We start from the raw sequence: 72,089 nt of genomic DNA on the forward strand, positions 1-72,089 counted from the left end.
CAAGTATTTTTACTCAAAATAGAACTCAAATAGTACATAATTCAGGCTTGACTTGATGCGATAACAACCTTACTTTTGTGGAATTTTAGCCATGGGGCCTGTACTACTTGAATGGACAACAGGAGGAGGAAAGTTCACGGGCGAAATAGGCCAAGTAAAGACGAAAGCATTCTACAAATCAAAAGCCAACAAATCAAACCCTCTCCATATTCAATGACTATGACAAGAAACACAAAAAGAAATGAGTAGATCACTTTGTTTATGGCTGTGGTTAAATCCTTACAAAACAAGCCAGAACAAGAAGATCTGCTCTTTAATTCTGATCCACAAATTAGATTCATCTCTTCAAGTCGTCATCATCTTTATCCAACAAATTAGCAGACATGGTCTTTGAAATTTTGAGGGCTATTACCTACTTTATTTGTTTTTGTAAACCTATTATCTACTCATGGTGCTAGAATTTTCATTTTGTTTAATCGTTTGTCAATATCAATATTATCAGTGTCTTAGTCTAAGTACACTTACAATATCAAATACAATGTCAAGTTCTTCTTTCAAAATGGCCTATAATATTAACTCTATATGTTTCATATTAACCACTTTTTCCCGTTATACAATATATATATATATATATATATATATATATATATTGTCAAAATTTTCCGTTAGAACATCTTATAATTCTTTTTTTTGACGAAATATTAGCTTAATATATCTTAAATTTTCTATGATAACCTCATTTGACCAATGTAAAATCTATCTTATTCTACCAACCAAGGGCATGTGTGCAACATTTTACCCTGCACAAGGTTTCTAAATGATGGTGCCTTGTCAAAGGGTGTCAAAATAATGAGACCAAAGGCTTTTAAAGTCCATTAAATCCAATTTTAGAATATCTTCTGTTTTTTCCCAATTGTTTTATTATGATTCACACTTAGGATTCAATAATGTAACTTAATAGTTTATGTTTTGATACGAAAAATTGTCTTGCAAAATCTACATGATAATTAGCTAACCTTTGTGTAGGTGGTATCTGATACGTTGCTTGAGCTCACTCCATGTTCTTAACCAAATAGGTAAATATATGAAAAACATAGAACTCATTCCGGTAATGAAAGTTCCCATTGCAAATTATTGTTTCTAACTTTATTGTAACTTTTGATTTTCTTATTTTGCACTTCTAGTTCTCAGCCACAAGATATTATTGTATTTGTATCTAGGTGGACCACTAGGACATAACTATATTTGTCTAGTTCTTCATAGTCCAAATCTGGCTATATAGTATGTAGTCATCTCGTCTCACCAGATAAAGAAAAAAGGTTAAAGAAAAATATCAATTAACAAAGAGATAAAACTGATTTTTTTGATAGCTTTTGTTGTTCCATTTTTTTTTCCAAGCCATTTTTCCTCAAAAATTTTTACGTTTTGTGTAAATACATTTTTTAATCACATTTTTATCTTACATATATCAAATCGATATAATACATTTTAATAAAAAAATTTCAGAAAATAGCAATTCAAACTCGTAGCAATATGTACAAGAGATGGTCCAGTTTCTTCCAATGTTTTTGGCATTAGATTTTTTAGGTCACAAAGCTACAAATCTCATAGAGCTATCATATCATATATGAATGAAGGGTATTTGTCATTGGTGATATATTTTCAGCGGTGATGTCTGTCGCCATTCAACATCCTCAATGTGTGTGCAAAGTATATCACACTTCCCCATTTTTGAGACAACATTGGAACATTTCAGAGAACAAACATCAATGCATAGTATTAACTTTTTGATGTGATACATACATGGTCCCTTTGAAATGAAAATCATTTGGGAAAGTTTTTTATGTTATTTAGTAGGAATAATTCCAGAAACCTCCCCTGAGATTTTTAATAATTTTACGTGGCTCCTTTAAGATTTCAAAAATTATACCTACCTTCCTTGCCCATTTAAAATGACAATACTAACATTAATATTTTAATAAAACTCCCTTGTTGCTACATATATACAAAGGATGGATTTTATAATTTTTCCCTTTTTCCTTCTTATTCATTTCTCTTGTATTTCATTAGAAGTATAGAAAAACTATCAATGTTGTCCATAATATCTATCGAGATCAAATGTTAAACTAGTTAATTTTTTTTAATAACTTTTAATATCATCCAATTTTTTTGTAGATCTTTTTTTTTTCTGTATCAAAATCAAGAATAAATCAACAATAATTAAAAAGTAGATGGCCCAAAATGACTACCAAACTATGGTACTTCCATCACTAAACTAGTCCATAAACTTTTATTAAAAAAAATATTCCATAAACTTTAAAAAAATAAGATAACACTTTCTTCTCTATTTTTAAAAAAAATTATATCCCCAGTAAAGCACTATAAAAAATAACTTATTATAGCCAAAGATTTATTGTTATAATTGATTATCAAATAACAAATATTGGCATGAAATACTTGAGACTCTTTTTTTTTTATATAATTGTGCCAAATTACTTTACAATTGTTAAGAAGAACAAATTAAACTTGATAAGATAAGGACATTTTAGGATATTCATTAAAACTTTGACCCTATTTTAAGGTTTGGTTACCAGAGTGTCAAATCAAGGGAAGTAGGTGTAATTTTTGAAACCTCAATAGAACCAAATGAAATTATCAGAAACCTTAGGGTAGGCTTCTGAAATTATCCCTATTTAGTATAACAATTCTTGAATGTGATTATATCGAAATAAAAATGTGATAAAAAAAGTGTTTAAAAAAGATTAAAAAAATAATTTTATAAACAATGATATTTGAACAGTGATGTGTGCTGCTGTATAAGGGTGGGAAGTAGAATAAATTTTAATAATAAATTCCATTAGTTTGATGGAAGAGCCGATTCTCCAATAATTACTTTTAGAATTACATGTAAATATGCCATTATAACCTTGGAATTTATATGAATATATGCTGGAAAATGATAACTAAAGATGCCTAAATATTCTTTCCTTGGTAAATTTTTTTTCTTTCTGAAATATAATTCAATTGTTCAAGCGGTTTCAAGTTACACTGATTACTTGAGAACAAATGCAGTGTAGCTTATTCCAGATGTTTAGCCGGTACTAGAATGGTAACACGTGAACTATGCTATTTTCCATGACACAAGAATACATGCAAGAAGATGTGCACGTGAACTACCAAACAAAATCAAGCCTGGAAACGAATTTATAGATGAAAAATTAAGGAAATTCTTTTGGTAAATGAAGTATCACACAAGAACTCAAGATATTCCCCCAAGATTTTTTTTTTTTTTGCAGTCAGTATGAGAACTTCATTAGTTTTTACTCAAAATTGAAGCAATGTATTGAGTTAACTTTCTTTAAACAAGAGAAATCTAGTTGGATACAAGAGATATCAGTACATTGGACAACTGAATAAGGAGGTTATCTAATATTAAAAAGCCAGTAATATTAACAAAAATTTGTCTTTTAATTCTTCGTACCAGTGATAAGAGATTATTACTCTTTCATACACTGTCAGTATAAAAATATATAGAATATGAAGATACTAATAGCCGTGAGATTTGAACGTAACACCTTGTGATAATAGAATGAGTTGAGCATATAGTAACTTGGACCAATCTTTGCTCTCAACTCAAAACTATAAATTGGTAAAAAGATATCAAGAGGTAAATAAACTCTTGACCCCTTAATAATCATGTCAATGTATTATCAATTCTGAAAATCTAATTAGTATTGATTCTCCAAGTAAAACAAACAATGTAGGAAGTAATCAACCCAAGAAAACCACCTGCCAACCAGAGAGTGCATATGATCACTTCTTAGCAAGTCACAAGTGTGTCTTGTATATATTAAATTGTAACCAAAACTGTAACCATGGAAATACTAATGACCAAAAATGAGCTAGCACAGAGAACAGAAGCGGCCAAAGAGTGATAAAAGGAGCTCACCAACTTGTTCTTTAATTTGGTTAAAAAACAAAGAGGGCAGAAAAACTGAAAGCAAGGGGGAGATGATGTCTTCAGTGAAGAAACAAGGTTGTGAGATTCAAGCACTAGGTATCAACTACACAATCACCAAGCCTAAAGTAGAGAACCCTTTTAAAATCTTCAGCAGAGAGGCAAAGCAGAGGCATCAAACTGCTGCTGAAGAGTTAGATGAGCTGCCAAAGGTCGGAAATCCCCCTGAAGTTCGCCATGTTTTGAAGGACATAAATTGTGAAGCAAAACCATGGGAAATTCTAGCCATTGTTGGTCCTAGTGGTGCTGGAAAATCCTCACTGTTGGAGATTCTTGCAGGGAAACTTACACCACAAGATGCATCCATTTTTGTGAACCAAAAGCCATTTGATAAGTCCAGGTTCAAGAAAATCTCTGGCTATGTGACACAGAAGGATACATTGTTCCCTCTCCTCACTGTCCAAGAAACGTTGATGTTCACCGCAAAACTTCGGTTAAGGCTTCCTGAAGCAGAGCTGAAATCCAGGGTGAAGTCACTGATGGAAGAGTTGGGGTTAAGTCATGTTGCTGATGCTCGAGTTGGAGATGATAGAGATAGAGGGATATCTGGAGGAGAAAAGCGGAGAGTTTCAATTGGAGTTGAAGTTATTCATGACCCTAGTGTTTTACTTCTTGATGAACCAACTTCAGGGCTTGATAGCACTTCAGCTCTGCAGATCATTGATATGCTTAAGAAAATGGCAGAAACTCGAGGAAGAACCATAATTCTTAGTATTCATCAGCCAGGTTTTAGAATTGTGAAGTCGTTCAATTCCATTCTTCTTTTGGCAAATGGCACGGTCCTGCACCATGGCACCGTTGATAAGCTGTCTCTGCGTCTGAGGGTAATGGGACTAGAGCTTCCTCTTCATGTTAACGTTGTCGAATTTGCCATTGACTCCATTGAAGTTATTCAGGAGCATCAGGCATTGCAGCAAGAAATGCTGTCTCGTCAAATTTCTCAGAAAAAGAAAGGAGGAGATGAAGGGCAGAGTAGAAGTGGTAAGTTCACCTTACAACAATTATTTCAACAGTCAAAGGTGATTGATGGGGAAAATTTGGATTCTGGGATGGATTTTGCTAATCATTTTGCAAATTCTAGATTGAAGGAGACCCTAATTCTTAGCCACAGATTTTGGAAAAACATTTGTAGGACTAAGGAGCTTTTCACTTGTCGTAGCCTACAGATGTTGATCTCTGGCCTAATATTAGGCTCAATCTTTTATGATCTCAAGTACAATTTAATTGGTGCTGAGGAAAGAGTTGGTCTCTTTGCATTCGTCTTAACATTTCTCCTGTCAAGCACAACGGAAGCTCTGCCTATATTCTTGCAAGAAAGGGAGATTCTGATGAAGGAAACCTCTTGTGGAAGCTACAGAGTTTCTTCATATGCTATAGCAAATGCTCTAGTTTACTTGCCATTTTTGCTGATTTTAGCACTGCTTTTCAGCATTCCTCTATATTGGCTGGTCGGATTACATCGGAGTTTCCTGGCTTTCATGCAATTTTTACTGTTGATTTTGCTGATTCTGTATACAGCAAATTCAGTGGTGGTTTGTTTCAGTGCCTTGGTGCCAAATTTCATTGTGGGAAATTCAGTGATTTCTGGGGTGATGGGATCATTTTTCCTTTTCTCAGGATACTTCATATCCAAGCATGAGATACCAAATTATTGGATTTTCATGCATTATATATCCTTGTTTAAGTATCCATTTGAAGGGTTCTTGATCAATGAGTTCTCTGGCTCTGGATGCTTGGATGTCATGTTTGGAGCTTGTGTAGTGAGTGGTGATGATGTGCTCAAGGAAGTAGGTTATGGTGAGGAAAGCAGGTGGAGGAATATTACCATAATGATCTGCTTTATCATAATTTACAGGTTCATTTCCTATGTCATTCTTAGGTGCAGATGCTCCCAGAGAGGACTCAAAGGGATTCTCATTTGAAGAGAATTCAGGTTTTCCCTCATTCTCTCTTTAACTACACTCTCTGTGTGTTTGTGTTTACTTTTTGAGGACTTAGGACCTCGTATGGCTAGTATATTTATTGATCAAAATTTGACCAATCATGCACATAGTTTGAATAGTTTTACATTGGCTATTTTATTTCTTGAAGGTGCAGAAGTTCTATATGTGGTTGATGTCTTTGATGCATAATTTTATATGCATGGCCAAATCTTGAACCACCAACCCACAGATATAAGAATTCCACTGCCTTATCATTGTTTATCGTCCTCTGGTTTTGTTGTTTTCTGGATTTAATTTTGTCACAGTTATTACAAATTTGTTCAAATTCTTTGATTAGGTTAAAGAACACTTTTTGGCCAATTGAAAAGATATTTTCACATGCTAGAAGTTTCCTTGTGCATGAGATGCAGCAGTACTTGATCATGTTTTATATTCAAGCATCCCATGTGAAGATCACAGGAACTCATGACAGAGAAATGGTTGTACACATTATTTGGCTGGCATGGACTGATATCATTTAGTGAAATTGATCTCCCAAGGCTCATATAATTAGCTTGTAACTTGCAAGATGTAGAACAATGACTAATTGGCTTTTGAAGATGGAATGATTTTGGTTCTCATTCTACCAAAATGTTAGAATATGCTCTGGTGCTTCCAAATTCCAACACCATTTCTACTTCATTTGTTGCTCATACATGAATATGCATGTTAGACTTGTTTTAAATCTACAAATTTTGATTTTTAATTTTATTTCTCATCTATTTTTCCTTGAGAAACACAATTCAGATTAACAGACTATCTGACTTAAAATGTGTACAAAACAACTACCTGTACATGCATGTGACTGTTTGCTTGATACTGTCAAAAATTGCAGATAATTAGAGTTGCAGCAGTCACTATAACAAAATTCTGGATTGGACAAGGCCAAGCAACTACTTTGGTAACATTTTACTATGTTCCTCTGCTAAAGGTGGCCTTAACCCTTATCTTGCTTTCCCAAGATTCCCACTCGTGACAGCAGCAAATATCATACAAACATCAGAAGCTCAGCCACAAATGGGTGACTTGGGGGGTGAATACTGCCTGCTGCAAGGATGCCAGATGGACCAAATCATCTGCAATAAACAGTTTGATATATTTTGTAAATGAAATGCAAAAGCTGCATGGCTCTCATCAATCACAATGCAGGATCAAGAAAAGAGAATCATGGGCATTATTGTAATTGAAAGCTTGTTACATTAATTTGTTTTTATCTATTGTAGTATTCTGGATTTCATGAAGATATTTTATATATATTGTTACTGCTTTATAATTCAAAAAAAAAAAAAGAGCTTGATGTGATAAGAACTTGCATCTCTTTTTCTTTTTTTTTTCAACAATCAAAAGTACTAGAAGTCACACAACAAAGTTAGATTAACACCCAGAGGTAATCGAAATCCTGGTGCAAAACACAATCTAAGGTGGAGCTCACAAACCAACACCATCCAGCCAATTGGTAACACCATCCATCCTGGTGCATCTCTTTTTCTTTCTTGTTAATTTTTGTGCTGTTAAAGACCTGTGGTGTAGTGGTCTCAAATTTAAGAGCGCATAAATTATTCAATTTTTGAGTGCTGACAAACTTCCATCACGGACTCTTGGTACAGGCATGTCACCATTTGTTTGTCATCTTCTGCATTCCGTACAAATTATTTGTACAATATCTTATACCTTATACAAATGAGAATTAACTTAATAAGCCGTTATTTCATAGTATTTTGTTGTAGTAGGGATTTTTTTTTTTTTTTTTTTTTTTCACTCAGCAAATGCCTAAAGAAAGCATGATGAAAAATGGAGCATTACAGTGTAACTGATCACTATTCCTTGCTCAGCATTGCTTATGCCACCAAATGGACAATTAACGGAAATAAGCTACGGGCGATTGTGTAGTGTGGTGTTCTATTTTTACATTATTTGCCGTATACTTATATTTTATTATTTTAAAGAGTAAAGCTTATATACACTTGCAGTGTATACAATATCGCGGTTAGATGCACCTACACATATGCAAAGTTTAGAGTATGTGTTATTTATCCAATGATGAAAGTGTATACAAATATACATCAAATTTTGTAAGAAATACAACGAGACAATTGTTTTTTTTTTTTTTTTGTGTAAGTAGAATAACTCAAATTCAGAACCTCTCACGTACACTCCGAACAATAAGAAGGCACAATTGTATCAAAACACAACCATATCTGTCCCAAGTTGACAACTGACCGTCTCATCTTTAGTGCAACCAGAAAACGACACATGCATGGCTTCACATTTTAAATACAGAAGAGGGAGCTCAGATCATGTACATAGAGTCAAATATACATGGCCAAACATGCAGATTATTACCAATATGAATACTAACTAATACATATTTTAGCAATTCATCAAGTAAGAATATGACAGGTATTGAATTACGAGCTCAATACTTTTGTCAACCAGATGGGACTGAAGCAAAGGTGAGCCACAAGATGGTCAAACAAAAAAGAAGAAGAAAACAATAATGTGGTAGGGGGCCTACGTGAAGAAATATGAAGCTCGAGTTGAATTGGAAGTATAAGAGTCTAAGGGACAGGTGGTTTGGTACAAGAAAACATTGAGAATGGATAATAATAGAGGTGATTTACTAGATTAAATATGTGGTGGGAAATAATCCATAAAGATTTACACTTTACTCTCTTAAATAGCAAGGATTGACTTTCATGGTCTCATCAGCTAGTTTATGTTTAAGATGGTGAAAGTTTGTTCATACTTTATTTGGATGCAATGATATGCAGATCTGAAAGTTATAAATTTGAAAAAGTTACATGTTATTATGCACAATTTACCACCTTCATTGCCTTTTACCTTGAAATTTGACATAATATAAATATATCTATAAGAACTTGTTTTTGGTTCCATAAAAAAGGAACTGAGATATGAAATTCCCTCAGGTAATATATGGTTCTCTATGATTATTGAAATGAGTTAGAATAAAAATCGATATTCTGCATAGCTTGATCCTAAAATTTGTAAATTCTATCAAAGTATTGTATTTCCTTCTGGTTCCAATTCCACTATAAAGCCAAACATAGCAATTTAGCCTCCATCCTTTAAGACATTTGGGGTTGATAACCCCTATGGACCTAGGTTTTCCAAATATTGAGATAATATTTCCGGGTTTAGGATCGAATCATAATTGCCATTATCTAAGAAATCTCCGCAGGCAAGCCTTGACACAATCAAGTATCCTAGGAGGGCTTGACACATTGTTAGGCTTGCTGTAACAGGAAAGATCAAGTTCATTGAGGCTCCACTTGTTCTGGAGGAAGGTTAGTGGTGATTCTGCAGTCATATCTCCCATTGTAAGAAGCCAAAATTCCAACTCCTTCCTCCCTCCCAAACCCAAACCCCCCCCCCCCCCCCAACCCAAAAAAAAAAAAAAAAATTGGGTATCAGATTCAGCGGCATTAACTAGTTTACTTTATCTTGTGCATGTAGAAGACTTTCTGGATGTGTAGCTACACCTATACAATAATACAAAATTATTGGCTTGGACTATTAGGCCTCAATCTTATAAAGTTCTGGGATTGTGGATGACATTGGACTTTTTGCAGCAGAAATTGCTTGAAAGAGGAGCTAAGCATATGGGAGAGCTAGCTCTACACATTAACAAATGGTGGCTGGCAAGGGGAAGAACGATTCTCACAAAAACGAATAACCATAATAAGACTTCTACTGTTGCAATGAAAAGAATGTAGGTTGAACAACCAAAATGCATCATATCTGAGGAATATGATTTCAATTCTGTCTACTCGCTGTGTTTAAAATTCAAATAGATATATGTTACCACTCTGGAAATCTCACAAGTATATGTACCTTAGCAGAATTAGCACATCAACCAGATGAAATAACCAAGAAGAGGCACCAGTTGTCAATATGTGTCTGTTTCTCCATTCAATCAAATCCACATTAGAAGAATGATGCTGATGTCTACAGCACCAAAAATCTGATTGTGCATCCCCACCTAAGATTCAAAGAAACTATAAATGTGTATAAGAACGCTTAAAGCATATGTAAGAAACAAAACTGAGTTCTGGTCATGCAGAGAAGGTAAATAACTAAAACAGTGGATATATTGTGAATATGCATCCAATTGAAACACTAAGCTCTCCCTTCCGACTTAGGTATCAGACTATTAATTCTAATCCTTTGGAACGATGATATTATCCAACAAAAGAGAATCCAGACCTCTACTATCCAGAAGCATAAATTGGGTAAACTGTTTATTGCCCATTTTGTTGACATGTCATGCTAAAGTTAATGTCTGTGCTAAAAACATGCTTATATGTCAAAAAGATGCCAGGTAAAAATAGAAACTGATGCAGCAAGTGAAAAACCTAATGCTGCAGAGCACAGTGTTTACAGCAACACTCCTTTGGTGTCCTCTAACCATCCATGTAAGTGCTTATGCTTAGGTGACTACATGCAGTAAATGTGGTACCTAAACTACTTCTAGAAGCAATACAACCATGGGCCTTCATCTACTTCCACATATGTTATGAGCATGGCACGGGAAAGCTACATATGCATGGCAAAAAGCATGAAGTTGTACCACAACAAAGGTAAATTACATTCTAGATGGGTACTGTGATTCACCAGCAACTTGAACAGGAAAGCATCTCACTAAGTGATTTGCTACTTGTTGAAGATATGTAATCTGATATTATGGAAAGATTTGATATTGTAAATATTATGAAAGATTAGATTTGATTGATTATAGTATCATATGATTATAGTATCATGTGATTATAGTATCATATATTAATTAGGTAATAGTATGATTATAGTATCATATGATTATAGTATCCACTTGTGTATATATATTTGTATATTGTGTAGTCCAAGAATGAGATGAAGAAGAGTTTTTTTCTCTCCTTTTTTTCTTAGTTTACATGGTGTCAGAGCTTCAGGCTCTGTTATTAGTATGTCTTTTGAGTGACCCTATTGAGTCACTTTTAGGTCGTGACCCTATTGAGTCACTTTTGGATTTTTCTTGTGTCAATCTCTGTTATCAGTTTGTCTTTTGACGTGACCCTATTGAGTCACTTTTAGGTCGTGACCCTATTGAGTCACTTTTGAGAAGAAGGTGGGACAAGATTACCATGTTCGTAATTTTTAACCCGTTGGGATCTGTTGAACCTTTTGTGGGATTTGACCCGTTGGGACCTGTTGAGCCTTTGCATCTTGGTTCGTTGGTGGCTCGTTGTGGTTCGTTGGGACTTTTGTGGTTCGTTGAGATCCGTTGGGACTTTTACGGAGAAGGTGGAGCTTGTTTGATATTTGTCTACTATTTACCGATGTTGGATACACGCCAAGGTGGAGATTTGTTGAGTATGTCATTGTATCCCACATCAAAACTTTTATAAAGAAATATCTCATTTTGGTGGTTATAAATATAGTGGAGTTAAGTGAGTTTAATTGTGCTAAGGGCACCACCCCAAGTGCCATGTGCACCAGTCCAAGAGAGTTTTGAGGAGCCCACGCCCCAATCTGAAAGGAGTTTTGGTTTGGCATTAAACCTCATGGGCCTTTGGGCCATTAAGCATCTAGTGCTATACCCACCCGTTGATGGGGAAGAGAAGACGGTTTGGCTAAGGGAAGATACAAAATTATTTTTGCACCAGTCATGTGAGAACTGGAGAACAGTTAGTTGATATCTTCACTAAGCCTCTAAATGGTCCGAGAATTTATTACATTTGTGGCAAGATGGGCATGATTAATATCTATGCTCCATCTTGAGGGGGAGTGTTGAAGATATGTAATCTGATATTATGGAAAGATTTGATATTGTAAATATTAGGAAAGATTAGATTTGATTGATTATAGTATCATATGATTATAGTATCATGTGATTATAGTATCATATATTAATTAGGTAATAGTATGATTATAGTATCATATGATTATAGTATCCACTTGTGTATATATATTTGTATATTGTGTAGTCCAAGAATGAGATGAAGAAGAGTATTTTTCTCTCCCTTTTTTTTTAGTTTACACTACTTAACAAGAAATATTTTAAAGGTGCCACAGAATTTTAATATCAGAACCAACTTGTGTATTTTTAGACATACTTTGGCTTAAAGATAACTGTAGAGACATGGCTGGAACTATAACTCCACGTAAAATTAATGCCTGATTGAACACATTAAATATTCTGACATCAATGACCTAAATGAGGAAGCTGGCCTGTGGAAGTGAAAATGAAGTGATACATAACAACAAAGATACACACATATAGAGGTTAAGTAGCCATCCTTAAGAGCTGAAAAAGTGAAGAATTGCTTACTATTTAATCAGCATAGTAACCAAAATAATAAATAATACCTGAGCAAGCAAGAATTTGAGGAGATCGAAAAAACAATGTCATGAAGGCCAGTCTTCCAGGATATTTCTCATCATATAAAGCTTGAATATTCATCTCAATGATAAGAAAACATATTGTCAATATCCCAACTGGATGTAAAAGCTTTCTCTGCTAACTCCTACTGAATACAAGGTCTTATTCTAGGTGAGCATACTACATGCAAATTTCACATAACTTCTCAACCATCAGGCCCTTGAGGAAGTCAATTGTGCATCTTGATCAAAGAGTAGAAATCAAGGTAATATTCAGAATAAGAGCTTTTTCAGGCCTCCTAACAAGTTTTATCATATTCTTTCTTGATAATCGGTCTTCAAGGCAAAGAGTTAAAATTCATAGAAAGGGACCTGGGCTTCCAATACTTAATCAACAAGCAAAAAAAATGAATGATTTGAATGTGAAATTCCAAAAACATTAAGAACTTGCAATTTGTTTCCTGAATATTAAACAAAGCATATTATACTCCACCGTCAAATTTTACGGGATCTTTCTACAACTGAGTTGTACCAAGTAACGAGCAAAAAAAAAAATTTTTTTGGTGGTTCATGCATAATCAAAACCTAATATATTGAATTCATAAGAAGACAAGATGCAGTATTTCCAAAAGAACAAGACCGAAAGTACAATTTCTTTTTGAAGTCAAACTTTAGCTTTAAAAGTACAGAACAATCTTTCTAGAGAGTGAGAAAGTACACGATGGGGAAGCAAATAAGAGCATAGAAGCTAAATAATAAGAGATTAGCTGGTAAATGCTGTGAAGCACTGAGTCTTTTAGTTACCTATCAAAGGTTTCATGGAATTGTCTTGAAGTTAGAGAACCAAATCCTCCAACATCAAAGAGTATCTTGCAGTACAATCTGTCTGAAATGAGTGAGGAAACAGCATGTCACTCTACAGCTCGTCTTGTTGCAAAAACGAAGTTGTGGAAGCAGCTGGTTCGCTTGCTTACTGGACAAGAATAATACTCCTAATTCTTTAGATGTGTAAAGGACCATGACAACCTGAATTCTAATTATGTCCTAGATATTCTTAGCAGCAACTGTAACAGATGACCTTTACACACTGTTATTATTGATAAAGCCAAAGAAGAGTGGGTGAAGGGCAGATGACACCAATCATATTCTTGGTTTAAACACTTGCTCATACAATCTCACTGTAGTCATTCTGGTATAAGGTCTCGTTTGCCTGCTGGTTCTCCTCTCCCCTCCCCCAACCTCCCCCCTTCCCCAATCCCAAGGCAATAACTGCTTGTGGATTAACCAAAGAATAGTATGAAATCTCGTATCACCAGAAAATTCACTAAGAAGAATTTATATGCAAAGTGGAAAAACTAGTAGGTCACATATATGTCTCCTAACAGTGATAGCAGGTATATTTAAACGATAAACCATTAAAAGAATGCACTAACTGTAGGTATATTGTATATTTTTCATCAAGAGGAAGGCTGCTTGGAACACTTTATGTCCTTATTATATTTGTTTGATCATGAATAAGAAGAAGGAAGCTGGCTGCTTGCAACACCTTCTGCCCTCATATATTTGTTGCATCATCTCATCTGAAAAAGGAAGTCATAAGGGGCAATACCCAAGATTAGGGCACAAGTAATAGCTTCTTCATAGTGCAGCCGAAGCAAGCAAAGGGGAGCTCAATTCATCTACGGAGGTGTACTCTGGTCTGTACTCCTCATCAGCATAAAAAGCACCTACATCAGGTACATATCCAGCTAGCCTCATCAATTTAGTTAGTGTCTTCAGTAGCAAATATATTTCCCTCTTCTGAGGATGCCTCTTATCTTTTACCAAAAATACATGCATATTGCTCTCTATCTCAATCCAGCTACAACCAGGCTGCTTAACAACACCTTGCTGTCTCATAAGTTTTCGGATTCTTTTAACATCTGTCCACAGCCCAAGTTGAGCATACATGTTTGAAAGAAGAACATAGGGGCCAGAATTATTAGGATCAAGCTCAAGAAGCTTCTCAGCAACAAACCTACCTAAATCAATGTCTCCATGAACTTTACAAGCAGCAAGCAAAGAACCCCATACCACAACATCAGGAGGCATAGGCATTGACTCAATCAAACTTTTTGCTTCATTAAGAAGTCCAGCTCGACCAAGTAAATCAACCATACAAGTATAGTGGTCCTTCAAGGGATCTATACCATACTCCTCCATAGAATAAAAATATAGGCGCCCCTCTTCAATCAGTCCTGCATGGCTACAAGCACAAAGGACTCCAATCATCGTTACATGATCTGGCTTCTCTCCAGCTCTCAACATTTGCCTGAAAAAATCAAGGGCTTCAATTCCATGCCCATTTTGAGCATACCCTACTATGGTGGCATTCCATGAAACATAATCTCTCTCAACCATACTTCGGAAAACTGAACTACCATCTAAAACTGACCCACATTTCATATACATATCAATGAGAGAATTCCCAACAAAAACATCAGGTTCGGGGCCATACTGAAACCGAAATCCATGCTTAAGAACATGGGCATGAGCTTGCTTCCCCAGCTTTAAATCAGCTAGGTTTGCACAAGCATTTAGAAGATTCCCAAAGGTGTAATGTGTCGGCCAAACAGATTCCCGTTTTAATTGAAGAAAGAGTCCTAATGCCTCTTCATTCTCCCCATTTTGTGTATAGCCTGCAATAAGTGCGTTCCAAGATACTACATTCCTTTCAGTCATTCTACTAAAAAGTGCTCTTGCAGACTTAACACTTGCTACCCTAGCATATCCAGTAACCATAGAAGTCTCTGACACCACAGTTCTCATTTGCAGGCTATCAAATATACACCTTGCCGCAGAAATTCTGCCACATTTTGCATACATATCAACCAACGCATTGCATATAACAATATCATTTCTAAATCCATCAAACTTCATAATTTGTGCGTGAATTTCTTTACCTTCTTTAATTGCATTTGAACTTGCACAAGCACTCACCACACTAGCCAAACTCATCTCATCTGGTTTAATCCCACAGTTCATCATCTTCACAAAGACCCTTAGCGCTTCAATTGCAGGCCCATTTTGTTCATAACAAGTAATCAGACTGTTCCAAGATACCACATTTCGTTCTCCCATTCCATCAAATACCTTCTGAGCACAACCCACCCTCCCACACTTGGAGTACATATCAACAAGCGCAGACCCAATATAAACATCAGCTGAGTGCAAAGACTTAGCCACTGAAGCATGGATTTGAGTACCCATTTTCAAGTTCCTCAACCCTGCACAAGCGCTAAGCACACTACCATAAGAATAATCATTCACCACAAAATCCTCCCTATGCATTTTCACGAAATACTCAATCGAATCAATAAAAAACTCATGACGTGCAAACCCAGATACCATCAGGTTCCACGAGCACTGATCTGGCTCAGGCATTAGAGAGAAATATTTCTCAGCCTCGCAAACAAATCCAGACACCGTCAATGCACTTATCATTGAATTCCAAGTGAAGGTATTCCTGCGAGGCATTCCATCAAACATCTTCCGGGCATTGTCCAGAGAACCACACTTCCCATAAGCATCAATGAGCCTGTTGTTAATGAAAACTTCATGGCTGAACTGGGATTTGTGGATACGGGCATGTACACGGACCACATCACGAGCTGACTTTGATTTGATGCAGGAGTCCAAGAGTTTAGCAAACGGCGATGAGTTGGGCAGAGAGAGGTCTGCAATGACTTGTTTGAAGAATACATTTCTTGCCATTCCATTATCTTTGAAGCAGAGAATTGGATGGGCACATTTTTAAGATTATTTTGGCTTATTTAGATCATTGGATTTAAAGTTGGAGGATGTGCACTGAAGAAGTAGAAGGTCCTGATGCATTTGTAAAGCCGTTGGTGCTCTGTTTCTGAACGGCTTCCCGCCAGCTTAGTGTCCAACAAGATAAATCTTAAATAGTTGTAAATCGTTACATGGACTTCATTACCACCGGTGTTTTCAAATTCGGATCAGATAATAACTCCGCCAAGATTAAGGGTCAGGTTTACAAGTCATCAGTATTTTCAAAATCGGACTGAATAGTGACTCAATCAAGATTATGATTCGGGTCAATAGATTTGATTGGTGCTAGAGAACCGAACCATATGAATAGAGAATCGAACCACGTAGCATAATATTATAAATATATTAGTTAAAATTTTATAATTTTATATGCAATAATACACATAAATATATTGTTAACCTGAATAAAAATGTAAATCTTTATCTCTCAAACTTTGTTCCAAAACATTCTATAATTCAATACCCTTTAAACTTAACTCAAATTTAATGTTTAGAAGCTGTAAATACAAATTGATAAGCTTAGAACTAAATTTGTAACACCTATTTGAAGAAGTAAAGAAATTACAGCTACAATTGAAAATCTAGAAAAGCTTATAGGACCAATTATAGTTATTTAAAATATTGGGTTAAATGCAGAAAACCTCCATGAACTTTCATAACTGCTGCACAATACACTCCGAAATATGTTTTATAGGCACTTTGCACCTAAATTCCATTGAAAAGTAACGGATCTTTAGACACCGTTTACTTTATCAGTGAAATGACAATTTTATCCTCAGATAATAACTGAATAGACTAAAGCACCCTTCGTCCTAGTTTGCCATTATATCGCGTGGACAGCTGTTCAAGGCAAAAGAAAAGTCTGAACTTCTTTTCACTGTCAAAATTCTTGAGTTTGCCAAAATTTTTTGCTTTTTTCTTATAATCGAGGAAGAAGCAAAGAGGAATCACTGCAGAGGGTGACTAGAAGTGGGAAAATAACGGCTTGAAGAATCTAAAACAAGGTGGAATCTTTATAGAAACTCGGCAAATCAGGTAATAGGCAAAAGCCCTACTTTTTTCTTTCTTTAATAGACCTTTTAGCCTTTTGTGTGAATTTGGATGTCCGAACTTGTAATTTGGGTTTTTAAATGTATATTTCTATAGTTGTGATGGAATATATTGCATGTGGTCCTTATGTTGGTTTACTGTCGGGCTGATTGCAACCAAATTTTGTTATTTGTCCTTTTCATGCTATAATTGGATTGTTTGTAGGTTTCTTTACAAGATTCTATTGTGTGAACATGGGTCGGTGTCTGGTAGTGTGTTTTAAGCTTATTATTACTAATTATAGTATGTTAACTAAGTTCAATAAAGGTGCTTTTGTGGTTCCTCACACGTATTATTATTTTTTCGTCGCATAACAGTGTGGTCATCACAATTGCAAAATATGTTCTTATTCGAAGTCTATTATGGGGGCCATTTTGTATATAATCCAGGACTAACATATGTGGTTTGGAATATAAAATATTTCAATGATATTGACCCAAATTATATGTCAAGATTTGAGATTTGGGGGATGCTAAAAGGACTACAACTGCCTATAAATACTTAAGTTTGATATAAAATGCCAAATGATGAATACTAAATAGTGAAGCAGCAGTCATGAAAATGTTTGGGATGTTTAGGGATGAACTATACATTCATATCTATGTTGGAGAGCTAAATGATAATGGGGATGTAGAAAAAAATAATGAGGATGAGTAAGATGGTAATGAAACTGTAGGTAATGGCAATATGAATGCTAATTAGGGAGTTGGGAATGACAATGGTGGTTTAGGGGCTGATGGGTTAATTAAAATCTTGAACCAGAGATTGACCATGATGTGAATGAATCAGAAACAGAATCTGATGAATCATACACACCTGAAAGTGAGCAATTTTCTGAATATGACTCAAACTTTGATTATTTCTTAGATGGGGACACATTAAGTGATAGCTGTGATATTGATGATGATCCTACTGAGGTAACTAGTGGGTTGGATAACAATATTAATTTAGGACAATACCAATAATATGTTGAGTTAATTAGTTATCAGTATAGAGCTTTTGATGAGATTAGGAAAGAGGGTAAGTTCGTTGAGCATGAAAATATTGTTGATGCTAAAGTACTAGAAACTGTCATTCAATCCTCTGATGATGAAAATAGAGAACAATTTCTTGAGTTTAATGAGGAAAGAGACATGACTAATCCTAAATTTGTGGTAGGCCTCCTTTTTCACAACCACATGTGTTCAGGAAGGCAATTCGGATGTATTCCATCTTTAAAGGTTTTGAGTTGAAGTTCCAAAAAAATGATAGTAACAAAATCATTGCAATATGTAAAAGAGAATGTGGTTGGAGGATATATGCAAGTTATTATAGGAAAACTAAAACATTGCAGGTCAAGAGCATAAAGGGCACCCCTCATAGATATCATTGGTCTTATAAGAATGTTAGTGTCAATTCTAGATGGTTGGCTGAATACTTCAAAAAGGAATTGGCAGATGATCACGACTGGGGACTTAAGGGATTTCAAAAGACAATTAAAAAAAAGTTCAAATTAAGAGTTTTGAGATGGAAGGTGTATAGGACCAAGAAACATGCATTTTTTAAAATGTTGAGGGATCATAAGAAACAGTATTCCAGATTTAGAAATTATTGTGCAACTATTATGCTGAAAAATCCTAGTTCTGCAGCCTATGTAATGATAGAAATTGTTCCAACCTCTGTCAATCCTATATTTCAGGAAATGTTTGTTATGTTTGGGCACAAAATGATGAATTTATCAGTGGCTGCAGACCAGTTATAGGTTTAGATGATTGCCATCTCAAAGGAAGATTTGAGGGACATCTAATACATGCTGTTGAGAGGGATGAAAATAATCAAATGTATCCTATAGAAATGGCATGTGTGGAATCTGAATGTAAGCAAAACTAGCATTGGTTTCTAGAACTTCTGGCTACTCATATTGAATCAACAGCTGACATGAATTGGGTGTTCATTTCTGACAGACAAAAGGTAAACTTGCCATTTATTTTTTCCAACATTCATATATTAGTTTATTACTGCTATACAATTAAACCCAATCTGATTGATGGTGTTGCTGTTTTGTAGGGTCTGGTAGAGACATTTGATATGTTGTTTTCTAGGGTGGGAACATAGGTTCTGTGTTAAACATATGTATGCCAATTTCAAACTTAGGTTTAAGGACAAGGCACTTAGAGATATCATGTAGGCTGCTGCGAGGGCATATGAGACAGATGGTTGGACACAAAAGATGAGAGAACTCAAGGTTGCTCGTAGGGAAGCTTATGACTGGTTAAGTGCAATTCCAGCTAATCTTTGGTCAAGGTGTATGTTCAATCCAAAATCAAAGTACGATCTTTTGAGCAACAACATTTGTAAATCCTTCAACCAGTAAATTAAGGAGGCAAAGGAGGAGCCAATTTTATCTATGTTTGAAACGATTAGAAAGTTTATTATGTGTAGATACCAAGAAAAGAGCGAATTCATATCTAAGGTCAAGGGAAAAATTTGTCCAAGAATCCATGACAAGGTGGAGGAAATTAAAGCACGAGCAGTGGAATATGAAGCTGTTCAAACAGGTCAAGGCATATGGGAGATCACAGGCTATGCAGGGCACAAAATTATTAACCTGAATGTAAGAATTTATACTTGTAGAGAATGGGATATAACTGGTGTTCCTTGTGTACATGCATGTGTAGCAATTATAGATTCTGATCAAGAACCAGGAGACCTTGTCCATCCATACTATAGTGTAGAGTACTATTGTGGAGCTTATAAGAGTATGAGGGTTCCTATTCCAGAAGATAATCTATGGGTTCAAATAGGTGGATTGCCCATTCAACCACCAAAACTAAAGGAGAAGACCTGATAGACCAAGAAAGCTATAGAAAAAGTGCAGATGAGGTAGTGAATGGTGATGTGGTATCCAGAAAGGGTACTATAGCCCACTGTAGCAACTGTAATATGCCTGGTTGTAATAAGAAGACATGCAAGCAACCCAGACAGGTTGTGTATGATGCCTTAAATTGTGTTTAATAATTTCTTTACTAGTTTATTTACTAATTTGGTTACTTTTGTAGGATGAAGGTGCCACTCAAACAAGAAGGGGAGGAGGTACAGCCCCAAAAAAAATGTTGGTGGAAGACCGAGAACAGTTAATGTGGACACACAGAGTACTAATGTCAATGTAACTAGTAGTAATGGAAGAGGTAATGGAAGGGGAATAGGTAATGGTAGGGGAAAAGGTAATGGTAGGGAAGTGGAATCATCAGCTAGAGGTGGGGGAAGAGGGAAAAGAGGGAGAGATGCATTTTCAGGATGTCCTCCACCGCCTTCTGGATTTGGAAATTGGAATGGTATTGACATGTCCGATGATAGAAACTTCATCCCAACTGATGTGGTAATCTAATATTATCTTAGGCATTATGTATATTTCTAGACTTTGTCATTTTTAACTTGTACTAATGTCTTTCTCATTAATGGCAGGTGGCAAGGGTGGCCATGCAACCTCATAACATTTTTGAAACCCGGACAGTTCAAATGGTAAGTATTTAAGCTGTATTTTTGTACACTTTTGCTTAATTTCAGCTACATTTTAACTAACTAATGTTATGTGTAACTAGTGGACAAATGATCCCCCGACTGGAGGCTCAAAATTGAGCACTAATACTAATGCTAATGACGGTAGTATATCCACTACTCAAGTATATATTATTATTGCAGTTCATATACAATTCACAGGCAAGATAAAGTATATATACATGACCAATATCTTGTTTTTATTTGTACCAGATCCAAAGGCATTCAACAAGATTTGGTGATGTTTTGTTATCTAGTCAATCTTCCAGCACTAGAACATGTGTGCATCAAAACTCTCAGGTACCACCTAACAAAGGTTCATCTAACTATTAGGATGATAATATAGCCAGTAAAGGATATAGTCCTCTTTTATAATGGATACATACTTTTGAAGGATTTAGACAACAGATATGGTTTTTTTTGTTTGGTTGAACACTAGAATATGATATTTTGGTATTTTGTATTAGTAAGGTGAAAGATACTCTTCCTGTTAGTTTATGCAGTATGCTTTATAGTATTTCATCAATGAACTATGGATTGGTTTATGAAGTTACTACCTTTGCTCTTTCTATTGTTATGCTGCTTATTTTTTCTACAGTGCTTTCTTTTTTTCCCTAGCATGAAACCAACACTGTGGTGCTTTTTACAACAAACCATAATTTTATACTAATTTAAAAGATTCATATTACTTGGTATTCATGGCAGTAGGACCGTCAATAGGGCTGGGCCAGCACGAGCTCGACTCGTTCGGCCTGACAAAAAGCCCGATGAGCCCGACCTTTTAGTGAGCCGGTCTGAGTTTGAGCCTAAAAATTAGGTCAGAATTAAATATGAGTCGAGCTTGGGTCTTATTAGGCTCAAACCCGATATAGGTTCGGTCCTTTAATTACCTATATATATAATATTTATATTTTGATATTATGTATAATTATATATCCAAATATATTATTATTAAATACTAAATATATATAAATTACAAAATACAAAAATACATCTAAAGACTTTTTCATGAGCTATCTTGAGAGCCAATATTAGTAATGCATAACTGAATCTCTAACTTTTCTTATTGGTTGAGTAAATTTTTGTGTTGGCTTGTTTGGATAGAGTATTAATTGAAATAATTACTGTAGCACTTTTTGTGATGTGATGTATGTGAGATAAAAATGTGATTGGGAATATAAAAAGATTGATTGAAAAATGTGTTTATAATGTAAGCGAAATATTATTTGAAATAATAGTGTATCCAAACAAACCCAATAGGATTTCTTTTTGGTCTACAAACACAAATCATCAAGCATGTTTGGATTCAAATCACAAGATTATAAAAAAGTTTCAACTTTTAAAGATGTATTGGCTTATGATCGCATGTTTTATTACTATTTTTCATGCATTTTGAACTAATTAAATATAAATATTGTTGAAAATTTTTTGGTTTATATACTTTTTAAGAACTATTATTTGTTCATATTTAGTTTTAATATTATAGTCTTATAAATGTTAAATTAGTTTTATAACTTAATAGTTATAGTAATTGTATTAAGAAAATTAAAGAGTAATAAGTGAGTTTGGGCTAAATCCGATTAAAGCTCACAACCCTAATATTATGTGAGATGAGTATGAGCTTTACATTTATGAACCCGAAACTCATAACCTGAAACCCGAAAATGTTTCAAATTAAATGAATTGAGTTTGAGCTTATGAAAACCCGGCTCATTAGGCTCGATTGACAGGCCTACATGGCAGGAAATACACTTGTTCCTTTTTCTTTTCTTTCATTACTGCAATTACAATTACAATAAGCACCACTACAATTAGAGATATCAACTTCCTCCCTTTGGAGTCACTTCTTCTTCTTTTTTTAAGAGCCACTTTATACTTGGCCACGGTTTCTGCAATGACTAGATTATAGTTTTGAATTCTTCACATTTGGTCACCAGCTGGTTATTTTGAAGCATAATGGCAGCTCTTGCGGCGTTCATTCTTTCATGTGCTCTTTGTAACTGCTCATTTTGTTGCTATAAATGGTTAATCCTTGCCTGCATTTCTTCCATTTAGCCATGAAAATATTCTCCAATTTCCATTCCCTTTTTGCATGTTTCAGGTTCCACCCCATTTAAAATACCTGCATGCATTAGTATTCTATTTTTAAAAAAATCCAAAATTGGTGACTATTATTACCTTTGGTTCATTGAAATTGTATGAGATTTGGACTTATCGAATATTTAGAACATCCTAAGAATTTTCTTCTTGGATTGTGAATGGTCCATGAAGTCCGTAGAGGTGCTATTCATACACACCTGCATCTTGAGTTGAAGTTTGTTGTTTCATATGCATTGCTTGAGCTGCAACTATTTGGACTGTGTTCCATGTGTGTAGAAGAATTGTGCATCTGTGAAGAAGAGGAAATAAAAGGGGAAAAATTATGAGGAGAAGTGATAGTACGTGGAGACATTTATATTCATTTGGAAAAAAGGTAATTCTGTAAGCAAATTTCATCGAATAGAAAGTGCAACCTACACGCTTTGTTTGACCGTCAAATGTGTGAACGGTCATTTTTTTAGTGTGCAAAGTGCCTATAAACATAATTAGGGGTGTATTATGCAATAGTTATGAAAGTTCATGGGGGTTTTCTGCACTTAACCCTAAAATATTTAGGGATCAAACAAAATAATAGAAAAGTTTATTAAACATTCACTTCATTTGAGAGAGTTGCTCTCGTATTTGACCTTCCGTTTCTCTCTCTCCTTTTTTCTTTTCTGTTTCTCTCTTTTTCTTTTCTTGCATTTTTTCGTCTTCTGTATTATTCCTTTTTTGAATCTTCTTTTTCTTTTTCCCCCTCTTTTTTTAATTTTTAATCTTTGTCTTGTTTTCTTCCTTCACAAAAATAAAAAATCATATCATCTTATTATTTACATTCGTTTCCTCTAATGCTTTTCAAGTTTTTTTTATTCAAAGCTTAAATCAACATTTCCTTTCCATCCTTTGTCTCTCTTTCTTACTTTTTTCCTTTTAATTTTTGAATTTTGATGTTATATATGTAGTAAATCTATTTGGTAGATGAATTAAACTTGATTTTTATTGTATTTTCCTTCAATAGAATTGAGGAAAACAAAAATGTCAAAAATAGAAAGTCAGCAAAAAAAATAAAAAGTGACTCAAAAAAAGAAAAATGAAAAAATAGGTTTTCACCGATTTTACCGATTCTTGGTTAAAACTTGGCCTTTTACCGAGTTTGACTGAAGTTTTGACTGGCAGATATTTGGGGAGATTCAGACTGAATACTTAGCCGGTTCCGATTCAACTAGTCAGATCAACTAGTCCTGTCAGAATTTGAAAACATAGGTTACCACTTACCTCTTGACTTATGTCCTATTTTGCACTTCCCCCTTGTAAAAGTCCTTAATGTTTGTCCCATTTTGCACTTTCCCCTCTAATGTTAATTTTGGTACACTTAACTCCCTCTGTTAAAACATTAAGAAACAACTAAATTGTCAAATCTATCTTCAGTTCCAACGATTGGAATAACTAAAAAAAAAAAATTGCTCTTTCTCTTTGTTCTTAATAGTCATACCTGCTCTTGTTCAGTCGGATACGAGTCATGCTCACCAGAATCACTACCACAACCCAAATAACTCCATCTTCTTATCTAATTCTCTTGTACACTACCATCACAACCAGCTTCTGCATTTATTCTGCATTTTCCGTTCCTTTATTCTAATAAGCTGCAAAAATAGTTTGCTACCATTCTTTTCTCTCTCTTTTTTTTTTCCCTAGATGAAGTAGGGATTAAGATTAAACTTCAAAAACGAAAAAGCTTTAAATGTCAGTTATTTCGGCAGAATGCTCTAATAATGTACACCAATTGGATGAGATACTGAGACGAGGTGCAATTGTGAAAAAATAGCTCGAAAATGCAAAAATCTTTGGAGATAATTTTATGGTTGCTTGAATCACATGGTAAGCCTCCTTTTTTCTTTTCTTTATTTTTGAGTTACCTTATTCCCTTTACTTGATTGTTTGCTTGTTTTTTTGATTTGTTTTATAAACAACAAATAACCTTATTGCCTTTGTCAATTTGGATAGACCCAAAGGGCATATGGATAATTCAAGTGGTTAGATCATGAACTTTGTGACACAAGGCGACGAAAATCTAAATACATTCATGGAGTGCTATGAAAGAAGGAATGGAGAACGAAAAATGAGTGCCAAAAACTTAAAAGAGACAATCAAGATTTAGCTGTAGGAAACAGTATTTTGGAGGCTGAATAGGTAGCCTTGCAATGTAAACTCAAAACTAGGAGAAATAAGATTTTGAAGAGACAGCACGGAGAGAAAAATTGCAATTCGATAATTTATATGCAAAATTTGATGTGCATTCCATAATTTATATGCAAGACATAATTGCAATTCATTCCCAAAACTAGCTTCCATAAATATATAAATGATATTTAATTGCATACTCATCAGTCATCAATAGCGACTAAACTGGGGAGGATGGGTTAGGTGATTCGGAGGAGAGAATGTAAGTGAAAGATCTCGAATTTGAACTCTCTTGCTTATACTAAAAAAAAAAAAAGCAGCTGAGCAAATAAACATCTGGTGAAGATCTACTATCATAATAAATTAAGGTAGTTCAAATATACCAGTCATAAAATAAAATACATCTGTTCAAATATACCAGTCATAAAATCTACCAGTCAAATAAACCAGTCATAAAAGCTACTTTCATAATAAATTAAGGTATTTCAAATATACCAGTTATAAAATCTAGACAATACAAAAGATGTGTTTGTTGGCATTGCCTAAAACAGGAATGTACCAAGGCAGCCCTTTCACCTGAAATACTCCAAGCTTTTGTACTAGAATCAATTCATGCATTTGTTTTCACTCATTTGGATGTAACACCCTTTGACAGACTTTGAACTAGAAATGGTTTTCCCCTATCCATATGTAAAAGGTGATGAAGTGTTTGCTTTCCCATGCTCAAGCGTTAGTTTTTTCATGTTTTAGGGATAAAGTATCCAAAATTGAAGTTTACGAATTAAACTGGAATAGATTTCATACTTTTAAGGAATAAAGTGTACAAAATTGAAGTTTAAAGACTAAAGTGGAAGTGTTCAATAGTTTAAAACTTTAAAGTGAAACTTTATTATAAATGTGATGTGTCCATCCACAGGGTAAGTAAAGTATATTTTTGCTATACTATCAAAATCCACCAGAAAACCCAAAAATTAAAGGGTGCAAAGTTGGAATTAATCCATTTTGAAAATAGTTGTGCTTTCATGGGTGCATCTTAAATCTTTTAATAAATTTAAGGCAATTCATTCCCCTCTTTTATGAATATATTTAGACGATTCCAATTATTCTATTTTTAGCTTATTCAAAGTTTTTTCATGCTTAGATGGTTCAAATTTGAGACATTTCTCGTTCTAGGCATTTTCAGAAGGATTTTTCTGATGGGTACCTAAGGCACTCGTCAATATACCTAAAATTTATATAACCTATCATATATATATATATACACACACACACTAACAATTATTACCTTTCTTTACATTTATACGTTTTCTCCTATTAATCTTATTACTTTTCAAAAAATCTAACACCTAAATTATATCTTAATGGGTGCCGAATGATAGACCATTTTAAAAAATGCAATAGTCATTGTAAGATGCAATTCATTGTGAAAAATTGAGGATCAGGCTTCTCTGCTGTCACTAGTGGTGATTGTAGGATACAATATAGACACTAATTCAAGGGATATACATACTATTATAACAAATGTAAACACTAACATAACAACATATAAAAACACAATAATTATTTGTTGTAACATAATAATAAGAGAGAAAATTTATTGTATTTTTACACCTTATTGCGTTAATGTCCAAATTTACTATATTAATATCCACAGTGTCTACAGCAGAGGCCCCTGATCCAAAAATTGATAAGTTGATTTCCAAGGTTTATATGGTAATTGGTCATGTTAAGTGTCTTTTTTTTAATCTGTTTTTCTACTTCTTTGTCAATTGTCAATTTTATCCATATGTACTGGGAGTACATAAGATTCCTTTGTTTGATCTACTAGGGAGGGAGTACCGGTGTATCGCACGGGTGTTTGGTGTCTGTGGTTAAAAAGAATTTTTTATTGAACAAATAATAGTACATTTTGAAAAGAAATAGTCATCAAATATGACAAAACTAATAATAGTATATTCTAATTGCAGTACACATTTGTATACTTTGTTTTATTAATACTTTTATAATTTTACCATTCCCAAAAGGCCCTTACAGATGTCGGTTGAAAATCATCCAAGAGTAGACATAAATTGTTTTAGACAAAAGAATATTCTCCAACAGCTAGTTATAGCAATGTGTTAATTGCACAATGTGTTAATATGATTTTGTGTCAATTGCACAACAAAACTCATACTTCAATTAAATGTGTCTATAACATCATTTCAATAATTACACCAACACATAAACTTATATGAGTTGTACTTGATGCAAAAACGGTTACAAAATAATTTCATATTCCAAAAATACCCAAATGTCTCCATAAATCAAGGGATAATTTCAGAAACCTCCTCTGAGATTTCTTATAATATCACTCAGCTCTTCTGAGATTTTTAAAATCTCACTTATCTCTCTTGAATTGACATTTCTTATAACATTTTAACCCCTTTGGAGGAAATAATAGAAAGATAAAACTTTTGTTCCAATACTACTCTTATATTATCCTACTTATGAAATTTATAACAACAATAAAAAAATAAAATGAGGTTAAATTTTTGTAAAGTGTAAATTTATTGACATAAACTATTTATTTTAGTTGTATTGGAACAAAAGCAAAATTTACACCTTGAAAAATTCACACGTATGAAGAGTTTATTTTAGTTTTCAATACGACACATATTTTTCAAAAAAATATCTTGACTTCCTTAATTGTAACTGTTCACGAAATCTTTTAAGGTGTTAATTACTCTCTAAAATCTTCCTAAGTAATTGATTTTGATTAGATTTAATTTATTTATATGTTTTGCTATTACACCATGATTCCAATGTAAAGAAATATGGACCATTATTAGTTAGCAATTTGTTTTTTTAATTTACATTTTTTGCTTTTAAAAATTTTGTTTTGTTTTGCCTTTTTGGTTAAATAGTTATTAGGAGCAAGGGTAGTGTTGTTAATTTATGACTTTTGATAGGAATATTTAGTCTTATCAAGTTGACAAGGGAGGTAAATGAGATTTTAAAAAATTGAAAGAAGTTGAGTGATATTATGACAAATCTCAGGGGAGGTTTCTGAAATTATCCCATAAATCAAACTTTTAAATGTAGGCATTTCGGTAAATATACCTAAACAAATGTTGCCCTCAATTGTATCAAAAACTTTAAAAAAAACTACACAATATTCCACATTCCCAAAAAGCCCCTCACGCGGTTGAAATTTAAACCCCCTTGATCACAACTCATTCTTATATAGTATAAGGATTTGGAAGATCTTCTATGTTTTTCCATTTAGAATTTTTTCAAACTAACAAGGTGATAATATACTAAATTTTACAATTCATCTGTGGAAGTTCCAATCCAATCCAGACAAATCCTTTGTGTCCTTTTGTCTTGTGGTGATTGTAGATGCAAATTAACCACTCCTTTTTCGTCCACATCTGATTGATCTTCTAGTTGGACTGCAGAACAATAGAATATTGCTGGAGACCATTTAGCTCCCTTAAGCCCTCCATCCATATGCATCCATTGGATAGAAACAGAGGGATTTATGTGAAATGGTTTTTATATTAATTCTATTTAATCGTTCATGGTGAAGATGTTGTGACATTTGTGTCAAAGATTATTGTGCTTACAAATTCTATATAAGCCTTCCTTCTTTTTTTTTAAGTCCAAATTAAATCTCTGTGTTTCAAAAGTTTTGTAAAATTTTTGTTCGATCCAGCAATAAAACTTTCAAGCAAGGTTTAGACCACGAAGTATTCATAGACTGCAAAAATGCAAAATAACTTGATCATGGTTCTTACTTTACAAGTTGCTGAATTCATGTTAATTTTCACCCACTTAATATTAGCTGGTGATGGTTTAGTTTCATACATCATTACAACTGCACTCAACGGACAGAATCATGCAAATAATAGAAAATTCTAAAGTAATTAAGTTCAAATAAAGATTTTATCATATTAGTATAAAGCAATGTTTATTCCTAAATGGAAAGCTCAATAATGAATATTTGGTTGGGTAGTTAAGTCCCTGGGTTGGCTCCAAGAGTTGCCGGCTTTTGAAGTTCAATCTGGGATTAGGTTTAATTAATTCAATGAAAAGTCATTTACTGGAGTTGAAAAAATAACTAAAACCATACTGAAAAATTTTACTAATACTGTCATTGAAAGCAATTTAGTTTGTCAAAATTAAAAATAAGAACATTATATAAGTTTGTCTAACGGGTATCAAATGGACACTCACCGAGAGAGGTATCAATTTTAATTTTTTTCAAAAATTAAAGTTAAGAAAATGTTTAATGTAAAGGGAATTAAAAATATAAATGTATCATGTATGCATATTATTACGTGCTAATTTTTATTTAAATTTGTTGAGCTAATGGGTGCCCAAACTCTAAAAAAAGAAAAAAAAATAAAAAGGGACATGTACCATATGTAGCAGAATTTTTAAATGCGTAAGTGGATTGCCTCTTGATATTGCAGTAAAGGCTCCAACCGAATTCATAATTTTTCTCCTTCTATAATCAATAATATTATGCGACGCTTTTAACTCATATAATCTATCCTTAAATCGCTCTTAAAGCAAATCGAAAGAATTAGGGTTTTTTTCCTCTTCAGATGGCTCCGGGAAAGTTACTTTCCTCCGACGAAGAACTTGGAGTTTATCAACCAGCGGCGGAGGATCGAGGAATCGACGGAGAAGAAGTAGCGGACAAAGACGCCGACCAAGGAAAGCCATCCTCTTCCAGCGAAATGTCATCCCTAAACCGGGATAGACTTCAGTTTGACGACCTCGACGCCAATTACGAGTCCGGAGAGGATTACGAGTACGTGCGCAGCACCGAGTCCGATTCTGACGGGTCCGAATCCGAGCCCGAGGGGTCGGGGTCAGGGTCCGAGCCCGAGTCCGACTGGTCCGAACACCACGCTTTCCTGTTCGACCCTTTTTTGGACGAATGGTCTATAAAAAATGATGAAGAATTGGAGAAATATTATGATGTGGTATTTGATTTGAAGAAGACAAGAGGCCGTTTTTTTAACTGTCTTGAAGACTTGAAGACTGGTGGCGTTTTCTACAGGAGTGTTAAGAACAGGGTGAATACTGCTATTATTCACTATAACAAGAAAAATCAAACTGGCTTTAGAGCAGGCAAGATTTTGAATTGCGTTCTCAATGCAGCTGGGGGTGCCAAGCTCTATTTGACCTTTGTGGCCAAGGATTTCAATACTGGTGATGTGCGGGAATTCCAAGCGTGTGTGTATGAATCTGCTGCTGGGGGTGATACTGATAGGAGGGTCAACCTTTGCAGGCTTAAAATTCCTAAGAAGCCATGCGAGGGTGATGGCAAATGCGTTTGAAGGAGGTTGAATTTCATGCTTGACTTGGGAATTGAGTGGATGCTACTCATGTGTGTGGAGATTTGAATCTTTGCTGAAATCACTTGGGAATATTGTCCACTTAGATGCTGAAATTATTTTGTTGCTGGTTGCTGGTTTTGTTTTTGTTGGTGTGGTCGTTGACTCGTAATACTTTGTTGATGATTTGGTCTTTTTGTTTATGTCTGCGTCTGAGTTTATTGTTATGGTCGTTTACCAGGTGGCTGCTGAGTTTTATTTGTATTACCATGTGATGGAACTTTAGACCTGTTAGTAAAGTCGTATTTGTTTTTGTGATTAAAAAAAAAACATTTAATCTATCCTTGATATCTAAACTAATTTTTTATCCATGTTTAATAGTGTCTTATTGTAAAATTATACTTTTTTTTTACAAAATTTAATGACATTTTTTTTCCTTCTAAGTCCATAATAGTGTATTGAAGTTTGAAATTTGCAAGTTATCATAGAGTATAAAATACATGCAATTAAATGCCTTAATCTACGTTTAAAAAGTTAAAATTTTCCAACTAACAAAACATACATAATTAGTTTTTCTTCATTTCTTCTGCAGTTTCTCTTTGCTAAAATTTCACTTTAATGTTGGATTAAAAACTTTTAGTTGTTTGGATTGCATTTTTCTAGATTTTTTGTAGATTTTTCTAGATTTTTTATAGAAAAATTACTGTAGCGATTTGATATATGTGAAGTAAAAAGGTAACTGGGAAATGTGTTCACGGAAAACATAGCAATTTTTCTTTGAAAAATGGCTGTCCAAACAAGTTGTATTCCATGGCAATAGTTGGCCAACCTACCTTCTTTTTGAATTTATCACAAAAAAATTATTTTTTGAGCTTAACTGAAAAACATTGATCTAATTGTGAATAAGAAAGGCTTTACAATTTATACTAAACAATATTAGCGGAATAAAAATGAAAAAATAACTATATTTTGGTTTTTTTAAAAAAAAAGAAATATAAAAACATCTGAATTTTTAGTCGTCCGCTCTTGGAAAGTTGCAAATTTTGATAACGTCCTTGAACTTGTTTACAGCAAATACTAAATGACTCATAGCATAGACGTAGGATTACAAAATAAAATAAGTTTTTTGTAACTAGTATCTCTTTTCTTGTAATTAATTAAGTTTTCAAATTTGTGCAGTTTTATCTCGTTCTGCATAAAATACACAAATATAAGCCAAAATCTAGGCTGTTTCTTTAATGAAATCATGCTGTCTGATTAGAACACTTGCTCAAGCCTAAAAAAAATAGTATTACGCTAATCAGACTTCATTACAAATAAATATATATTCACACTGAATATACCACTTCCAAATTAAGCAATGCAGTTGGCTGCCATTTTAAGAGGGCAATGACCATCTGGAACTGGAATTTGACTAAATTCTCTACAATATAGACAAAGTCCAGCTAAACCAAAGTAGATGTCAAAAACAGTTTTGTTTGTGTCTCCTTTTATTCATGCGAAAATCCTGCAATAACATGACAAAATATTTTAGGGTTAATAACACTTTGCATCTCTGAATCTATGGGGTGTTAACACTTTACCACTCTGTACTTCAAAAAAATATGTACTTGCCCCCCCAAATGATTATGCTCTGTACTTTTAATTTTTGACAACTCGTGTGCATGTTTTTCATCTCAAATTACCCCCAAGCTTCTTAATTTTTCAAAAGTCAAGCAAATTGATATAACAAAATCATACTTTTACTACAAACATAAAAAATTGTCAAGAAAGACTACATTATTTTATCACAATAAAATACCATTTTGTTCATTTTAAATTACAATGTATACATATATATTAGTACTATAATACATTATATATAAAATGGGGGCAGGCTGTAGGTGGTGTCCTATTTAAATCGATGCTAAATTATACATAAGTCTACACAATGAGTTAATGAAATTGCTGTCAAACATCACATCATGTAGTGGCATAATATTTAATAAATATATAATAAGTGAACGCAACAAACTAAAAGTTGACCATTGAGAAAATATGAAGACTGGGGGTAATTTGGAAAGAAAAATTTGCACATGGGTTTGAAAAGTACAAATATAATTCACTTGGGGGTGCAAAATATATTTTTTTAAAATTCAGGGTGGTCAAGTGTTACCAGTTACCACTCGAGTGAGGTTTGTTTGTGTTTTTTTTTTTTTTGGGGGCGGGGAGGGGGGTTATTAACCCAGTATTTTATTTTCTCAACTTAGAACCTGAATTTGAATCCTAATGAAGCCCAACTGATCTTCTTTTCCATCTTGCTCTTAAAAGCTTCATGAAACTCTTTCAAAGTTGAATGATTTAGTCAGAAGGAGACATCATGACTAAGAGAATTCATTTTGATCCTCCTTCGGATGGATTTTTAGACTTCCAAACTGCAGATGATTACTGCACGTCATATTCTTTACCATTCTGGATGTGCAGATCACCAACAGATTCTGTCTATGAACTTTCTCGTTTGCTCTCACCCAACCATTCAACATCTTCTCCATCGTCCTCAAGATTTCAAGCAAAAGAAGATGGTAGAGAAGTGCTGATGGAGCTAATAGAAAACATGCCCGAGTCATCCTACGAATTGTCCCTCAGAGACATTATAGATTACCAGCAAAACCTCGAAGAAGAGGCGCAAGAGGAGCTGATGATCATGGAAAGAGATTCAGTCCCTAACGCTAAGGTTGTCGTGAAAAAGAATACAAATTCGAGCACAAGAGTTCAGTCCTCACAAAGCGGAAGCAATAGTATGAACATCAGAGTTTTCTTGTTAAAGATATTAATCCCAGTGCCTCTTGGTTTCAAGGCAAAGGGAGGCAATAAAAGAAGTTCCTCAAGGATTACTTCAAGATCATCATTTGATGGATCTGAGAAACCAATGGCAAAGGTTCGGTACACGATGAAAATGGCCTTTTCAAAGAAAAGGGATAGCAAGAAATGTGAGAGTTTGAACAAAAGCATAAATAACAATAGAACCAGCAAAAGCAGGTAATTTCCAGCAATATTCCTTGTGAAAACCAATGGTTTTTTTTTTTTTTTTAGTTTCATGGCACTGAATTTACACCATGCCTTGAAATAACATTAACTCATCGTTTATAGCAAGTCATTAGATGTCTGAAGTAGTACAATTTGGAAGTATAATGGATTTTCTTGGTGAAAGTTGAAATGATTAAATTGGTTTTAGGGGTCAAATGTTTTGTTACCTTGTAATATCTAGAATCAGAGCTGCAATTTACCTAATGAAACATAAACTAAAGCTTGAAGAAAACAAGTTTTACGCTTGTTGATAGTCTCTTTCAGGATGTCATATGGGTTATAATTAAGCATAGCAAAATTCTATAGCAAATTCGCTGTCACAGATGTATCAAACAGAAAAACGGGCATCATAAGTTTGGGGCCGGAATATCCTATATCACTAGGTGAAACTATGTAGTACAAAACAAAAGCATTAACTATATATATTGTGCAAATGTACAGAACATTAAATTAATTTTGTCTATTAGTGATGCAAATTAGAATTCTGGTATGTACCTTTCAGAGTTCTTTCTATACAATTTAAGCCAAAAACTGCAATGAAAGTGCTCAAGTTTTTGTACTCTTTCCATCCCACTAACATTGTCAAGTTTTATTTATTCAATTGAATTTCTCAATCTTCAAAACTCTATATGTTCTTTTCATATTATTTATGTTTTTTCTGAATTCTGAATTCTGAATTCCGAATTTCTATGTTTGTAGGGCTTCATGCCCTACTTAGTAAAATATAGTAAAATAATAAAAAGAAATATTGTATATAGTCATATTATATGAATTATTTCTCAAAAGTACGATTAAAGTTTCAGCTTATAAAATAAGCCTGGCAAAATTACACATAAATAACAGTATAGAATGATGCCAATAAGTTTGAAAAGAATCGAACTAAAATTATGCTTTCATTTACTATGATTTTTAGATGTTAAACTACATTAATATTAGTTTTAATTCACTCAAAATTTTGTATGAGATATTATGTTATCGTGTTTTATCAAAAGTTTTTAATTATATGCATATAGATGGAATAGGTTACCATGTAAGTCTTTTCTTTTTTTTTTTTACATATCTCATAAGAAACATATTTGTTGCAACAAAGATTTTAAAATATTGTCATAAATTTAAGTATTATTCGTGAGGTATAATACATGAAAAATTTATTATTCATTTCTTAAATCCCACTCTTCCTTACTAGAAAAGAATTTAAAAGAAAAAACTTGTTTTATACTTTTGTAGAAAAGTATAAATATTTTTAGAGCATTTAAAAAATACACATAATACAAGAGTTCTTTCGAATTATATTTACCAACGTCTACTAGTCGAGTATAATATGAATATGATTACATGAAAAGTCTCACCATTAAACAAACTTTTTCATTTGCTGTGCAGCGTGGTGAAGACCAACTCTCCATCTTGTTGGCAGTTCCTCAGCAGAAAAGTGTCAAACTAAAGTAGCCACGAATAATGGCAGATCTCTTTCTTGTTGCAGATACAGTATAGCTCAATCTTTGGAGACAAGACTTAGTCCAACCCCTTTTTTGACAATGTTATTAGTTCAATAAAGTTTCAATGATTTATTTTCTCGCATAGATTGTGTGAAATGTATAAAACTTCAGCATATTTAATTTAGATCTTATAAGATACACATAAACAAAGTTCACTTTTAAAATACTGGCAAATCTAAAAGCCTATATTTGAAGGTTCAATTGGATATATTCTGAAGGAAAAAGCTTGAATTTTACAAGAAAGAAAAGAACTTGAACTTCAATTTTCTAATTGATTGATATGTGTTCACGTATACTTACTATACACAAAGAAAAGGTCAATCCACAAAATTCCAAGTTGCATGCAAGATTGATCAAATAGCCTATAAACACATGATCTCAACACCTGGTTCAATAGAAAGATATTTTTAAGACCTCTGGCTCAATAGTCTAATCTCAGCACATGATCTGTTATCATGAATACTTAAAATGTACGTCTAAGAAAAGTTACTCAAGGTAATAAAATAGTCCGGTAGTTCATTTGGACTTCTAACGCTATTATCAACCTGTTTGAAATCCTCAATTATTGATTTCCAATCTTTTCAAAGAATACTATAATCTAATCCCTTATTAATTCAAACATTCGTGGTCAACACAAATTGATACCAAATTGACTAAATGGTAAAGAAATCCACTCAGAAGAAGAAAATTTTGGATGAAGAAAACAAATGTAGATGGTTGCCAGTTGCCATTTCAAAAGGGCAATGACCATCTAGAAACAAGAATTGACAAATTGCTCTAAAGAGTAAATTAGTCCAACAAACCCAACGTACACGCCAAACCGGTGCTGTTTGCATCTCCTTTTAGCGACACAAAAATCCCACATTAACAAGAAATAAACTTTTACACACACACACACACATATATAGTTCTCTTCCTAGAACCAGAATTCGATTCTTGAAGCCCAATTGATTTTCTGTCCCGTCTTGCTGTCTCTCTAAAATTACCAACTAAGGATTGATACTTTGAGTCAAGAAAATCTTTGAAAGTTGAATGATTTAGTACTAGAGGGAGGTACGATGAACGGGAGAATTTGTCTTGACTCTCCTTCAAATGATAATCTAGAGTTCCAAACTCAAAAATTCCATGCAGATGGTTATTGGACATCAAATTCTATACCGTACTGGATGAGTAGATCGTCCACAGATTCTGACAATGAAGCTTCTCATTTGCTCTCCAATGATTGTAGTACATCTTCTCCACCCTCCTCAAGATATCGAGCAATCGAAGATGGTAGAAAGGTGCTCATGGACCTGATGGAGAACATGCCCGAGTCATCCTATGAATTGACCCTCAGAGACATTGTAGATGAGCAGCAAAACCTGGAAAAAGAGGCACGAAAGGAGACGATGATCGCGGATAAACCTTTAGTCCATAAGTCTCATGAAGTCAATCCGAAAAAGGATAAAACTGCAAGCGCTAGCATGAACAGCAGAGTTTTCTTGTTAAAGATGTTCATCCCAGTTCCTTTTGCTTTGAAGGAAAAGGCAGTCAAGAAAAGAAGTTCCTCAAGGATTATTTCATCTCCGTCATTTGATGGATCTGAGAAACTAATGGCTAAGGATCGGTGCAAGAAAAGGATGGCATTTTCAGAGAAAAGGGATAGAAAGAAATGTGATAGCATCAGCAAAGGCAGGTAAATTTCAATTCATATTCAACTTGTTCAGTACTTCCTACTTCCTAGTGTATATATTGGTGATTAGTTCTAACTCAGTCCCATGAGTTCTAGTTTCAAGTAATTTAGTACTATATGCTTTTGTGAATTTAATTCTTAGCATCCCATTAGATATTTGAAATAGTACAATTTTGGAAAAATGATGAATGAACTGTGCTAAATTTGAAATGATTAAATGGGACTATTTGAAACTTAAGGATCAGCGATATTGCCTTGCAATATCAGGAATTAATAGAGCTGCAATTTGCCCAACGAACATATAAGTAAAAGTGTAGACAGCCACTAAAATCGGTCCAGTGGTCAGAGGAGAGTTTTTAAAGTCTTTCCATCTCTAAATTCAACGTTTGAATCCTGTGCCTAATAGTTGAGGGTGAGATAAATGTCTTGAGGGGGGGTAAAAAAGGGGCAAAGTGTGGACAAACACAATTATAACACTTGTTGACTCAAAAAAAAAAAAGGTATAACACTTGTTGATAGTCTTTCAAGATATGAGTAATATTTGGCATACCAATATTCTCTAGCAAATGCGCTATCAAAGATGTATCAAACAGACAAACGAGAAAAGAAAATTCCAGCATCATGGATTTTGAGAGAGAGTTTATCGTATTACCAGGTTAAACTTCAAATTTTGAGTGTCCAAATTTACAGAACTTCAAATTATGTCTATTAGTGATGTACATCGGAATTTTTGTAAGGGGGGGTTTAGACATTTTTCATCTATACATTTTAGAGCAAGCAATTGCACACGACAGTGTTAAAAATCCAAGACTCCCTCCATCTCATTAATTTTGTCACTTTTGTTGTTACAATTTGTTAAATTTCAAAACCATATATACATATATATAGTTTAACTTTTTTGAAAATTTGAAATATTTGGGTGGTGCTCCATGAAAACTTTAATATGTTGTAGTCATATTTCTTGAAGATTTATGCATATAAACACACGATATTGGTTGACCAAAAACCAAAAAGTAGGAGGTCATGAATGGGACTAGGACACGGGGAGTATTTTATGAAATGGAAAACTTGAGAATGTAATATCATCATTAAACAAATTTCTAAACTTGGATTTATTGTGCAGGGATGTTGAGACAACCTACGTATCTTGTTGGCAGTTATTCAGCAGGAAAAGCTCCAAACGGAGACCCAAAGATTCCTGTTTGATGGACAATTAGAAGATGTGTATTAGCATTACATAATTGAGTCTAATTCCTGTATGGTCAAGTGGTAATAATTTACTTTGATTTGCACTGAACGTGTGCGTCAAATGTATAAAACTTCTGCACTTTAAGGACATTGGAATTAGAGTCAAGTGGTGTAATATATATTTTGCACTAGCATTAGCTAGGGAAGTAATGTGTGTCTTGCATCAATGTTATTTCAGAGAGTAATTGGGAATGTAGATATATGATTGTCAATTGCTAGACACAAATTATTAAATAGGCTAGAGACAAGAAATTCTTGGGTGGTCATATACCACCACAGATCATGTTAAACAACTGGGAGGAGGGGCAGGAACGGTCACCGTTCCTGAAGATTCATGGCCAAGATTTAGCCAAAAAAATATAGATTATATTTTATACATCGTTTTTTCATATCATGTGTGAGATCTATAAAATTTTATTCTATAATTATATATTATTGAAAGTGAATTACATTGTATGTATACAGAGTTAAATACTGTGCATTTTGTACAAAACCTTCAGCAATGGTTGCTTTTGCAATTGTTCCTTGCCCCTGTCCAAACAAATGTAGACGTGACGGTTTAAGTTTCACGGTTCCTTTTCCTTTTTATTTTTTTTTGGGCAAACTCAATCTACAGGGTGGGATATCAATCCAGATTTTAATGAAAGATATAAAGTCCTACCTTCCCAATAATTTGCATATGCAAAAATATAAACTCGGAATACTACTCCCTAATCGGAATAGGACTATGTAACTGTTGGTCAAAAAAGGTCTATGCAATTGTTACAGTTCCGAAAGATAGCAATATTTAATGGTGTTAGTTTATGTCTGAAATAGTTAGCCATGCGGTGTTGTGAATCCCACATTGGAAAGTTCGATGATGTTAAAAAGGCTCTAATTTATTTTTTATAAGATCTAATTGAAATTGGATGTTGGAAATTTTTGGAGGAAATTTCAATATTTTAAATGAATTTGCCTTAAATTGATCTTTAGATTAAATTAAATTATATTTATGACCTTAAGAATAGCAAAGGATGTAATGCGATATAATGTCCTCTATAGTTTCAAAATGATTAACTCAAGTTATTTAGTAACTCATAAGAGATTAGGAAATTCGAAACGTTTTTGAAATTTAATGTCATCGGTTTTCTCTCCCTTCTCTCTAAAATCTTTCCTCCTTTGTTTTCTCTGCTAAAACATCTTTGCTGGTTCTAAATTGAATGGCTGCCCTTCAGCCATCGGCTGAGGGGCAAGGATCTCCTACAAAAAAAAAATCTTTCTCCCAACTCTTTTCACAGCCTTCAACATCTCCAATCCAAATTCGGCAGGCGACTTCTTATAAAGGTGAAGCTGCAGTCATTTTCTCCAAAGCAGATGCGGAAAAACTTGCGGCGCCGTTTCGATGGACTTTGGTTGGAAAATTTTCTCATGGGAGACCTTCGTTAGAGGATATTCGAAAGTTCTTTGCTTCGTTAAATCTAAAAGATCACATTTCCATTGGATTGATGGATTATAGACATGTGTTGATCAAGTGCTCTGCTGAAGAAGATTTTAACAGGATTTGGATGAGAGGAGTTTGGCATTTGAGCAAATATCCAATGCGTGTATTTCGTTGGACCAGGGATTTTCATGTGCATAGAGAATCATCTCTAGTACCGGTTTGGGTTGAGCTTCCAAATTTACCTATTCATTATTTTGATAAACACTCTTTGTTCTCCATTTTATCTCCAGCAGGAAGACCATTGTTCCTAGATTCAGCAACAGCCGCTGGAACGCGTCCTAGTGTGGCCAGGGTATGTGTTGAGATTGATGTAGCGAAGCCTGTTCTGCAGAGGATCTGGGTGGCTGTTGAAGAAGAATCAGGTTTTTGGCAAAAAATTGTTCCACAGAACATGCCACCATATTGCTCATCTTGCTGGAGATTGGGTCATTTGTCTGATAATTGCAAGAAGAACTTCACCGAGGATGGATATCGCCAGCAAACTAATCAAACCAAACGGCTGCAACATGGTTCAAAGTTACTTGCGAATAATCAGCATGGGGTAGTTATTACACCTGTGTGCAACCCAAAAGCTAAAGGGAAAGTTACAATGGATGTCATTACAGCTCCTGAACATACACGACTTCCTGGTACGCTTGAAGGCGAAGGTACGTCAACAGTTGCAATGGAGATTTCTGCTGAACAAGCTCGACTAGTCGAGGAACAGGAAACAATACTATCCCAAGAGGATAAACTCACCTACGTTGCTGCCGAACATCAAGTAGTCAAGGAGACAAAAGCTTCCGCTGCTGATGCGCATGGACAGTTGGATATTCCTACCCAAGATCATGATGTTGAGAAGGGAAGAAAAACAAAAGCTTCTGCTGCTGATCATGGACAGTTTGTTGCTGACGATGACAAGGAGGGACCATTGCATAATGAGCATACAGGAATTGCAACCCAATTGGAGGTTGTCCATGGTGATGGGTCCCAAACGGAAGTGGAGAAAATGGTGGGAGAAGTTCAGCAGCAAATGTCCGACACCAATGAATTGATAACTGACAATATCAATGGCAATGAAATTAAGGGGTCCCAACCTATTGAGCAGCAGAATTTGGGAAGTACACACCTACAAAAGGCCGACACTAATGAGTTCGATACTCTCTATGTCGAATTGTGTGGGGCTGATGTAGAAGATTCCACATCCAAGGCATCTGCTGAAGTAGCTTTGCCAACTATCGCGGGAAACTTATCTCCAAGATTGGTTGAACCAAGTGAGCCGTCAGTGGAGCCATTAATAAACACTTTGAACATTGACCAATCTGTAGTTGATGAGAGGAATTGCCGACAAGAAAGGGTAAAGGGTGTGCGAGCATGTATCCCATCCGACAGACAGTTACGTTCAGCAACATCATCACACAGCTCTATCCAGGTTTTTTCTCATGATTAGTGGTCTATTTTGGAATATTAGAGGGGTATCTAAAGCCCCTAATTTAAGAAGATTGATTAAATTAGTATGTATTCACCAGTTCAAGTTTGTTGCGATTTGTGAACCTAAGCTACACCTGACCAAAATTGAGTCCATTCGTCTACGACTATTATTTGATTCTACCTGTGTTAATTGCTCGGGTGATATTTGGATATTCTATAGTAGTTCTTTTGTATGTTCCATTGTTGGTAGTTCGGATCAGCATATTTCTATACATGTTCAAAGTCAATTGCTTTCTACTCCAATAGTCATGTCTTTTGTCCATGCGAAGTGTTCAGTGGAGGAGCGTCGTGTCTTATGGTGTTCCTTATTAAATGATAAGCCAAATTCTCTTCCTTGGTGTATTGGAGGTGACTTTAATGTTATATTAGCTCCTCATGAAAAACGGGGGGGACGTCCTTTTGCTATAGCGGAGGGGGCGGATTTCATGTCCTTTATGGAAGAAGCAGGGATATTTGATGTAGGATTTTCAGGAGCTAGCTTCACGTGGTCTAACAATAGAAGAGGGAGAGCTCGGGTTTCAAAGAGGTTGGATAGATTTTTAGTCAATGGGGCTTGTTTGGATTTCTCCGACGTAATTTCTGTGCTTCACCTGGCAAGACATCCCTCGGATCATGCACCCTTGAAAATTTCATTTGAGAATCGATCAGAAAATAAGCCGCGGCCTTTCAGATTTTTAAATGTCTGGACGACTAGACATGACCTCTTGGAGGTGATTCGCCAGGCTTGGAATCAAGATGTGGGTGGATCTCCGTTGCGTGTTTTGTGTTCTAAATTATTGGCAACGAGGAGGGCTATTCAGACATGGAACAAGCAACACTTTGGGAATATATTTGATGCAGTTCATTCTGCGGAATTGGAGGTCCAACGTGCAGAGGAAGCTATGGATCAATATGTATCGGAGGAATGTCAAATTGAGCTTAGCAAGGCTCAGGCAGAGCTGCGCCATGCATTGTCAATTGAAGAACAATTTTGGAGGCAAAAATCCAGGGTAAAATGGCTCAAACAAGGAGATCGTAATTCAAGGTATTTCCATGCGGTAGTCAGGCAAAGACGGGTTCAAGGAATGATACACCGCATCAAAAAGTCAAATGGGGTCTGGGTGGATACAAATGCTGATATAGCAACTGAGGCAATATCATATTTCTCTAACCTCTTCACGGGTTCTTTGCAATCAGCTTCTGATATGCAGCACTTAATTTCGCCCATGATCTCGGAAGAGGATAATGCAAAATTGGAGGAAGTGCCTTCGATTGACGAGGTTTATCGAGTAGTGCGATCAATGGATGGGGATAGTGCTGCTGGCCCAGATGGTTTCACAGGTAAATTTTTTACATTCGCCTGGGAAATTGTCGCCCAAGATGTCTATAATGCGATACTTAGCTTTTTCTGTGGGGCAGAGTTACCTCGTTTCATCACCTCTACCTCCATTGTGTTAATTCCAAAGAAGCCAAATCCTCAGGAGTTTTCTCAATTTAGGCCCATCAGCTTATGTAATTTCTTCAACAAGTTGTTATCCAGGATCTTAGCTGATAGAGTGGCTTATGTTTTGCCAAAAATCATTTCACCCCAGCAGACAGGCTTTGTGAAGGGCCGTAATATAACAGATAACTTTCTGCTAGCTCAGGAAGTAGTATCGGGTATTGCAAAAAAGAATAGAGGTGGGAATGTTGTACTGAAGCTAGATATGTCTAAGGCATATGATCGGGTAGCATGGCATCATATTATTGGTGTTCTTAGGAGATTTGGCTTCGGGGAAATATTTATTGACCTGGTATGGCGATTGATCTCTAATATCTGATTTTCGGTTATTATAAATGGGGCTTCACATGGTTTCTTTAAGTCAACGAGAGGACTACGTCAGGGTGACCCATTATCGCCTGCATTATTCATTATTGGGGCTGAGGTATTATCTAGAGGTTTATCTAACCTTTCTATGCAATCAGGTTTTGTCAATTTCAAAGTCCCATATGCATGTCCCTCTATAACTCATTTGGCGTTTGCGGATGATATTCTCATTTTTGCAAACGGATCGTCCTACTCTCTGAAAGCTATCATGCATGTGCTTGAGGAGTACCAAAGATGTTCAGGACAGCTGATAAATGTGCTAAAAAGTTGTTACTTGGTTCATCCATCTTTACCACCGACAAGACGAAGGGTGATTGAACGTATCACAAATTTTACCTGGCAATCATTTCCGATTCGGTATTTGGGATTTCCACTTTACTTTGGGAGATGTAAATCGTCATATTTTGGGGAAGTGTGTCAGTCTATTCTAGGGAAAATAATGTCAAGGAAATCAAGGATGCTTTCCTTTGGAGGCAAGATAGTTCTAATCAAACATGTGCTAGCATCGATGCCACTATATCTGTTGTCAGCTGCAGTTATCCCGAATAAGGTATTTAGAACTATAGAAAAGGCCTTCTCGACCTTCCTTTGGGGGTCATCATCTGAAGAATCGAAATTTCACTGGATAAAGTGGTCTCAGATGTGTTATCCGGTAAATGAGGGAGGCGTTGGCTTCCGGAGGCTAAAGGACATCTATAAAGCCTTCTCATTCAAGCTTTGGTGGAACTTCAGAAAGGGTTTGTCGTTGTGGGCTGCATTCATGAAAGCAAAGTACTGCAGACTGCTACATCCTTGTCAGGTAGAAATCAGGACAACAGACTCGGCACTCTGGCGGAGAATGGTCAATGTTAGTCGACAAGTGGAGCTCTCTATGCTATGGGTTGTCAAAAACGGAGCTTGTCACTTTTGGTACGATAATTGGTTGGGGAGTGGTGCTTTGTTCCTCCGAGCGACGGTTGTCCCTAATCTATCATTTGATAATGTTTTCATCAATGGATATTGGGATGTGAATAAGTTATATCAGACACTGCCAAGGGAAATGGTGCCCTCCATTTTAGAGCATCCGGTTCCGGAAGAAGGGGGTGAAGCCGAAGTCATTTGGATGCCCACGACATCTGGAAATTTCTCTCTAGCATCTGCATTTTCGGAAATTAGGCAAACCCGCAATAAGTCTATGGTTTTTGACAGAATTTGGCATCCTCAACTCCCTTTGAAAGTTTCATTCTTCATGTTACGATTGTTGTTGGGGAGGCTGCCCCTACCGGACAGGTTATGTAAACTTGGCTTTCACTTACCGTCAAAATGTTTTTGCTGCTATTCGGCATCTGAGGAGTCAATTGAGCATTTATTTTCCAATGGCCATATAGCATCCACAGTTTGGAATTATTTTGGAGCTGCATGTGGACTGGCCTTTCCAGGGTCATCTTTACGGCCCCGCATAGTGGGTTGGTGGTTGAGTTCACAGCATTCTGAGATACGACGATATATTGGAAGCATTCTTCCCAGTGTAGTTTGTTGGAATATTTGGAAATCAAGAAATAAAGCAATGTTTGAGAATGTCCACATGAGTTCGCCTGCCATTTGTTTTGCCACTTTCTCGGATATCCAAAACATGGTTGAAATTCATTTCAAACAAGTTTTCCGAGTACAGTCATTTTATGATTTGTATGATTGGCCGTATTCAGCTAATATTGAGTTTATATACAAACTTGTTCGTTGGGAAACGAAGGAATCCGGTCGGTTCATACTAAATACGGACGGTTGTTCTAAGGGTAATCCAGGATTGGGTGGAGGTGGTGGAGTTCTTCGAGATTCAAATGGCATACCTTTGATTGGTTTTTCGGCATATTCTGGGGAAACTACATGTCTATGTGCAGAGGTTCGAGCCTTCCTTATTGGTCTTCAAACATGTGTGCATAGAGGGTTTGGGAATCTCTGCGTCCAGTCGGATTCTTTGGTATTAATTGGAATTCTTCAGCATCGTATTCAATGTCCCTGGAAGATTCGACGTGACATTAGGCAGATTTGGCAGTTTGTTAAAGACCCACATCGTTTTTCGCATTGTTACAGGGAAGCTAACAAAGTAGCTAATGCATTGTCCAACGTGGGAGTATCTCATCCAGAGCATCAAGTCAAGCTATACGAGTCCTTTAATACATTCCCAACTATGGCTCGTGGGGCAATTCGCCTTGATAGATTAGGGATGCCATCAATTCGGAAAATTAAGCGTATGAAGGGCTGAGTAAAAAGGAGATTTGAAGTGAGTTGGCTATGAAATGGGGCAAGGAGGTTTGTCTTTGATTTATTGTCTTTAGTGCTATCTGTTGTACTTTGAAATTGTCTTTTTCCGTTTGTAAAATTTGTTTTTATTAATAAAAGTGATACGAAGTTGTTAAAAAAAAAAAAAAAAAAAAAAAAACTCATGAGTTTAATCATATGTACATATGGTTTTCACTGCATCACACCAACGTGGGATATTATAATCAATCCTCACTTAGAAAACTTTGTGTCATGTAAAGCTCGTCATAATCCAATATTGTCCACTTGATCAATTTCAGACTCTAAAGATGACCCCTGCCGATGCAACATTTAGTCTTAGAGGTTCTAGAGGTTGCTCCATTGAATGTGGAACGTAACTTCTTACATACTCTTGCACAGTCGGAACCATAATATCAATTGAGTCCAGACTCATTTCGCACAGAAATCACACGAAATTTGTTTTGATACCAACTGTAGCACCCCAAATTTACGGGTTGGCCCAACTTATAATGATAATAGTAGGATATAGTAAAAAGTGTTCATGCCATATATGTTTTAACTAATTGTGATGTGTGTCTAGAACAATTTTCTATTACTTTCAAACTTTAGAAAATAGTGGTATAAAAAATATCACTCGCTTAAGAGAAAATATAACTAAAAGATTGACTTCAAAAATCGCAAAAGATGTGTTGATGAAGAAAGAATCTCTAAATGTACTTGCTAGTAAGAGTGCAATGATTCTAGTATCTAGACGACATAAGGGCTTCTTGTTATATAGGGTCTAACACATGCCATTGAGTCATGGCTATAGACGTTAAACATACAAATGTATGGGTGTCATTTCGGGTAATTCCGATTCCTGAGCTAGATACTGATTTACCTTGCTAAATTCCCAAACCCAAAGTCCAAATGGGCAAAAGATGGGCCAAATTTAAGTCCTAGTCCTAGCCCATCTACAAAAATAAAAATGATAGAAGCTGCGAATAAGTCATTGGGATCTTATTCCTTGCCTCACAGGACAGAGGCAAGCCAGTTGAGCAGTACAATAATGCTTTTTCTGATCAATTATACATCAATATTCTAGAGGTGAATAATATTTCCTTGTTATAATCAATTGTCAATATTCATTCAAGAAATATTTTTTTGATGGTTCTGGGCTTTTATGGCTCTATGAATCTTTCTTGATACCATTTGGGTTGGGTTGCATGTCGACTTATTTATTTGGATTTTAACTAACTCCCACGTAAGGCCAGCCTTGTTGATTTCTTGTTAAAATTGTTTGTTTGTCAAAATTGAAATTGTATGTTTGTTTGTTTGAATGATTTCTTGAAACATTTTGCAGCTGACATGTTTACGAATAGTCGAAGGCAAGAAGAGCGGACTGGAAAATATGGAACTCCCCGGGTAAATTTCCTTCACGTATATCTCTGCTGTAAATAATTGCTATCAGAAATATCCAACTTTTCCTTCTCCAAAATGGTTATAAATGCGAATATGTACTTGAGAAATGTATTTCTTTTGGATTTTTATCTGCTTAATTCGATTGTTTGGGAACATTCATTAGTAGCAGTTGATAGTTAGCATCTATTGTTTTCTTTGTTTGCTTTCAGAAAGTGGCGAGTCAGTTTCAGAATGCTACTGATGAAGGTATGCTTTGTCCAGTTCTTGTTTAAGCATATTTAATTACTTGCTTCTTTTGTACAGCGTTTATGAGGTTAAGGCATTTGATTAATAATTAGTCTTGACATCAGCTAGTGCTAACAGGGTTATAATGCAATGATATTGATTGAACACAAGAATATTTACTACGGCTTTTATAGTCCATTGCTGATCAAATAGAATTCAAGTTTTTGCTTAGCTGATATGGAGCTGGTAATGGGATGCCCAGATCCCTTCTTCCATAGAAGCTGTGTGACTGCTAAACTACATCCTTTCATCCGTGGAACGTATCGACAGACAGTCGATTTCTTGCCTTTAATTAATTGTTGTGTGAGTGTAGACTGGAACCTTTTCTTTTGAGGGGAAACATGCATAGGTGAACAAGGGTCTGAAACCAAAGTTTTGGGGCGAATGCCTTACTGCCAGGGATTGGTTGGCATTAAGGTCTAACACCATAGCCAGCAGGTTAAAGGTGGACACTTGATTTTGAGCCAATGTCCTCAAAGGTTGAAAACTCAAAATGGAAAATTTCTTGACCTTGCCACAGTCGCCACAACCCGGCCGGATGGTGATAACGGCTATCTGGGAGTATGAAATGATTCATGTTGATGAGGAATATGGGGAGCTTTTCTGACGAACAGGGTTTACGTTAACATACTCAAACATTACTGGGTGAAAGGGATTGATGAAGTTCATCTTTTTAGGCCTCATACCTTCTTATATTGCTAACTAAGGATATGATTTTTGTTGGCATATCCTGACCTGTGATGTATGATATCTATTAGTAATTGGTATTCTCCATCATGAGATAAAATATCCTACTAATAACCCTGTTCATCCTGATTTCACTCCTAGGGTTTGTGATCTCAAATTTCTGTGGTATCTATCTGTGAACATCTGTACCTAATTTGGTCACTATTCAGTGACAAAAGAGAGGATTGTTGCTAATCTAGCAAACTTTGAGCAAGTGTCTGGCTACTTGCTCATTACTGCTAACAAACCTCAATATGGCAGGTGAACTTTGCTCTCGGAGCTTTGTATTATCTCTGCAATGCATCAAACAAGGAAGAGATTTTGAAGCCAGAAGTCGTGGATATCATCGTAAGATATGCCTCAGCTGGTGCAGCTAGCGTGAGCTTTAGAAACCTGGCCCGGGCTTTTACCAAGCATAGGAAGTCAAGGGCTGATGACTCGAAGACGTGTAGAAATCTTTTTATCATGTGTTTCATTTCTATCCTAATTTCTTTTGTGACTAAACATTGCTATGTATATAAAATTGTTTTTACAGTGTGTTTCTTGTGATATATTCCAACTTCAAAATCAGTGCTTCATGATCAAAAGTCTATCACATTGCCAATACAAGTTGGTTCAATTGATAAGAACAGATCACTTTCTCATATATTTGAAACACTATTTGATGTGAGTCCGTGTTGGCAGGTGATCTGTAATAACTTCTGTAAATGATCTATATATAGTTTCAAGGTATGTTTTGATATATGATGGTGACCCATCCAAACTTTTCTTTACCAAAAAAAAAAAAAAAACTATCGCATTATTCTAATGACATTTTGTTTGATGGTTCAACTCCCATAAATAGCGAGTAATTTCGAAGAGGCCCTATTTTTTTTCTCAAACAAATTTGCCAATAACAATAAGGAGTGATGGTAGATGAGTCAATTTGCCATTATTCATATTAACATTGTGTCCCATTTGAGTAACATAACAGGGGAAGTGAATGATATTTATGAAGGTTCAAAAAATGTCAGTGATGCGGTCATATGGAATTTTCCAAAATTTTAAAACTTGTGTCCAACTACGTGAAATTGTCGTAAACCTAAGGGGAGTTTTATGAAATTGTCCCATTAATATATGAAGCTTGACATACAAAATTGATTTTTAGGGCCCTGGTGCTTTTGGTATCTACTTATCCATACATAAAGGTAACATTTGACAAAATGACTACATAAGAAAGCTTTGTGTGGCAATCACATATCAATAAAACTTCCAAAAACACAAAAATACAAAAAATAGAATACTAACCGCAATAGATTCCATATGATAACTAGATACCAAAAGCTAAGACATTATCCACTTGACTGAGTCCGCACGCATATTACTCTTTAATCAAATTAAAATAAAGTTCATTCGGTCGAAGGAGACATATGTACAACATCTCAGCATATTACTCTTTAATCAACTTAAAATAAAGTTGATTGATGAGATGATAAAAGTAAACTACATGATGTAACTTGAATTTTAAATTTTTTTGACTCGATAAAAACTCGTCCAAATTTCCAAGTACACTAAGAACAATCACTTTTCAATTAGATTCGACTCCCAAAATCTTGAATCGTAGCAAATAATTTTTTTTCCTTTCAATAGAAAAACAGTAAACATTAGTTTACTTTCATAAAGAACTCTTAATTAATGAGGAATCAGTAGTGTAGTTTATGCATCGGATCCTGAAGAAGTATATTAGTAGAATCACTTGGTACAACATCTTTTTACATGCATAAAGTTATCGAGACGGACAACATTTGATCTGACCAAAATACAATCACAAACATTTCTTACAACATCTTCTTACCTTCTAGGGCAACAGATTCACCAAGAAGCTGCCTGCCATAGTGATCAAAATCCAAACCTCCCTAATCATCGCTTGCTATAACCAAAAGTGATACTACTTTTGCTATCTTTTTCTTTTCAAACCCAATTTGTTTTACGTTTTCCCTGTTTTTTCAAGATTTTATTTTTAACTTTTCCATTCAAAGGAGTATACAATCCTTACATAGGGAGATAGGCCGACAGGTCCTAGACCTCACATTTACATTGCTAATGTTTCCTTCCAATTGAGTTAGGTATTGGAGACTTTTTAGATGTTTTTCGTATATATTTCTAACTCAAACTGGTGATCCAAAGATTATTAATTAAGATAGAATTGTTCATAAGATAATAGAGAATAAAACAATACAATACATGTTTTGTTTTATTGGCTTGCTATAATAGTACAAACAATATGTCCAATGACCAAGTCAGATTTGATGTAACATGCAAAAAAAAAAAACTCTTTAACGTGACATGCAAAAATCTCGAATTATTAGAACTTACTAAATATATTTAAGTTGTCGATGAATTACCTAAACCATTGTCTTTGTCCGAAGCATTATGTGTACTCTGGCGAAATGACCAAGTAAACTAAAATTCACTTGACATAAAATAAAATAATTGTGCCCATTTGTATTTGATTTGTCCTTGATCTTTTTTCTTTTTTTTTTTAAAGGTTGAATTGTCATAAAGCGAAAAGAGTTTATCAAATATGACTGAAGCCACATACATAAAGCTCAATGCAAAGAACAAAAATCAGCTGGCAGCGAAACTATTTTTTATTTGTTGTTAGATTGGTTTCAACTACTCGAAGAAGTATATAAGATTTCATAGGATAATGCCACAATAATAACTATATATGCTACTTGTCTGTTTATTGAACTCTTATTTCTCCAATCAGCACCTGATACAAGGCTTCTTATCACAAATTACCTAATTGGGTCCGTTTGGATTAGCTGTTTTTGGGGATGTTTTTGAAAAATTTTACTGTAACAGAGTTTGATATTTTTAGAAAATATTTTGAAATATTTAAGAGTAGAAGAGTTTTTAGAATATATTTTGGGATATTTTTTAAATATTTAAAAAATTTAGATTACTTTTTAGAGTTCCTTTTAAAGTACTTTTTAAAAATTTTAATAGTATTTGAAAAATTAGTTTTTGCAAACTGGAAATCATTTGTCTTTTAGAAAGTGAGGGGGAAAGGAATTAGTCAGCAGAAAATGTGTAAAAACCGAGAGTTAAGTTTTTGTTCTAAGGCTCGTTTGATGTGTTATGCATTTACATTAGATACAAATTCCAGTACATGAATTAGATAATTCTTAATTGAACCAACCACCCAAAAACAGAAAACAATTATAAAAAAAAAAACCTTTGAAGGCAGATGCTATTTCTGAAATCAGCTTGCCAGGTGAAACTTCAGACTTCATTACATATGCTAGAGTCTTAAAAAAAAGAGACTTATATTGACTAAGTCTGAGGTTCCAGAAACTCTTCTTGAGGAAAAATAAATTAAATAATTCCAGTCCTACTAAAGAAATCCCCTATTAAAAGGAAGACAATTTATTTATTTTTCTCCAGACGGCAAAAGTGCATTTGTCCTCAACCTTTGACACCCCAGGATCAAACCTGAAGACTCTACATCTATACCCCGCTCCTGGTTCTCCTCCTTCCACTCCTCTTCCCCCCCCCCCCCCCCAACCCACCCTTCTCTTTCAAAGAACAATCAAGTTAGGAAATGATGAGCTACCTTTGTGCTCTCCATCTCATCTGTCAGTCTGATCGCGAATGCAGATGAAGAGAATTCATCAGGTTCGTTTGCAGGATGAGCAACCATCAACAGATAATTGTAAATGTGGTTGTGAAGGAAACGATGAACTAGATTTCGACTCGGAGAATGAGCTTATAGATGATCCCGCCACTTCCTCGCTGCCTCGATGGACGAGTGCGACGGCTCCAAAGGATTTTGTTTGTGGATCTCCTCCTTTCCTGTCATCTAGCAACCAAAGCAGGTATTTATCTTCTCAGGAGGGATCAGAAGCTACTGCAGATGGTGAACAGGTGCTCATGGAGATGATGGAGTGTGAGTCTCCATATGAAGAGCTGTCCTTTAAAGATTTTATTAGAGAAGAGCAAAATATGGAAGAGCCCGGACAGGAGGAAGTTGGAAAGGAAGATGGTGGAAGCTGCAAGAGCAAAGTTAAACAGGAGCAAAAAAACAGAAACTGCAAACAGAAGAAAATATCAAGGGATTTTAGCACGGATAGTGAACGTTTACTATTAAAAGTTTTTGTTCCAGTTTTTCTAGGTTCCAAGATGGCAAAAATAATTACCACGACAACACCTTCAAGGATGGCAAGTTCAGATATAGACTCGACTAGCACAGACAGTACTCACCAGAAGATGAATAATACCAACAGCAAAAGTAGCTCAAAGAGCAGGAAAACCAGGTAAATTTCTCAGCTCTGGATCTTATGTGTATGTAACAGACACTTTTGGGAACAGAAACTATGACCATTTGGTCATCTCATGCAACAGAAACTATCTCATCAAAGCCACCTCAACAATAGAAGTGCTTAAACGCGTAAATCTGTTCTCCGGAGTTTTGAATCAATTCAGACGTTATATTTTGAGAAACATGGTGTTTACTGCTGATGTTTAGGAATTCTAGAATTGTAACTATAGGTGATTCTTATCTAGACCAGGTAAAAAGATCTGGAAAATTTGCAAAAAAGGGGGTAGGAACCGTGGAAATTCGCAAGTAATGTGTAAGTTTTAAGAAATTTGTAATGGAGTACGGATTATTTTTCATAAATTATAAAAAAAATACTTTTTTATTGCAGGTAGAAATTTACAAATTTATCCTCATATGCATATACTAAAACTTTTGTGTAAAAAAAAAAAAACATAGTAGAGCTTGTATGTGCACATACATCAAATGTGCATATTCAAGCATACATACATACATATATATATATATATATATATATCCTGTGTAAAGCAGTTATGCTAAGGGTCCGTTTGTTTCGGGTGAAAATGTTTTCCAGGAAAATATTTTCCTAATTTCCCGTGTTTGGTTGCACAAAAGTTACTGAAAACATTTTCCTATGTAAAATATTTTCACTCATCTTATGGAAAACAACTTCCCTTCCAAACTTACTGAAGTTGTTTTCCGAATGCATGTATCCCGCCTGTAGCATGTTCCAAATTTACTGAAAACATCTTGTAGTATGTTCTTTTTTTTTTTTAGTGTAAACAGGAAGACTCGAATCCAAAATCTCTTCCTTACACTCCCTCCCCCGTACCACTCAACCCAACCCAACCCAACCCTCCCCCTAGTATATTCAAAATAAAAAAAAACCTCATCCTGCTCATCCTATGCTAATAATTAATTATGTATAATAGGGACATTCTTTTCTAGAGAAACTTTCAGCAGTGAGAGTGCAAGATATATGTCACAATAAACATTGCATGTGATTGATATTTGATGCTAAATGGCCAGTAATTTGTTTATTGCTTAAAGAGATATTTTTTATTCATATATACATTTCTCCAAGATTTTTTAAAATTAAACAATGAGATAAATTTTCTTATTTTGCATGGGAAGAAGTATGTAGTTATAATGTGTAGAAAGTAAACATAGAGATAAAAGTGAAAATATTTCAAAAGTTAAACAAACACCAAAAAAATGAAGTAAGAAAATATTTTCAATAAGCTAACCAAACACCTGAAAATGATGAAAGGGAAATGATTTTCATGGAAAATTACTTCCACGGAAAATATTTTCCCAAGGAAAACATTTTACTTCCGACCAAACAGACCCTAAAAGCATTCATTTTTCCTGGTAGGTGGTCCTTCTGCAGTGGAACATGCAAGCCACCAACGCAAAGGGGGTGTCTCTTCTTCTAGGCAGAAACAGCATCACAGCTATATGGATAGTACGTCCATAACTTCTTAAATCTCACCTCTCCACTTCTGAGGACAAAAAAAAGAACTGCTGAAGCATATTGTCAGACAAAAAGGGCTTACCAAATCATGATATACGACATTACACGATAAACACTCCATTTGTCCAATTTATGTGGTTTACATTTGGTAAGAGATTCAGAATGCAGATATGGACATTCATGCAAGCATGAGATGAATTATGGAACCTCAGTTTAGGGAAAATGTGAACAATGCAGTAGCTATGGCATTAAAATGCCCAGTAAGATTGTTAATTGTTGCATGCATTGTGTATATTCCCAGCATTTATCTTTTCCTTTTGAGGGCACAGCTAGCGCTTCTAGAATTGAATCAAAAAACATGAATATATATATAGAATTCAGAATTAAGAAAGTAACATGTAATAGTAAGACTCCTGATCTCATCTCCAACAGAGAAAAACTGTGACGAACGTTGCTGAATTCTTTCCTTCCATAATCACAAATCAACTCTTTGAAAAGATTCTCTACAAGAAACACAGACAAACAAGGAAAGCTTCAAAGTAGATAGTATTTTAAATCCCTTTCTGCCAGGAGAGAGAGGCAAATACTGAACGGTTAGTAGCAAAGGTGTATATTTTTTTTCTCTAAATGGTGTTTCTGTATCCAAGAAAACAAAACTTAATGTTTAGAGTTGGATTAAAATTAATATTGTATTCTATTTCAAGAATGAAATTTGATTAATTTCATATAAACATAGAAAAATGTTTTTCATAGTATATTATAGTAATGGTGGCTAAAGCAACTAAACCTGTGACCAAAACACTGCTGTTAATGATGAAATATTACAAGGGTTTTGGTTACATTAATCATAACACATAGGGAGACGAAAAAAAATGGTAGGAAAGAAGAATTAAAATTATTAGGAATTTTGAGAAATTAGATTAAAACTTTTGTTAGCTATCACTTCAGTTGACAAAGTGGATGTTTTCAAATTTTGTTACCTATGACCTTCTTTTAGAAAGGAATCAAGAGTGATATACAATCAACACTCAAACAAGATTTAAAAAAAAAAAACTTAACAAATCTTGGACAACTCTCCTTCCTTCGCGATCCAGTCTGCCTTGCAAGTTCAATTGCTGCACCAGATTTTTAATAATTACTTCCATACGATCCATGTGTAGATCCATACAATTAGAGAGTTCTTGCAATGAAGCGTTTGTAGCAAAGTCCCTGGCTCCATCGTTGGAGTTAGAAAAGCCCTTACGTTCGTTGACCATCTCAGAAAAAACATGCTCAGATATCAACTGATACCAATGAATGCTCTCAAGAAACATTGATAAAATCAACAATAGAAAGTGTTTAATATGTCAAAATATGTCAAAGATAATGAGCCATTACAACTAGGCCAAATTATAGATTTTAGTAGAGATGCAGAAGGAACGGGGAAACAATAAATGGAAGAACTACTTAACGAACATGAAACTGCTATAAACGACTAAACACTAAATTATGAAAGTTACCAAAAATAAACACGAGAACAAAGTTAGAAGCTACTTAGAAAGTAATTAATCATACTAAAAAAAACAGCCTTCTCGGATATCTTTATTAATGGTCCTATCAGATCCTGAATCCAGGGCTCGATGTTCCACATCAGTTTCTTTCACAAATATTTAACCGTTTAAGGTGCTGGGCTATAAGTTAGACAAATTATAAGATTTATTTTGATATCTGGACAAACTTCAGGGGAGCTATGTGTGATTAGCTCAAATTGCAAAAGGAAAATTCGGTCATTTCAAACATATATTTTCCTGATACAAGCATAAGTTTTTTACAGCTAATAATGTGAAGCGGGCACTTCATAAACGCTTTACCATTCAAAGAGTTTGACTGTAATTTGATCAAAGGGTAGATTTTTTTGGCCAAATCTTAGAGAAGGTAAGTGTAATTAATCATATATATAGATATATGATGCATAGAATAATCTACCATCCAAATCTATTTCCAATAAAGGTACCACGTATTTTAAATTTACTATGCAAAATTCTAGCAATATTTCTAATGCCTTGATAGTAATTTCTTGATTATATAGTTGTGTTTTTATAGTTTCTTTTTTTTTTTGGAAGCTTTGAGGGAAAATTTCTAAAAGTGAGTAGTTATTTTTTAAGTAAAATGTCCTATTTCTTCTTACCTTTTCAAATATAGACTCCGGTCGTGTAAATGTGGGAGTTTGCTTGAGAAATTTTGTGATTTATGTTTCTTTCGTATAATACCCTAACTGTAAACTTTACGACTTCCTTATTTTCCCAAACATGAATGTACTTCTACTTATTGTTGGGGCCATTTACATAGTACTGACTTTGAGAATTATTCTTGCAATATTGCCCGGCCCATGAGAGGAACAAAATCAGTATGGCTCTCTATTTTATAACTTAACTTGTTTGAACCTTAGGGTTTTTTCCTTTTGATAAATTTCATATAGGAGGGAAGGATGTCAACTCTATTTTTATTTATTAAAAAAGATGAAGAATACAAAATAAGGAAGCAGAGCTCAACCTGACCTCCAATATAGTACTGCTCCCTTCATTTTGAAATCTAATATAAGGCATATTAATGCTGTCAAGATTGACTAAAGCTCCAACCCTAGAAGGAATATGATCAACCGAATTGAAAATACATTCATCACTCTGGTTCAAATTTGCTAAAGCATCAGCAACGGAATTCACCTGTCGATAAACATGAACAATAGAGCCCTTGAAGCCATGCAAAGTCGCTTGAATCTGTAGCATAGTGTTACAAAGATGCCATTTATATGGACCATTGGAACTAATTAACTGAAAAAGTGATGATGAGTCCACTTCAACTTGCAAATCAGTGAAGCCCGGAGAAATGCAGAGTTGCAGACCAAATAAAAGAGGAAGTCCTCCTGCAAAAAGCACATCAAACTTCCCAAATCGGAAGTAAAGGATAAAAGCAGTATGATATTCTATTTGAATCTATATTTTAGACTTGCAATGTTTTAACAAATGCATTCAATGATCAAGTACTAATTAATTTTCTAGATAAGTCACTATCCATTAATGTCTATTAATTGTGAAGAGTTTAGAATAGTTGGTGAGGTGATAAGGAGCTTTTCCTTTCCCTTAATAAGATTTGAATTCCTCTTCTTATTCAAATAAATCTTGTAACTTAAAATTTTGGCTGTTGAAACTTTGGCAAGTAGAGTTCCACGATAGCGTTTTAGAGTTTGCTTATTTAATTAAGGGGGGTAAGTAATTATTCTTTATATCCAATTTTCTTTTTTCTTTATTTAGCTCCCTATTGCCTTTCTTTGCTATAATCAGTAAGGTTTTGTGAAAATCGAAAGACGTGTTTTTGCATGTTTTGTTCAAGGAGAAAATTTATAGCAATATAACACTCTATACAGTTAACCTTTAAAAGATTTTTTTTTTACGTACCACTAGATCAAATTGGCACGACAATGCAAAAGTACCTGCTTTTGTATATATATCACATACACAAATACAATCACGTTGGAGTAAAAGAATCAAATTACTCCATACAAACTCTGAAGGAACAATGCTTCATGCAAAGAAGATACATACAAAGAATGGTTCTCAACAAGTATTTACTCAAGAAACAAGGAGTAAATACACAACATTACAAACAATGGATCAAAAAAGCATCAAAAGAATTATCAGCAATGATTTGCTGAACAAATGCTTTTAGAAACATTCAAGCTGAACAAAATTCAGAAAAAATCATTTTTACTGTAGCACCGGAAGCACTGTAGCAATCCGGCAAGTTACTATGCAAACACACCAACAAAAGACAACTGTCGCACTGTAGCACGCCCTGTAGCAATACTGTAGTACTACGGAAAATTTTGCTATAAATACCCCTCAAACCTAACACATTCCACACACCATTCTAACACCATTTCTTCAAGACAACTTCTCTCTCTAGCTTGAAGAAACTCTCCTCCCTCTCTCTACAAACAAGTTCTTAGTTTTTATATTCTAGTTTTTAGATCAAACAAAGGAGCTTGAAGCTTCATATCCTTGTAAGTTTTCTTTTATTCTTATATTCAATCAAATGGTCGGCTGAGCCGCCTTATATCCATTTGCTTATTCTTATTTTGTTTATACTAATCATACATGGCTGGTTCAACCGCCTATACTAACTAGTGGCAGTCCGACTGCGACCCACTTCCTAACTTTTATGCTTTCCTCCTCTTAATTCTTATTTACTTTCCTGGTTTAAGGGGCTAACCCCTCATCCCGTCTGGTATCAGAGCCTTTGGATCTACATTGTTCCTTCTTGAATATCTGATTTTTCTGACTCCATTTGATGGGTCTGATGGCTCTTGAAATATTGATTCGAGATCTAGCCAATTTTGATAGATCTGATTTTCCAAATATTCCTTGTATTTGAGACTGTCTCTTTATTTTGTTGAAGATCCATGTCTCCTCTGTTTGTCCATTGTATTTGCTGGATAACCATGTTTCCTCTGTATAAGATTCCACTTTGAGGCTTGGGTACTCAATATTAAGTACCTCTAGCTTATCAAGCTGCAATTGTTTGTAAGTTATGAAAGAATATATAGATAATTTAGGAATTTCTTCCTGATTATTATTTGATGATGATTCTGGAATAGCCCAAGAGAATTCATCAAAACTATTCCCAAACTCCAGAAAATATCAACATATATTCTTGACAAGATCAGAAAGAGGCAAAGTTCACAACAAAGATTTCTTCAAAGGCCTTCTTAGATCCCAATACAAGAAGATTAAACCTTGGGAAGTAATAACTTGTGAATAGAACCAACAAACTGACTGGTTTCCCAATCCAACAGAAGATCAGCCCCAAGGAAGAAATCTTGGATCCTTTTACAAACAGTTTAGGCCATTCAGCTACCATACAAGGCCCAATAAACAACCCAAACCTATGAGTTTCAAAACCCTTTTTCCTTCTATCACATAGTAATGTTGCATTCAGGACTTTTGGCCATAGTTATTCAACCCAACCTAGAGAGGAACCCGGTGAAAGAGGTGGGTCAACGGGTTACTGGTTCAACCTGTGGATGAGTGGTCCAACTGGTGCGTCACTACATATATTTAAATATTATTTTTATAATTTTTTATATGGTTGAAACTATAATAAACTATGTTATAGTAAATACTCAATTAGTCTAATTTATTATAGAATCATTAATTCTTATAAGAATTAACAAAACCTAAATTTAATTAGTAATCCACCAAACTTCAAGTATAAAATTTTACCGAAATGTAATTATCTAGTTTATTTACGAATTTTAAGTGCAAAAGGTTATTAAGAATAATATTTCTCTTTAAAATGAATTGTGTAATATGTTATTTTTTAAATCCATTTCATAATTTATAGAATTTAGGGAATAATAAAATTTTATTAAAAGATTCCAAACAAAATAAGAATAAAACTCTAATATATAATATAGAAGGGGCAAACAAGCACCAAATGAGCTGATGGGCTAGTGGTAAGCGCGCTTAGTCCTTACATTTGACATCCGAGGTTTGAATCAGCACCGCAGCAACATTTGCTAAACATTTTTTTACCCAAAACCGGGTTCCTTAGAAAATCGTCCGATTCAACCGAATTGGCCGGTTGAACTGTCGGTCCGTTGAAAAGTCAACGGTTCTCTTGCACAAATGATCCAATTACAAAATCGGCCCTGTTTCATGGACGGTTCGCTGGATTGACCGGTTGAACCGCCGGGCCGGGCCGGGTTTAATAACTATGCTTTTGGCCCAACTTGCCAACATAGCTGCCCATATGAAGAAAAAAATCATTACTTTATACATTTTTATTTTTATTTGAACTTTGCATTATGTGACATGTGTATAGTACTCCCATATATGTTTTTTTATATATTGTGGTTTCATGGTTTTTTTCTTAATTTACATGGACTTTTGTCGGTTTTGTGCTCTACGGGTTATGGCATTTTGTTTAGTATGAACTTCATGGATTTTTTTGTTGGCTTTAAGCAATAGATAAATTATCTTACCATAAAAAATTCAAAGGCCTAGATAAACTATTTATGAGTTTGTCTAACAGGTGCTCATTGAATTAATACTTGTTAAAATATATTTTGGGTGTCATATTTTTAGAAATGTAACATTATTTAGGTAAAGTAAATAAGTACAAGAGAGAATGTATAAGATTAAATAGAGAAAGTATATAAATGTAAGAGAAGATAATAATTATTAGCAAATATATTTAAATGTGTTAATAAATACCAAATGGGTTTATTACTTTTTCTTACCAAGAGGTGGCTGCCAAAAGTGGTGATTGGCACTGTAGCAAATTGCAGGACAGAAAGTCCCAAGCTTTAATTTGCCATGGATAGGAGCATCCTAAAATTTATTAGGGGAAGAAAAAGAGATTAGGACAAAGAAATAAAAGAAACGGTAAAATTCAAAAGCTATGCCTTTAATCACCAAAGAGATCTTGGTATAGTGGCTACAGTTGAGGTTACAAGAATTAGAGAGTTTATAGTCAAATTTTTTTTCCTTTCCACTTCTTAAACCTCACCCCTCTCCTACTAAACAAAAACAATTTAAAAAAATGCATGTAATCACACAACTAGCAAGGAAAAAGGGTAGGGATTTCCTTGAGAGCAATGAGCTATGCTTATCCTAATACGTTTAATTTGATGAAAGCAATTAAGATAACTTTGACAATAGGAGGAATGGGCTGGGTAGCTCAAGAAAAGGAAGTGTAAATGAAAAGTTCTAGATTTGAGCCTTCACACTTATACTATTAAAAAATTAACTTTGAAAATTGATGGTTTGACCACAATCTACATTTAATATTGTTAGGTTTAGTTTTAAGAAATTGATAAACGAGAATAATAGAATTTTTGGCAACTCGATAATGACAATAACAAAACAAATAAATCAAACAGAGAAACACAAAATTTACGTGGTTTGGTCTAATTGACCTACGTCCATGGGTGATGGGGTAGCAAATTTATTATAACAGAAAGAGAGTACAAAAGAGGGGGTACAAAAACCTAGAAAATAATTTCCGAGTCCAAAATGCACCTAAAACTAAAAATACAAAAGATTCTAAACAGCACTAAATGCTTAATAGCCCAAAGGCGCATGACTTGGTCTTTTGGTTTGATGCAAAACCCAAACTTCTCTCAGGGGTGCGGGCCCCCCAAAACTCTCTTGGATTGGTACACATGGCACTTGAGCTGGTGCCCTTTGCACAATTAAACTTACTTAACTCCACTATATTTATAACCACCAAAAAGAGATACTTCTTTATAAAGGTTTCGATGTGGGATACAAAAACACACTCAACAAATGCTCGAGCGACTGATACAGTTATGAATAGTTAAGCAACTAAGACTATAAAATCTAGAAAGTTATGTGCCTATTTTATGTCATTTACTTCGTAAGCTAGCTACTTACTCGACTATTGATTTGAAAACTACCAAAAATAATTTAGAAATTTCTAAGTTTAGTTTCAGATGCCAACACATCTTATATCACAAAAGAAATCCAATATAAAATTTATAACAATGATCAATCTAATTTCAGACCAGTCATTTCTTGTAGAGTTTCTTTGTAATCAAATACAATTGGGCTCCTTGGTAGTTGGCTTTGGGACTGCAAACGAATCAAACTACTCACAAGTCGATCTCGAGCGACTCAAGTTCGGTCAACATCGAGTTCGAGCTAACCAAATCAAACTCGAACTCGAATTCAATCTCGAAAATACTAAGTTCGTTAGTTCGCGAACCGATTCGAGCTCGATTATAGATATATATTTTTTTATTATTTTTATTTTAATAGTCAAATTACATATATATTCATAATATTTTATTATTTGTTAAGAAAAATTATTATTTTATTTATTTTTTAAAAATAAAATAATTTTTTTTTATTTTTTTAAGCTCGAGCTCGACTCAAATTTGAGTCGACCTCGAGCTTGAACTTGACATTTTGATCTCGTCGAGCTTGAGTTCGAGTTTCGTAAAATTATGTTGAGACTTGATTCGATTAGACCGAAGTTTGACTCGACTCAACTCTTTTACACAGCTAGTTGATTTGATATAAACTATAAAAGGAACTACACACATCCTTTCAAAGTATGATCTGCAAATCCCTGAATTCAATAATACAAACTCTCATGACTAGTCAAAATCTCATAACTATATTATTTTAAAAAAAATACAATACTACTCTTTAACCTTATCATCTTGAATGTTTTTAACTGTTGAACATCCTTAGATGACATCTGTCACTTTGGGCAATTCCTCCCATTTTTGCCTTCACATCTCCCTTAAAACAAGCACTCATGTGTTTTTAATTGGCAATGCTCTAGCTTACTATACCTTCAATTGCATGATTGATTTGTTTACTAGTGTAGTTGATTTTGAATAAATATTGTTTTCATCCCCAATATCATATCGGTGTGCAAAAGAGAAAGTAATGCACAATAGATGAGAATGTAAAATGATGAAAACATAGTCAGAAATCTACCCTGACATTTTTGACAGCTCTCTTGAACTTTCAAAATTATCACTTAGCTACCCTTTGATTTCTCCGTAACAATTAGTAATATTTAAAAGCTAACTTAAGGAGAGAGAAGAAAACTTCAGGTCACAAATGCCTTTTCATAGTCCTACATATAAGTTTATTGCAAGTATTGCAAAACTATTTACAATATTATTCATAAATAAAAGGTTGGAATTCAAAGACAAAAGTATGGAGATGTAGCACATATTTAATACAAATATTTTAATCGTGGTTACTCAAATTGCAAAAATTAATTAGTTTTTTTCATTTAGAGGTTCAATTTTGTTATATAGCACTTATTTACTGCAAAAACAAAAATAGTCCGCTTTCTTACCTTTGATGCTCTGATTAAACATTAATTAACAATGGAAGAACACTCTCAAAAACTTTTTAACAAAGTCTACCAGCTAGTTGTCGCACCTTCTTCCTTGAAGGAAAAGGACTCTTACGAGCTATAGTTGTAAATGGTAGCTCACTATAAGGATATACAAAACAAAACTATCTTAATGTTAGGTATATAATTGAATTGAAATTACAAGAAAACAGGCTTATTGTGATGCCAGAATTGTGCCACAAAAAGTCAGAAAAGCGCCGCAAAAACCTTTTAGCGGCACAAAAGTGACAGAATTCAATTGTGTCACAAAAGTAGCTGTTACAAAAGAAGACAACGCAATTTGGGGACGTGCCACATGTATTTGCATCACTTTTTGCAATGCTAGTTTGAGTGTCGCCACTCTACTTGCAGTAAAAAAAAGTGCCGCCAAAAATGTCCACAATGTTATGCGACATAAACTTGTGTCGCAAAAAAGTCACTAATATAAAGGCCAAAAATCAATTTTTTTTAGTACAATATTTATCCTACTCAAATATACTAAAATCGAATATCATAACAAAATTAAAGTTCCACAGTACACTAGAATAAAGTATCATACACTATTTTAGTCAAATTCTACAAACTTTATCATTTAATATAGTTCACTCCAATGACGAGATGACATATATCCCAAGAAATGCTTGTCTTCAAAAGCACAATTTCATCATACATCTCTCAAAAATATTTTCATATCTCAAAATCCTGAAATAACACAAAAATATGGTCATAACCATTCTTCAATACCCAATAGAACTACATTCACTAAAATTCACTTCCAAATTTGGGAAAGTAACCCATACCCATTACCCAATAGAACTATATACAATAAAATTCCAAGGTGGGAGGAGGAGAATTGAAGAAGAAGAATGAGCAGACTCCTAAGATAAAAGGTGTGCTCCACCATCTACTAAAGAAATACAATCTAAGGACCACACAACTTCCTTATAGACAATAAACTTCACAATACTAGAGTTTCACACGCATCTATGTTTGCTTTATAAATTTTACCATGCACAGTAAAAAAAACGTGAAGCAAGCCATGCTATATAGCTACAAGCATGGATTCTCAGGTTTTTAGCAACACTAAGTTCAACACAAGCATAATTCTTGTCAAGCAAGTAGCAAATTTGGTGAGGATCGTGGCTATAAAAGTCATAAGGAGGTTCAATACACAATAACTAGAAAGATTCGTTTGCATTAGGGTCTAGGAATGCGTTCAAAGAAGGTAGAAAATAGTACATGATCATCAGTATATGAAGGCAATATCCAGTTATTTATTTATGCTAAGAGAGTACCAGCAATTAGACAAGAAGAAACTTAAAGACGTCTTGAAACGAAATACAGTAATTGAAAGGTAATCCCCTTTGTTTGTTACTATCTGCTGAAGTCTTTTTATTGGCCTATGTTCCAGACAAAACACTTGAGATAAGAAAAGGAGCTAAAACTCAGGTAAGAACAATGTCAAAGGACTTGTTTGTGCAGATTTGTACACTTATTGTGACCAACACGACCTCTGGATCCTCATTAAATCAGTCTATCTCATCCAATTTGCCCCTTAAGAACTACGCTTTTGCATATGTTGACAAAAGCAATCCATGTATTTATCTAAGTAGATCGTTCTTGCACAATTCACACATTTATGTTTACATACTTCTGAATGCGTCATGAGCTGCCAAAAAGTGTTGCTTCGACATTGATTGTACTATTTTCGAAGGTAAACTCACCCCAAGACTTTAGCCAATTTCGACCTATAAGTCTCTGCAACTTTGTCAATAAAGTCATTTCAAAAACCCTGACTGTTCGTTTGTTAAAGGTGCTGCCAAGTATTATTTCTTCTCAGCAGAGTGACTTTGTTAAGCGTAGGCAAATTTTTGACAATTTTCTGTTGGCCCAGGAGTTTGTGTTTGATATTCATCGGAAGAATACAGGGGGAAATGTAGTACAAAAGCTTGATGTGGCCAAAGCTTATGATAGAGTCTCTTGGCCTTTTTTGTTACAAGTGTTAAGAAGGTTTGGGTTTGTCGAGGTGTGGATAGATATGAGAGGCTTATTTCGAATGTGTGGTTCTCAGTAATAATTAATGGTACGCCTCAGGGATTCTTTAAATCTAGTCGTGGATTGAGACAAGGAGATCCGATATCATCAGTGCTCTTTGTGATTAGTGCTGAAGTTCTCTCTCACCTTCTGAACTCTTAGGTTAGCAACCGGGGTTTTACGCCTTTTAGAGTTTTGTTGGGTTGTCCGCCTGTTACTCATTTAGCTTACGCAGATGATATTATTATCTTTTCTAGTGGTTTGAAGCGATCTGTGCAGTTGGTTATAAAGGCTCTAGACACTTATGTCTCAGTGTCAGGACAAAAGGTGAACCAGCAAAAGAGTTGTGTCTTGTCTCATCTAAATTTTTTCGGGATCAAAAAACACTCTATTGTAGAAATAACTGGGTTTCAATCAAAGGAGTTTCCGGTTAAATATTTGGGTTGCCCCTTATATGTAAGGTGGCGGGAGAGATGTTACTTTTCGGGAGTTTGTAACTCGGTCACGAGTGAGGTGTTATCATGGAAAGAGAGGCTACTTTCGCATGGTGGTAAATTAGCTCTAATAAAGAGTATGTTGTCTTCTATGCCTATTCATACATTCGCTGCGTCAATCTCTCCCAAGTCGATTTTTAGCACGTTGGATAAAATTTTTGCTAATTTTCTATGGAGCTCCTCAGAGGCTGGGCCACGATTTCATTGGATAAAATGGGACCAGTTGTGCAAATCATATGACAGGGGGATGCGAGTTTGAGATCCTCGAAGCATGTGTTTGATGCCTTCTCAATAAGACTATGGTGGCATTTCCGGCTGCGGCAATCTTTGTGGGCTGAGTTCATGCACTGTAAATATTGCCCCAATCTTCATCCTTGTTTTGCTGATGCTTCTCCCGGGGATTCTTGGACTTGGAAGAGAATGGTGTCTATCCAGGGTGTTGCTAAGCAACATGTCAGTTGGGTTTTGGCTAGAGGTAATATGAGTTTTTGGCATGATAGTTGGTTGGGAACAGGTCCATTATGTCGACAAGTGGACACTTTTCAGGGATGTGCAATTTTCGATTTTGTTGAACAGGGCTGCTAGAATGTACAACGGTTAAGCACTGTAGTGCCTAGCCGATGAGTGGGGCAGATTTTGTGTGTTGCGCCTCCTTCTCTAGACCAAGCAGATACCATGGTTTGTTCCAAGTAATTCAGGTGACTTCTCATTAGCATCGGCCTACCAGATTGCTTGAGAAGGTGGAAACAGCTTCTAGCTCTACTCGTTGCTCTGGCTTCAAGGATTGCCAACAAAGATTTCTTTTATCATGTTAAGATTGATAGGATCCCGTTTGCCGGTGATGGACAGGTTGCATAAACTTGGCATATTAGGCCCAACCCTTCTCGTTGTTTTTGCTGTCTGCATCCATGTCAAGAGTTATTGATCACATTTTCTGCACTAGAGAGGTGGCAAAGAGAATTTGGGGGTATTTTGAAGGGGTGATTGGAGGGTTTAGGGTTTCCTCTAGGTAAGACACAAGGTGGTTAGCTGGTGGTTGAAGCCTACTCGGAACCTGTATCTCCAGTATCATTTTCGCCTACTGCCGTCTCTAATCTATTGGAATTTGTGGAAGATGCGGAACAAATTTGTGTTTGAAGGTCATCTGCTGTCCGTGGTTCATGTTTGTGCGATAATTTTTGGTGATCTCAGGGACATTCTTCATCTTAAATTTAAAGGCAACATTACCAATGGACAAGATTAGCCCCTTTTTTTTGGTATGGTGGCTGATCTGCAAAGGGTTTACAAAACCTTGGTGGTTTGATGGAGGTTGATAAGAATATATTTTACGTATTTTTAGTGTATTTTATTAGTTAATTTTGGTTTGATTATTTAGTTTTATAACTAAAATAACTAAGGTTTTGGTAAAAATCTATAGTTTATGTTAAAATGGCTAACATTGCATTTCTATTGATTTTTTATGGTAAAAACTTCATATTTTGTAGGTTTAATGATTCAATCATCAAATGAAGTGCATTGAGAAGATATTTGGATGATTGATGATGGCTTAAAATGGTGAAAATAAAATATGAAGTGTAAAAGGAAGAAATGCAATTTGAGGACAAAAAAATCAAGAAAAGTCAGTTTTGACAACTCAGACATCACTACTACAAAAATGTCATTTTATGACATTTAAAAGCGTCATTATAGCTCGATGTAATGACGTTTGAACTATAATGACGCTCTGCTAGAAACGTCGTCCATTCCAGCGTCACTATAAGTTCATGACAGTTATATGAGTCCTAATTTGTAGTTCTATTGGCATTTATAAACGTTATTATTTATCGTTTTAATGACACTTTTAAATGACAAGAAATGCTGGAGAACGGTTAAGGTTATATGAATCTAAAGTGATACTCGATGCCTGTCATTTATTGGATCTATCATGACGCTTCTATTATGTAAGTACAATAAGATAGTATGACACATTCGCCGTATAAGTAAAATGAAATATTATGACACTTTCATGGTGTAACTAGATTAGATTGTTCTGACACTTGTTAATATGAAATTTTGTGAATATTATGAACCGCAAAACTCGAAGTGGTGACACTTTTAAGTGTCAATACATCATATTGCATTAGCCCTGTATCCCATCCGAGGTTTTATACCCAAAAGTAGAATCACATTTCATCCTGCCTACACAATATAGATTCTAATTTTTGCAATAATAAAGTTATTACTACCACCTTATAAAGGAAAACCAAGGCGATTTACATTTTCATAGTAATCACTGCAATACAAGTAGCCAAAATGGTGCAAAAGTACTGCATTGATCCAAGCAACTGACATTGCTGCTATGTCAACAAATTACATGCCAATTCAGAGATTTTTCAAAAGTTATGAGTATTACAGTAGCATTGCCAATACATATCAAAGAAGCAATAGTTCAACAAGAACTCAACAAAAAAAGCATTGACAATGTCTTCAAAAAATAGCCATTTGACCCAAGGACGATCCTTTAGTTTTCTTCAAGAATCACCTACAAGTGTCATAAACCAAGAAATAGAAGTTACAATCACATCTACAGCTCTTCTTTTACAGTTTTAATGTTAGAAAATAAATAAAAGCTAAGTTAACCAAATGATAAAGATAAGATAAAAAGATTACCAGGTTTATTGGCCAAGCAACAGCTACTCCAATTGCATCTCCAATCTTGAGAAAATTATGGTATGGCCTCATTAGCTCTTCATCATTCTCCACAGGCACATTCACATGAATTTCACACCAATGTGATCCCAAAGGTATGTCACCAACTTCAGCAGTTGGATCCAAATTTCTAACCACACCAACAGCACAAATTTTGGACGAATCAACCATGCTTCTTATTGTAACTTTATCCCCAACCTTGAAAACAAATTTTATAAAACATATAACCACATATAAGAGAGCAAGTCTTGAACAGATATTTAATACACAGTATCACAAGAACCAACCCAAAATGACAGCCACAACAAGTACCAAAATCAAAGTGTAGTCCATTACAATCAATAATGATATCCAAAACAAGAATCTCAACAATTAACATATAGCAATTACAAACATGTTCATGAAAATCATTTGTGAACGCAGCATGTAAAGAAGGTCATTATTGAACTGTTTATTACTTTTATTGGCCGAGAAATAGCATTTGATGACTGTGAAGTATGTCTTTGCGAAGATGGCGAAATTTGTCCTTGTGATCTTCCTTGTTGAATTGATTCTAGTTGCTGAATTCTTCGCTCCATTTTTGACATCGCAGCGCTTTGTTCCATAACCAAGCGAAAACATGTTGAACGACTTGGTATATCGCCCCACAAATCAGATTGTGTAACTCCTAAACCATATGTACGAACTCTTCCACTCCTTTCTTCACCCATTACTTTTGCATACACGTCATTCCTACCCACATTATCTTCTTCTCCTTCCGGAAGTTGATTTTTTAAGCTTTCCATCTCCTCCTAAAATTAACAATTCAAAGTTACTACATTCTCGTTCTTATCGTAACAGAAAAAACCTGTTTATGAATGAAGTGAATAAGCAGCAACAACATACCATTTTTTCCCCAACTTCAAAACTAGATGGCACTCCATTAGAATTAGTGTAGCATATGGTGAACATATCTGCTCTAGAGAGAGAATGCCCAACCTCTTTTTCCTACATATAATAGTACATCCCAAGAATATATCAGAATGAAAAATTAGATGTTGTTACCAATTTATATATTATACCTTTTCTACTCGAACTTGAGCAAATGGCTTTTTCCCTGTACTATGATTCATCTTTTTCTTCTTTCGGTGCTCCTTGTTTGTTGCAGATATGCTCTACATAGTTAAACATAACAAAAAATAGTTAAGTATAGGCAAACAGAAAAAATGATCACGACTTTGAGAGCATTTCATACCTTTGCCTCTTCGGAAAGCCATTTAGTCAAAATATTTCTCCATTGCTGTGGAAGAACTCGTTTTGGTCTTTTAAGCACTTGACTTTCAATTGACTCATTTGGATTGAAATAAGTTTTCTTGAGAGCATGCTTCCAGCTTCTCCATTTCTTTCCTACTGATTGCTTAACTCGTTCTTCTATGCCAATAGGGAGATCAAATTTTTCCTGTAATATTGAACACTCAATTAAAAGAGAACAAGCATTCAACTAATGTAGTAGGTTCAAGAAATGGGTACCTTTACTACATCTATCATGTCATTCTTTAAAGACTTGGGAACTTTACGCCAACTATCAATGTCAATTGGTGCATATTTTCCAATTCTTGCCAATGCTCCCAAAAATTCATTGAATTTGCTTCTATTTGTACCAACTGGCTCACCAAGTGTATTGAATTTCACTTTAATTCGCTTGTCAGTACCATGTCTACCCCAAATGTGTCTCATATAAGTTGGTCCCCGAGTTTTCTTAGGCTCCTGATCATCATCAGAACCACCACCTGCAAGTATAATAAACAATTATGACATATCTTATGAAATAGAAACTATTGTTATAGATTATATCTAACTGAAATATTAAGTAATTAGTAATTAATAACATACCAGTGCCTTCCTCATTTTCCAAATTTTCAGGATCTTCATCACGCAATTGAAAGCTCCTTGATCCTCGATAGCTTGAACCTCCTCTTGTTCTCGCCATATTTGTATAACTACAATTTTAAATTCATAACAGAAAGTGTACAGCTAATAGCATATTAACATGTAATAAACAGCAAAGCATAAAAAATTTAAGCATGTAGATACACCACAATTCAATACATAAAAAGCAACCGAATTTACTGGACATTAAAGCGAAATGAAAAGATAACATTCATTTAATTTATATAAGATACCCAAAGATCATCCCTTGGAACTAGATGCCACTCTAGTAGTATCAACTATTTCTCCTATGACACCTTCTCGAACCCAATTAATATCATCAAATGTCTCTCTTTGATGACTACTTGAAGGCTGACTTTGCAAGTACATCTCAACATCTATGGGATCCATCTTCAAATCATCTCGTGGTACAGTTGGAATAACAACATTCCACCCCTTATCCAAAGGATCCTCCACGTAAAATACTTGTTTCACTTGGGATGCAAGAACGAAGGGTTCATGGTGGCGCTTCACATTCATAAAATTCACAAGTGTAAACCCATCATCATCTTGTTTCAATCGTTTCCCCTTAGAGACCCAATCACAGTCAAACAAAACCACTCTTCGACCTCCACCATAGTCCAATTCCAGAATATCCTTTAAGACACCATAATAGGCCAAGTCACTTGAAACCGGATTCATATCCTTGGTGCTTGCGAAACTTGATGTTATTGCAGTAACAATCACCCCACTATTCTGATTTTTTCTTTTGCTCTCCAAATATTTTGTATGAAATCTAAAACCATTCACAATGTATCTCTCATACTTCAAACCCACAACATTTGGACCCTTGGCCAATAATCTCAAATCTTTTGAGATAACTTCATTCTCGGGTAGAAAATCATCCACCTATGCAAAATAAAAAAGTAAATTAATAAAATAACTGTACAGAATTTGGACAGCTAAAAGCACAATGATACTTTGTATATTAACTCACATGGCTGTCAAACCAATTTGCAAATGTCTCACTATGAATCCGCTCCTTTTCATGTTTTGAACTACGCAAATGCTGCTCTTCAACCAATTTACGATGTTGGCTTCATCAATTACAATAGTCAATCAACATAGTTGTCTATATACATCCATCATTATTAAAAGATGATTAGTTTTATACAACAAGTATGGAGTACAATTACTTACTTGATATATGGATCCATGGCTTCACAATTGAATATCACATATTGATGTGCCTTTTTTATGGTTTCATCATCCATTACAACTGAATTTCCTTTTCCTAATGGCCGACCTTGTATAGAAAAAATCTCAAGTCCTTCAGTTGAACTTTCACCTCCATCTTCATTTCTACTTGATCGATTGAACTTAGTTGTCACTTCATCAGACAAGTAGAGAGAGCAAAATGTCAAGCACTCATCAACTAGGTACCCCTCTGCAATTGAACCTTCAGGCCGACTTCTATTTCGTACATAATTTTTCAAAGTGCATAGGTACCTAAGACAATTACAAATGTAGTAAGTGATTAATAATGATACTCACATAGCAATAAAATAGAAATTATAAAGTTATAAAAGTTACCTTTCAATCGGATACATCCAACGATAATGTACTGGACCAGCTATCCTTGCTTCGGTTGCTAAATGAGTGGTCAAATGCACCATTATAACAAAAAAAGATGGTGGAAACACGCGCTCTAACTGGCATAGTACAACAGCAATTTCCTTTTCCATACGAAGCAGTTCCCGAGGACAAAGAGCTTTACAACATAAATCTCTAAAGTATTTGGACAGCTTTATCAACGGAGACCGCACCGATTTTGGAAGAAGTTTTCTATAACAGAGTGGTAACAGTTGCTGCAATAATATGTGATTGTCATGACTCTTAAGTCCGGTTAGCTTGGAAGGTTTCAAATGCACGGACTTTGAAATTGTGGCTGAATAACCATCCGGTACTTTAACCTTTTTCAGAATTTTACAGAATAACTCTTTCTCCTTCTTATCCAAATAGAAACATGTTGGAGGCAAGTATGCTCTCCCAAACTCATCTGTAATAGGATGAAGACCTGCTCGTATGCCCATTTCTTCCAAATCACGCCGTACACCAAGGTTATCATACTTGCCATCCACATTCAATAATGTTCTAACTATTGTCTCACATACATTTTTCTCAATATGCATGACATCAAGACAATGACGTAACAAATTGTTCTTCCAATATGGCAAGTCAAAAAAAATGCTTTGTTTCTTCCAGTTAAAGGGTAATTCAGGGTTATCATTGACTGCCTTCCCAAATTTGATTTTATAAGACCTCAACTCCTCCAAGATCATATCACCTGTCAAGCGGGGTGGTGCAACTCTATGTTCTTCCTTTCCATCAAAGTTACGTTTATCTTTTCGATATGAATGCTCCTTTTCCAGAAATCGCCGATGACCCATGTAACATTGTTTTGAACCATGTCTTAAATGGTGTGAAACGGTATGCTTATGACATACTGGACATGCTAAATAACCTTTAGTACTCCAACCAGATAAATTAGCATAACCAGGAAAATCACTAATGGTCCAAAGTAAAGCAGCATGCATCTGAAAATTTTCCTTTGATGATGCATCATAAGTAGTCATACCTACATCCCACAATTCCTTCAACTCAGCTATAAGAGGTTGAAGGTAAACATCAATGTTATTCCCAGGTGCATATGGGCCAGGAATGAGTAGTGACAACATAAAGTATGGCTGTTTCATGCACATCCATGGTGGCAAATTATAAGGCATCAGTACTACCGGCCATGTACTATGGTTCACATTCATAGATTTAAATGGATTAAATCCATCAGAAGCTAAACCCAATCTGACATTACGAGGATCTTTTGCA

The 72,089-nt window shown here is 34.9% G+C and overlaps 8 protein-coding genes across 8 annotated transcripts in view; 4 read left to right on the forward strand and 4 right to left on the reverse strand.

Moving 5' to 3' along the window:
• Positions 1–3,929: 3,929 nt before the first annotated feature.
• On the forward strand, positions 3,930–7,253 carry LOC113777539 (ABC transporter G family member 5). The gene is made up of 2 exons (XM_027322658.1): positions 3,930–5,951; positions 6,836–7,253. Exon 1 carries the CDS (start codon positions 4,012–4,014, stop codon positions 5,938–5,940), a length of 1,929 nt encoding a protein of 642 aa, XP_027178459.1. The 5' UTR covers positions 3,930–4,011; the 3' UTR covers positions 5,941–5,951; positions 6,836–7,253.
• A 6,477-nt stretch (positions 7,254–13,730) lies between these two features.
• Positions 13,731–16,185, reverse strand: LOC113778565 (pentatricopeptide repeat-containing protein At2g13600). The gene has a single exon (XM_027324004.1). The coding sequence runs from the start codon at positions 16,126–16,128 to the stop codon at positions 14,014–14,016; it is 2,115 nt and encodes a 704-aa protein (XP_027179805.1). The 5' UTR covers positions 16,129–16,185; the 3' UTR covers positions 13,731–14,013.
• Positions 16,186–32,778: 16,593 nt separating this feature from the next.
• Positions 32,779–34,203, forward strand: LOC113776986. Its single transcript, XM_027322037.1, has 2 exons — positions 32,779–33,437; positions 34,185–34,203. The coding sequence occupies exons 1-2, from the start codon at positions 32,779–32,781 to the stop codon at positions 34,201–34,203; spliced, it is 678 nt and encodes a 225-aa protein (XP_027177838.1).
• A 1,855-nt stretch (positions 34,204–36,058) lies between these two features.
• Positions 36,059–37,904, forward strand: LOC113777445. Its single transcript, XM_027322526.1, has 2 exons — positions 36,059–36,656; positions 37,777–37,904. The coding sequence occupies exons 1-2, from the start codon at positions 36,148–36,150 to the stop codon at positions 37,868–37,870; spliced, it is 603 nt and encodes a 200-aa protein (XP_027178327.1). The 5' UTR covers positions 36,059–36,147; the 3' UTR covers positions 37,871–37,904.
• A 3,195-nt stretch (positions 37,905–41,099) lies between these two features.
• On the forward strand, positions 41,100–51,670 carry LOC113776988. The gene is made up of 7 exons (XM_027322038.1): positions 41,100–42,623; positions 42,714–44,925; positions 46,299–46,360; positions 46,567–46,603; positions 47,401–47,471; positions 47,630–47,746; positions 51,011–51,670. Exons 1-7 carry the CDS (start codon positions 41,100–41,102, stop codon positions 51,668–51,670), a joined length of 4,683 nt encoding a protein of 1,560 aa, XP_027177839.1.
• Positions 51,671–66,918: 15,248 nt separating this feature from the next.
• On the reverse strand, positions 66,919–69,264 carry LOC113776989. The gene is made up of 8 exons (XM_027322039.1): positions 69,168–69,264; positions 68,805–69,064; positions 68,530–68,733; positions 68,357–68,449; positions 68,181–68,282; positions 67,754–68,086; positions 67,257–67,493; positions 66,919–67,128 (listed from the first exon to the last, which is right to left on the reverse strand). The coding sequence occupies exons 1-8, from the start codon at positions 69,262–69,264 to the stop codon at positions 67,108–67,110; spliced, it is 1,347 nt and encodes a 448-aa protein (XP_027177840.1). The 3' UTR covers positions 66,919–67,107.
• Positions 69,265–69,455: 191 nt separating this feature from the next.
• Positions 69,456–70,903, reverse strand: LOC113778815. Its single transcript, XM_027324316.1, has 4 exons — positions 70,797–70,903; positions 70,404–70,712; positions 70,201–70,300; positions 69,456–70,112 (listed from the first exon to the last, which is right to left on the reverse strand). The coding sequence occupies exons 1-4, from the start codon at positions 70,877–70,879 to the stop codon at positions 69,465–69,467; spliced, it is 1,140 nt and encodes a 379-aa protein (XP_027180117.1). The 5' UTR covers positions 70,880–70,903; the 3' UTR covers positions 69,456–69,464.
• Positions 70,904–71,048: 145 nt separating this feature from the next.
• Positions 71,049–72,089, reverse strand: part of LOC113776990 — a 1,982-nt gene continuing 941 nt past the window's right edge. The window contains exons 1-2 of the mRNA XM_027322040.1: positions 71,161–72,089; positions 71,049–71,071 (exon numbers count right to left, since the gene is read on the reverse strand). The exon at positions 71,161–72,089 is cut by the window's right edge and continues 941 nt beyond it. Coding sequence (XP_027177841.1) covers positions 71,049–71,071; positions 71,161–72,089 — 952 coding nt within the window. The remainder of the gene's footprint in view (positions 71,072–71,160) is intronic.

The sequence above is a fragment of the Coffea eugenioides genome, chromosome 7, assembly GCF_003713205.1.
Source record: "Coffea eugenioides isolate CCC68of chromosome 7, Ceug_1.0, whole genome shotgun sequence".
Taxonomy (NCBI): Eukaryota; Viridiplantae; Streptophyta; class Magnoliopsida; order Gentianales; family Rubiaceae; genus Coffea; species Coffea eugenioides.

Coding starts and splice junctions, on each gene's coding strand:
- LOC113776986 (XM_027322037.1), top strand. CDS start 32,779: ATGACTAAGAGAATTCATTTTGATCCTCCTTCGGATGGATTTTTAGAC.
- LOC113776989 (XM_027322039.1), bottom strand. CDS start 69,264: ATGGCGAGAACAAGAGGAGGTTCAAGCTATCGAGGATCAAGGAGCTTT. Junction 68,450..68,529: donor GGCTTTCCGAAGAGGCAAAG/GTATGAAATGCT, acceptor TTAACTATGTAG/AGCATATCTGCAACAAACAA. Junction 67,494..67,753: donor CTATTTCTCGGCCAATAAAA/GTAATAAACAGT, acceptor TTTGTTTTCAAG/GTTGGGGATAAAGTTACAAT.
- LOC113778815 (XM_027324316.1), bottom strand. CDS start 70,879: ATGGTGCATTTGACCACTCATTTAGCAACCGAAGCAAGGATAGCTGGT. Junction 70,713..70,796: donor TGGATGTATCCGATTGAAAG/GTAACTTTTATA, acceptor TAATTGTCTTAG/GTACCTATGCACTTTGAAAA. Junction 70,301..70,403: donor GCCATGGATCCATATATCAA/GTAAGTAATTGT, acceptor TAATTGATGAAG/CCAACATCGTAAATTGGTTG.
- LOC113777445 (XM_027322526.1), top strand. CDS start 36,148: ATGAGTAGATCGTCCACAGATTCTGACAATGAAGCTTCTCATTTGCTC. Junction 36,657..37,776: donor GATAGCATCAGCAAAGGCAG/GTAAATTTCAAT, acceptor TTTATTGTGCAG/GGATGTTGAGACAACCTACG.
- LOC113778565 (XM_027324004.1), bottom strand. CDS start 16,128: ATGGCAAGAAATGTATTCTTCAAACAAGTCATTGCAGACCTCTCTCTG.
- LOC113777539 (XM_027322658.1), top strand. CDS start 4,012: ATGATGTCTTCAGTGAAGAAACAAGGTTGTGAGATTCAAGCACTAGGT.
- LOC113776988 (XM_027322038.1), top strand. CDS start 41,100: ATGTCTTTTGTCCATGCGAAGTGTTCAGTGGAGGAGCGTCGTGTCTTA. Junction 44,926..46,298: donor ATCAATTCGGAAAATTAAGC/GTATGAAGGGCT, acceptor AACATTTTGCAG/CTGACATGTTTACGAATAGT. Junction 47,747..51,010: donor CCTCAGCTGGTGCAGCTAGC/GTGAGCTTTAGA, acceptor TCGCGAATGCAG/ATGAAGAGAATTCATCAGGT.